The sequence below is a fragment of the Armigeres subalbatus genome, chromosome 2 (genome assembly GCF_024139115.2).
Source record: "Armigeres subalbatus isolate Guangzhou_Male chromosome 2, GZ_Asu_2, whole genome shotgun sequence".
NCBI classification, from domain to species: domain Eukaryota; kingdom Metazoa; phylum Arthropoda; class Insecta; order Diptera; family Culicidae; genus Armigeres; species Armigeres subalbatus.
The window spans coordinates 95,990,883-96,048,783 of record NC_085140.1 but is presented as its reverse complement, the minus strand read 5'-3'; the positions used below and the strand labels follow the sequence as shown (position 1 = coordinate 96,048,783).

The 57,901-nt window shown below is 40.2% G+C and overlaps 2 protein-coding genes across 3 annotated transcripts; one reads left to right on the top strand and one right to left on the bottom strand.

Moving 5' to 3' along the window:
* Positions 1–9,432: 9,432 nt before the first annotated feature.
* Positions 9,433–11,670, top strand: LOC134210161 (programmed cell death protein 2). Of its 2 annotated transcripts, none has more exons than XM_062686183.1 (6): positions 9,433–9,783; positions 9,849–9,946; positions 10,006–10,315; positions 10,377–10,568; positions 10,632–10,739; positions 11,222–11,528. In XM_062686183.1, exons 1-6 carry the CDS (start codon positions 9,607–9,609, stop codon positions 11,240–11,242), a joined length of 906 nt encoding a protein of 301 aa, XP_062542167.1. In that variant the 5' UTR covers positions 9,433–9,606; the 3' UTR covers positions 11,243–11,528. The 2 variants fall into 2 exon arrangements, with proteins under 2 accessions (XP_062542167.1, XP_062542166.1); XM_062686182.1 differs by having other exon boundaries at positions 9,441–9,783; positions 11,386–11,670.
* LOC134210162 (probable 3-hydroxyisobutyrate dehydrogenase, mitochondrial) lies at positions 11,562–35,442 on the bottom strand. The gene is made up of 3 exons (XM_062686184.1): positions 35,002–35,442; positions 12,120–12,625; positions 11,562–12,053 (listed from the first exon to the last, which is right to left on the bottom strand). The coding sequence occupies exons 1-3, from the start codon at positions 35,155–35,157 to the stop codon at positions 11,738–11,740; spliced, it is 978 nt and encodes a 325-aa protein (XP_062542168.1). The 5' UTR covers positions 35,158–35,442; the 3' UTR covers positions 11,562–11,737.
* Between the last annotated feature and the right edge of the window lie 22,459 nt (positions 35,443–57,901).

Sequence of the window (57,901 nt, the reverse complement as noted above, 5' to 3'; positions counted from 1 at the left end):
GATTAAAATTAATGATTAATGAATAAACTCAAAATAATCATGAATATGATTAGTGATTAATGATTGGATGTAAACATTTATGATTAACGGTTGGTGATTAATGATTGAATCGTATTTTTGTATGATTATGATTAATGAATAATGATTAAATAACCCATTATTCATTAATCATGATTAAATCTATGATTAATCACTAATGCTCTGTACTAAAATTTACAATGAATAATAGTTGGTTACCAATGACTATTGTAGTTCCAGCTGAAAACGCGATGAAAGCTCTCACGACAATTCAATTTTCTGCTAGTGCTCATGATGCCTCAAGGCGGCAATATAAATGCGCACAAATCGCGATGTAGTTCGACATCGAGAAATAAAAGAAAATTCCATGGTCGCTAGAGCTCATTTCAGTTTTCAACTGGAAGAACAATAATATCAATATATTATTATGAATTGATTACTAAAAAATATAATAATTAATAACTGATTACCACTAATTATCAATGATTACTTGTGATTATTATGGGTTACTCTGATTACCTCGATTACCTTGATTACTCACAATAATCAGAGTCTATTATATATAGAGTTACGCAAAGAGTGAAGCCAAATCTACCTATTGAACTGTCAAACCGTCTACCTATCGAGCAAAGTAAACAAATGCTTGTTGGGAAGGCGGAAGTATTGTTATCGCCTAATGATTATTATGGCGAATTAAAAAGCATGAATTAAAATGTATTAGACTTGTTCTAGAAACCGCTTCAAAAAACTTCAATATACCCCCCCCCCCAATAAAGTAGCAACAAGAAACTCACGTGTCTGCACTCTGTGGGTGACTTGGTAATCGAATAAAAAAGCTTTAGCAGTGATCACTCCCGTGAAGTCACTTTAAGGGTTGAACAAAAATGAAAGTTGAAAACACAACAACAAGAAGATCATTCAGAATAAGTGTAAGAAAATCCTCTTTGCGCAACTCTATATAATAGTGTAGACGCGAGGTAATTAATTTCGAATGAAAATCAGAACGAACTGGCAAGTTCTGGTCCGGACTAGATGCAGATACAATTCTTAAGAAAATGAAATGAAAAGTAGAGAAAAAACGAACCCTCTCCTTTGCATAACATTTTCTATGCTAAGCAGATGTTAGTTTGAGACAGCGCATGAGATAAGAAAAACACGCCCACGCAATACACACGCGTGCATAAATTATCCATCTCTCTTTATCCTTTAGCAAGGATACGTTAAGCTCTACAAATGTGTTGCAATCTTCTCCTGATCTGGAAATGCCATAAGCAAATAGGAAAATGATAATAAAATTTAGCCCTTATGAGGCCATAGTATTATTTTTAGATTACAGTAGGGAAATAGACTAAAAAGCTGGTATTGAAAGGGATTCGGAAAAATACCAGCTGAAATAAAACCATTATTTAATATACATATCGATGTTACACCATGTAGTATTAAGACCCATATTGTACATATTGCCTCAAATAAATCAAGTTCAAAACTCACTCCAGGGTTCTCGTGAATGAATCCGAACAACTCCCGACTAAGTGCAGGTAAATAGTTCAGTGTTAATAGAAGGTAATTAGTTCATTGCTTAAGTGAAAACTTCTCTCCTTGACTGGAGAAAAAAGTAGCTGAAAGCAATTCAAAAGGTCGCCGGTAGCGAAAGTGTTCTCCTTTGGAAACCAAGTAACTACTCGAGATCATTCGGCGACAAACGTTGGCCCAGGAGCTTCGATAGGCCTTGTCATCCCCAGAGGAACGGAATCAAAGGCCTTAGGAGAACGGTGGCGTCGACATTTTGGTGGCTCCAGCAGAGGAACCTTTGGAGGACGGTCATTAACGAAAGGAGAGGTCCGTCTAGGAGTTGCGAACTTCCAGTCAGTTGAAATCTGACTGTTATAGTGTGGCTTAAGCTGTTAGTGAAAATCGCGTGAACAATCGCGAACTTCGAGTCAGTAGAAATCTGACTGTTCTAGTGTGGCTTAAGCTGTCAGTGAAAATCGCGTGAACAATCGCGAACTTCGAGTCAGTAGAAATCTGACTGTTCTAGTGTGGCTTAAGCTGTTAGTGAAAATCGCGTGAACAATCGCGAACTTCGAGTCAGTAGAAATCTGACTGTTCTAGTGTGGCTTAAGCTGTTAGTGAAAATCGCGTGAACAATTGCGATCTTCGAGTCAGTAGAAATCTGACTGTTCTAGTGTGGCTTAAGCTGTCAGTGAAAATCGCGTGAACAATCGCGAACTTCGAGTCAGTAGAAATCTGACTGTTCTAGTGTGGCTTCAAGAAGTTAGTGAAAGCCGCGTGAACAATTGCGAACTCCGAGTCAGTAGAAATCTGACTGTTCTAGTGTGGCTTCAAGACGTAAGTGAAAGCCGCGTGAACAATTGCGATCTCAGAGTCAGTTGAAATCTGACTGTTCTAGTGTAGCTTCAAACCAAATAGTGAAAATCGCGTGAACTTTGCGAAGGATTTTGTTTCGTGGAATAATCGCGAAAATAGTTCACGAAGAAGAAGTCTTGTGAAAAAAAATCAACTCACAAAAACAAAAGGAAGAAGAAAAGTGATTGCGCATAGTTCGCTAAAATAACCAGCGTCCACAGAGGTCAGAGGAACGAGCACCGACGAAGTGGAGAAAAATTCTGGAACTGGTGACTATCATCTGGAGGAATATCCGCTGCTGCAGACACGGTTAACATTTCCGGGAGATCGTAAGCCGATGCAACAAAAGTAAGTCGTAACAAAAATTCCAAAAATATATATTTATGCATATTTTGTGAATATTCAAAATTTGAGAGAAGCACTAGTGAATAATAGTCAAATTTTCCTTTTCACAAAGAAAGTTAATTGATAGGGTTTCCAAACACGTTCAATCCAGATCAGGAATAACAAAATTACATTTGGTTTAGAGTTTGTGTATCCTTAGAGAAGATGGATTTTAAATTTACCATCAACAAAAATGGGCATTGTCGTCTTTGCCAGGACAAAGATGACAAGAGTTGTATGGTGGCCTGCGATGATTGTGATCGCTGGTTTCACCTACACTGTGTTAATCTAAAACATCGTCCAACAGCAGAAGAGCCATGGACATGTTTCAAATGTGGTAAAATTAAAGCCGACTATCAGGCACTTACACAAAAGGTCGCATTATTGAGTACTAAATCAAACGACGACCCTCAAACTTCGCAAATAAAGGCTCTAGATGCTATTGTGAACAAAGTTAATAGTATAGATAAAACAGGGAACGTCACTGTGGAAAGACACATGGTAAGACAGTCTTTAATGGACTTGCCTTACTTTGACGGAAATTACAGAGTGTGGTCTAGATTCAAACAGATTTTTCTCGAAACAACTAAGCAAGGAAATTTCTCAGATTTAGAAAATTTGAACAGACTACAGAAGAGTCTTAAAGGAGAAGCATTGCGTTCAGTGAATGCACTCCTTATAGATTCTTGTAACGTGCATTCAATTATGGAAAGACTAGAAGACCAATTTGGTAACATTGAGTTAATATACGCGGGTCTTTTACAAGATGTTCTAGCTTTAAAAAACCCAAAGTTTGATTTTCCTCAAACTATGATAGATTTTATTTCTGGGATTGAAAACTTGGTCATAAATATGAGATGCCTCGACCATGAGGAATATTTAAACGACCCCAGATTGCTCAAAGATCTTGCTTGTAAGTTACCACCTAGTTTGCATCAGAACTGGCTAACTAACTTACACGAACAAAAGGAACTTTCCTCTTTAGCAAATCCATTTAGAGCACCAACAATAGGAGACTTCTACGACTGGTTGAAGCCACAACAAAAATTAGCAACAATGTTGTTGGCAGAGAAAGGTAAACCAATCGAAAGAACAACAAGATATGATAAACCAAACAGAGTAAACTTCCTTAACGAAAGACGAAGAAAGTGTCTGAAGTGTGGTAAAGACCATAAATTATCGACTTGTTTTGAATTTAGAAAAATGACTGTTGAGAAACGAAGACAATTTGTTGCCGATAAACAGCTTTGTTTCTCGTGTTGCAAACCAAATCATTCGCTGAAAACTTGTCGGGAAAAAAGACCTTGTAATATTGAAGGTTGTAATAACCATCACAATCGCTTATTACATTCCAATTCTGGGGAAAGTAAAAAGTCAGAAGTGAAGGTAATAACTGGTAACGTTAATTACCATTCGCAAGGTTGTAACAAAGTTTATTATCAAATCTTACCCATTACATTAATTAATGGCAATCGACGAGTAAGAACACACATGTTTCTTGACTCTGGGTCATCTGTAAGTTTGATTGATAAAAATATGTCGGAACAGCTTAATGCATCTGGAACTAACAAATCCTTGACCCTAGCTTGGACGAATGGAGACATTCAAGAGGAGAATAGCAAATCAATTGAGGTGAAAATATGCAGCACGGAAGGAAAGTCATTTAAGTTGAAAGATTTGTGTACAATGAAAGAACTTTCGTTACCTTCCCAAACAATTGATTACCAATCATTGAAAAGGCAATATCCTTATCTTGACGGGATTGAGTTGGAGTCTTACGAAGAGGCAAGTCCTACGATATTGTTAGGACTGCCGCATGCATATTTATTCAAAAGCTTAGAAGAGAGGTCGAGAGGTTTTAATGAACCAATAGCTTCAAAAACTCGACTAGGTTGGGTATTGTTTGGCAATAGTCGAGCTCCACCTAATCCATTCGGACGACCAGAACGGTTGCTGGTTGTAATGGAAGATGTTAGCGAGGAGAAATCTATAAGACAAATTATGTCAGATTACTTCTCCACAGAAGCATTCGGAGTTAAAATACCTCAGAACGAATTAATATCAAAGGTTGATGAACGTGCTTTAGCAATCATGAAAGACACTTGGAAACCAAAGGAGAAAGGATATGAAATAGGTTTGCTTTGGAAAAATGATAAAGTGGAACTCCCTAACAGCTTTCAAACCGCATTAAGTCGGTTTTTGATGCAGGAAAAGAAGCTAGAAAAGCAGAATGACTTGAAAAAATGGTATCATGATAAAATCGATGAGTACGTAGCAAAAGGATACTTAAAGAAACTAAGCCCTGAGGAATATATGGTTGAGAACCTCAAAACGTTCTACTTGCCACACTTCATAACGATAAACAAGAATAAGCAAAAACCAAGAATGGTGTTCGATGCAGCTGCTAAAATAAACGGAATATCATTGAATTCACAATTGCTTTCGGGACCAGATATGACTGAATCATCATTAGGAATCAAAATTAGATTTCGGGAAGGCCCAATAGCAGTAACCGGAGACATCCAGGAAATGTTTCACCGGGTAGCCATTAAAGAGGAAGACAGGTTCGCGCAAAGAATCGTCTACAGGAAACAAGCCTTGAGTCAACAGAATGGTAATTCCCAAAACCAAAGCCAAAATAAACAAATAAAGCAGCAGGAAAAAGCAAAGAGCAGGAGTCTAACAAACAAAACGGTGCCATAAAACGAAGGATGAACCTACAAGGCAAAAATACCACTGAACCAAAACCAATTAATTTTGTGGGAATGGTACGAGAAGAAGACAGAAGGAATGTTCAAATATACGAATACGGTAAACGACAACGCATTGACATAGATACAGTAAAGCAAATTGCCGCATCCCTGGCTAGACCGAAGCCTATAAAGAAAGGACCACGGATTAGACCAGTAGCCTGGTTTAACTGGCGGGCGATATTCTATCTAGCACGCGCAATATTTGGAAGTGCATTATCATTTGAAGGATCCGGACTGATCGCCTATGCTTGCGGAATCCCTTAAGTTAATCTTACAAGTTATTCATTGTTGGATGTTGCATCATGCATTCCCCAACTAATAATCTCTCTACTAGTGAGATCCAAATACAGGTTCTACAACGAAGTGTCAAAAATGAAATACCAGCCTTTCAATGTAAAGTAATAATAAAGCGACGTATACAACATTGTGGGATGCACTCTCATACTTCAGAATATGAAAGAAGTTACGAATATATCGTAAAAGACTTTACATCTGAAGAGTGTCGTCTGTCGCACCAACTAGGAATAGTAAAGTTGACACACGATCATCAATTGCGAGAACTAAAACGCAATGGAACCACCCGTGGCGAAACTTTGATTGTAGGATCAGTCTGGGGAAGTAACTGCAAAGGAGGGACATACAGAACACTAGTATATACATGGGTTGACGCCCTTGTGTTCTACGAATATGAAATAACACTTCGAGATTACATTGCAACTGTAGACTATGAAAATGATATAATTCATTTTAAAAATGGATTGACTTGTGTTCATTCTCAAGGGAGATGTCTAGACTCAGAAGATGGGTATATAACTTGGAATATAGTCCCGAATAATAAATGCGAAGATACCGAATATGAAGTAATTTTTGAGGGTATAGTAAACAAGACAAAAAATGAAAACAGCAAAAAGAACGGTAGAAAAACTAATGTGGTTTATAGCACAGTTTCTAATACACATCTGTTTTCAATTCGAGCAAGAGAACCGACAAAAATTTGTGGCCATGTAGGATTTACGACCGACCATCCTCGAATTCTTATTGTCGAAGTCATAGGTTTCAATTCTCCATTTAGAAGAAAATCCATAACAGGAAGAAACTTTGACTTGTTCACATATTTTAACTCTAAAATTACCCTTGTAGAAAATTATATCGGCCAAAGTATGTCAGAGCTCTATAATACAGTTATGACAGAAATGTGCAAAGTCGATAAGACATTAATGGAGACGAAACTCACGTTGGCGCGTCTCAATCCAACGGAATTTGTGACCAGCATAATTAAGAGATCAGGATATACAGCGGTAGTAGCAGGAGAGGTGTTACACATCCTAGAATGTAAACCTGTATATGTAACACCAAGATCCGATGATAATTGTTATCAGGAGATACCTGTTAACTATAATAATCAATCCGTGTATATTGCCCCAGTAACTCATATATTACAGACAAGAGGTACGCAAATTGACTGTACACCTCTGTTACCAGCAAAATTCCAAATAGGTGGAAGATGGTATACAACAGATAGTCGTATCAGGAAACCACTTCACCATTAAAACTTTCGACAGATATACTAACTTCCTGGACATATACACATTTACCTAATCTAATGCAAAGTGGGGTATACGACGCAGATAGTGTCATAAAAATGAGGAATATGATATACGAGCAAGGAGACAGACGCGTTGCGTCCAATGTGTTGCATAAAATCTTGATTGGACAACAACCAGAATTTCAAGGCTTCCGTTTCGACGCACTTGTATCCAATAAATTAGTCGAAGACGTCATAGACAAATACTGGGATAAATTTATGTCGTGGTCGGCGCGTTTGGGAAACATAACGTCAACATTCATAGGTATCTATATGATTGGTCGGATTATAAAATTCGCGATCGACACAATAATACATGGACGCATTTTGTACGATATATATGGTTTGGGTTGGCAATTACTAGCGTCGTTTTGGGACTCAATAACTAATTTTCTTTCGCATAGAAATAATATGCAAAGATCAACGCAACATGAAAATAATATACAATCTCCGAATCAGGATGAAAAACTTTCGCAAGTAGTGGAACCTTTAGCACCGTTATATCCACAATTATACTCGCGTACTGACGAAAGGGTTTGAGTAAACTAGGTGTTTACGGGCTCCGGGATGTAGACGCGAGGTAATTAATTTCGAATGAAAATCAGAACGAACTGGCAAGTTCTGGTCCGGACTAGATGCAGATACAATTCTTAAGAAAATGAAATGAAAAGTAGAGAAAAAACGAACCCTCTCCTTTGCATAACATTTTCTATGCTAAGCAGATGTTAGAGACAGCGCATGAGATAAGAAAAACACGCCCACGCAATACACACGCGTGCATAAATTATCCATCTCTCTTAATCCTTTAGCAAGGATACGTTAAGCTCTACAAATGTGTTGCAATCTTCTCCTGATCTGGAAATGCCATAAGCAAATAGGAAAATGATAATAAAATTTAGCCCTTATGAGGCCATAGTATTATTTTTAGATTACAGTAAATAGACTAAAAAGCTGGTATTGAAAGGGATTCGGAAAAATACCAGCTGAAATAAAACCATTATTTAATATACATATCGATGTTACACCATGTAGTATTAAGACCCATATTGTACATATTGCCTCAAATAAATCAAGTTCAAAACTCACTCCAGGGTTCTCGTGAATGAATCCGAACAACTCCCGACTAAGTGCAGGTAAATAGTTCAGTGTTAATAGAAGGTAATTAGTTCATTGCTTAAGTGAAAACTTCTCTCCTTGACTGGAGAAAAAAGTAGCTGAAAGCAATTCAAAAGGTCGCCGGTAGCGAAAGTGTTCTCCTTTGGAAACCAAGTAACTACTCGAGATCATTCGGCGACAAACGTTGGCCCAGGAGCTTCGATAGGCCTTGTCATCCCCAGAGGAACGGAATCAAAGGCCTTAGGAGAACGGTGGCGTCGACAAATAGACTCTGACAATAATATGATTACTTTGCAAAAAATGAAGTAATCTTGGATTACTTGTCACCTCAAAGCATCTTGGAAACCCCTTGGAATGTTATTTATGAAAAGCACAAAGTTCGGATAATGCAAGAAACAACTGTTTCTGCTCAGCATAGAGTTTCTTCTACCAACATAATTATTTATCTACTTATTTCGCCTAAAGGTTGGTATCGTGATCAAAAGAAACTTCTTTTTCTATCTCAATTACATGTTAAATTCCGTTCACTGAATCGGAAAAGTAAAGAATCGAAACAAAATTCTTTCAACAGTATCCACATGAAAAGAACAAAAAACAAAATTGACATTTGTAAGGTTCCCACGCAAAGTAATGGAAGTTGTCACTTTACTTTCGGAAAAATATTCTGCTCGATTATTCCGTAAGTAAAAGTGACAATTTGCTCCATGCAGATCAGTTGTCGAAATTCCTCTTGGTAATATTGAACACAATTCTGTAACCTCACTACTTTTTAAGTCAATACTGGCCTTAAGGAATAAAGTGAAAACACTACGGATTTGGTGTATTTTTGTTCGTTGCAATCTTTAATTTAATATGTCCTTTCGACAGGAACTAATAACCCCTGCTTTCGACACCACTCTCTCTTGTAAAAACGGTAAACAATACAAGTTTTTACAACTACCATGACAATTTATAATAGTATATGAACATTTTGACATTGGAGTATAAATTTATGCGCCAATGCCAAATAAGAGGGTACTGTCATACTTGCCAAACTCCATATGAAAAAAATCCGTTTTCGCCCCTCATTTTATCAATGCTTATGTTATGGTTGTAGGCCTTTTCAAAAGATATTGCTGTCCGGAACATCTTTTGCTGGCGAGGATATAGGGAAGCTAAATGTCAAAAGGCAGATTTAAGTTTTATTTTGACCATTTTGACCGTAATGCTGTTTTCAGTGTGCATGTTACGTATTCCGTGGATGCTACTGGTTACCAAAATTACTGACCGTCAGATTCATATAAAACCATAATAAAAACAGTTTACACGTGCTTGTTGTTTTGCTTGTGATAACGGCGATAAGAAGGTTTCCATTGTTTCCGTTCTAAAGTTTCCCGAAAAACAATGGAAACTGCCGTGGATTTAGGATTCTTAGAGCCTTGTGAAGAGTGGCTATTGGCTAACAAGTTTTTTCGTAGCAAAGTGGGTGGAAAACCAGCTTGGCTTGAGCTGAAGAACATTCCAATTCCAAAGGATTTGCTTTGCGACGGATGTGAGGAGCCGTGTATTTTTCTTTGTCAGGTGAGTGATAACAGTCTTGGAGCTCGTTTCCTAAATTAAATTGTTATTTATTTTTTATTTTATAGGTGTATGCTCCTTTGGAAGATCAAGAAAAGTGTTTCCACCGGATGCTGTACTTGTTCGTATGTTCAAATGCCAGCTGCTACCAGGTTAATCAGAGCAAGTAAGAATTCCTTCATGATGTGGTTTTGTAACAAAAATAATATATTTCAATTTGCCTAGAAACATCAAAGTGCTTCGCAGTCAGCTACCTCGCAGCAACGATCACTACGACTTCGATCCTCCAAAGGAAGATAAGCCTTCGGAACCGGTTCCATCGCCGGTGCCACTTTGCGTCGTCTGTGGCTGTCGCGGACCGCAGCAATGCTCCAAATGTCGAAAGGTGAACTACTGCGGTGTAGTGCACCAACGCTTGGACTGGAAGCAAAACCACAAAGCCGTTTGTGGGGCGACTACCATTGTGGACAATAAAAATCAGAATTCAAACATCTTGTTCCCACAGTACGAGATTGTAACAGAACCGGAGGAAATTGTGAGATATTTTGCGCTTCCGAGTGGAATTTGCATTTTAATCTTTGGCTCTTTGTGGATAGGAACAAACGACCAAGCTTACCGAGGAAGAGAATGTCAAGAAGCAAATGGAGGAATACGACAAACTAGTCGAACAAGGTAAAATTGGAGAATTGAGCGAAGTGTCCGAAAGTGAAATGGATACATATGCGGAACAACTGGAAGACAAGCATTTTGAGAAGTTTAAGCAACGTGTCGCTTTCGATCCGGATCAGGTATGAATTTGAATTTGATGAAAAAAAATCAGGTCGTTCATACTATTATGCACTTCTTGGCAGGTTCTACGATATGACAGAAAGGGAAAACCGCTTTGGTTATCCCCAATCGTGCCTAGTGAAATTCCTGATTGCGAATTATGCCACGGCCCACGAGTGTTCGAATTTCAGGTAAGTTAATTACTTTCAGGCTTGATTGCAATATGTGAGAACCTCTAGTGATATTTGCCAAAGAATTATTCGGAGGTCTAATCGATTCTCATTCTCAAACGAGGTAATTGTTGAATCATGTGATCTAAGGCTGTTCACTCTTCGTTTAACACAAAACCTATTTTAATACAATAACATAAATAGAGAAGATCTGCTCGTATAAGTCAAGACCCCGCATCTCCTATAAAAAGCCTAACTTGAAAAATTATTTAATCTCATTGACGGCAATATTTAACAGCGGCTCAACTGTTACTGTTATTTCCACTCACACATTTTAAATAACACCAAGTCTCGGTTCTGCATGAATTAGTTTAAAAGATGTTGCATATCTACAAACACCTTTCTTGAATGATTTACGTTTAGTCATTCTTCGTCATAAAAAGATTAAAAATGTTCAACGTTATACAAAAAGTTTATATACATTTATATAATCATTCGTACAGACATTGCTCCATTATATTTAAAAATAGATGTTTAGCTTAGGAGAGACGCATCTAGACCAAGAGTGATTTCAAATTTTTAACTAACACATTTATTGAGATGGATGCATAAGAAGGAAAGTCAGACACAATCTTCTGATACTACTAAGATTCTGTCATCAATTCAGATAATGCCTCAACTGCTGAACAGTTTGAAAAATGAAAACATCGACTGGGGAACTCTGGCCATTTTCACGTGTGAGCAAAGTTGTTCCACGCCCGACAACTGTTACATCAAGGAATACGTTTTTAAACAGGATGTCATCAGCACAGAACAGCCGAAACCGCTGGAAACCAGCACGTAGATAATACAAGTATGTTACCATCTATTTATACTCTGTATAATAAACAAATCCCTGCGCCTCATATGCTCCTATCGAGGATACGAGCTCATCATGATTAATCTGATTAAATGCATGCTCTGGAAGACAATTATTGCTGAAAGAACGGCCTTGTTGGGGGTTGGTTATGAAGATCACTTTAGGCTTTGCTGTCGTTCTTGATGAAATCATATACGACCGAGAAGTCCTTGTTTGCCAGTCCCTTGGCCATCAAAGTACGGTAGATTTGATGCGTGAGGGCTCCCAGAGGAATCGGAGTATTTGAGGTAGTAGCAACAGCAGAAGCGATTCCCAGATCCTTAGTAATCAAACCGGTGGCGAAACCTCCAGCGTATCCCTTTCCAGCTGGTGTGTTGGGGAGCACTCCAGGCACGGGGTTGTTGATTTCCGACGCCCAGCTGCGTCCGGTGGAAGCGTTGATGATGTCACTGAATACCTTGGGGTCCAAGCCGAGCCTGCGGATAACCAAGATAACTTCAATTAAACTTTTCAAAGATGTACCACATTATCAAATGTCCCACCTGATAGCCAGATTCATGCACTCAGCCAGACCGCACATGGAGATACCAAGCATCATGTTGTTACACACTTTGGCGGCCTGCCCCATACCGGTGGTACCACAGTACGTGATTTTCTTGCCCATTCCTTCCAGCAGACCCTTGACGCGGTCATATTCATCCTGGGTTCCACCGACCATGAAAGTCAGGGTGGCGTTCTGAGCTCCGGGCACACCGCCGGACACAGGGGCATCAACGAAAGTGGCTCCGGCAGCCTTGATTTTCTGCTGGACAGCCTTGGCCACATTGGGATCGATGGTGCTGGAGTCGACGAAGAAGGTGCTGCTGTTGACTCCACCGGCCAGGATGGTGTCATAGGTGTTGGCGACAATATCGTTGTTTGGCAGCATCGTGACGACAAAGTCCGAGGCCTTGGCCAAATCGGAAACATTGTCGTAGGTGGTGGCACCCTTGGCCTTCAGGTTGTCCTTGGCTTCCTGCGAAATGTCGAACACGTGCAGCTTGTGACCCTGTTAGATGGGAAAGAGAAGGATATCATGGGTTAGATCAGATAATTATCTAGGGAAAATAGAAAACTCTAAATTTAAAAATCAACTAAATTGTGAGAATATGAAAAATAAGTTTTTTTTTTCATAAATTCGATTAACGTGACAAATCAAACCAATTTGGGAAATTTTATTTCATATATTTGCTTAACCCTTTCAATAGGAAGGAATCACCTTTCAGAAAAATGCTAGAACAAAAGTTATTAAGCATGGCAAAAAATAGTGGAAATCGATTTTTTTATTGTCAATCAATAGTTACTTGATTGTTTTCAATAGTTTCACAATTTTTACACAAAATTTAATATATAAGCAGTCTTATGAAACCGTAAACATGGCCAAATATTGCTTTTTGTTCTTGAAACAATTCAATGTAAGTGGGAAGGTGCAAAATTTGATGAAGGTTTACAAAGGGCATAATTGTCCCATTCGATTTTTCACTGATTTTGAGTTATTTGTTGGAATCGTCAGAACTTATGCTAAACTTTATGAGAAATTGTTCAATACAAAAATTAAGTACATCGATTTAAGGGCATCATGGACCCTCCCACCTATTTTCATTGTAGAGTTTCGTCCATATATTTTTATATTTTTTTTTACGAAGAGTAATCATTTTTCGTCGGAAGAAAGTAACAAAACGCCTCCCCATAAATCTTCTCGTGGTTTATGAACACCACAAAGAAGAGGCATTTCACATAAGTCAGTGGTTATGGGATGCTTCATTGTTCTATGACAGTAACGTGTATCGGTTTAAAAAATGCGAATAATATATAATAATGCGCCGGTTATTGCAGAAGCTTCTAAGCTCCAGCGTGGAAAACGTAGAGACCAGCATTCGAAAAAAGGAAGCCGTTGGGGGAGTGTTCCCATGAGATACCTGGCAAGTTAAAGTCACCAAGTACGACAATGTGATCAATAGCATTAGCAGTCTCAAGGATCGAAAGAAACAGCTTACGATCGCTCAGCTCGATTGACGTCCAAATCTGCTCAAGACATTCCCAGGCTCTGGGCTGTAGGCTTGATTTAACAGCGGCCAATACACCTCCGGTAGTTTTTTTGCTGTTTTTTTTTTTCAAATCTTTAAATAATGGCATAAGAATAGGTTAGTGAAATTTTTTCTAACGCCTTCTCGTATAAAAATGGATCTTAAAACCGATTTGATTCATGTAAGGCAAGAAGGAAAATGTCAACGTTTACCTTTCTTGATCATTTTCTTGCAGAGTTCTAAATTTCTTATATTGATTTCTAATATTGACTCTCCGCTGCTTCTTCAGCCAGTAAACCTCGAGGTGCAGATGAGTGAATACATGTTTCCCTACCATTAGCCAGACATTCATGAACACTAGCTGGAATTTCATACGCTCCGTACAAACTAAGATATGGTTCGTATTTACTTTTGCAATAAACATGTCGGGAATTATATCATCTAACATTTCTATATGGAATGCCTACCGATCAATTGGACCACTTCGTCCGTGAATTACCTGTTCAAGTCTTGAGTATCTACTACCAGAATGTGCGCGGGCTTTGTACTAAGGTGAACTCCTTAGTTATGGAATATAGGCAATCAAATTTGAATGAACTAAAAAAATGTTTATCAATTTTCAAAGTCTCGATATAATCCCGCGAAAAACAGTTCAAATATCTTTATGGACAGAAGCCAAATGAAAACCAACCTTTCCTGTGAGCATTTTCAAGGGTTGAATTGGAATTGTATTTCAATCCGTCTAAATCTGATTATCCAGCGAAAATATCTTGGGGGTACCACAAACCACAAACAATGCCAAGGTCTTAAGGGGGGTATCTCTCAATAAAATGGAAAAGAGTCAGCATACATGTAGTTTCAAAATCGCTTTTGAGTTGTGTTGAGGACATCCATTCGGTATGAATAAGAGAGCGGTGTTGATCGCGTTACCCGAGCAAAATCTGATATCATAAATAGAACAAATTGAAAACATATTTTAATGTCGACATCAAATTGAAATCATGATTAGTTTTCAAATTCTAATTTTCGTGATTGATTACATCTTTTGATTTCATTTTGCTGTAGATTTCTAAAGTGTATGATATGACATCAAACTGATTACTAATTTTGTTACCGAAAACCAACACCAAAATTGTTTTTCAATGTGCTTTCATGGACAGCAGAAATAGTTTTCAATTTGTCACAGTAAGATTTTTCTGCTGTAGATTTTGATCTTTTATCTATCGACTAAGTCGAGTCAAGTACGAGACACTGAAGACGGCCTTACCTTTGAGGTCGAAATACGTATCTGTCATGATACAATTAAGTGGTGGAATTCAATGGGATGGTATTAACTCGTCTTATGACAAGTATTTTTTTACATTTATTTAATAAATTTGTTGAAATAAAATTATGAATCGAAAACAAAATTTGCTTCCATTCGTTTTTTCAGTTTTCGACTTTGGTTGATTCAAATGATCGATTCCGTAGACACAATAAATTGCATTGTCAACTGAAGGTTATTTTCCTTTTAAATCTGCTTCAGATCTCCGTCATAAAATAAAGGAACCAGTGTCAAATAATAAGAAAAATGTTGTTTCATTAAGTATTGTTCAAATGTTGATAGTAAGAAATAATAATAAAGATTGTTTTAAAATGAAGGATGGGGGCGCAAATATTACAACAGAAGTATGACAATTAAATCTTAAATTTAATTCACGAAAAACTAAATAATTGAAGATATAGGGTAGGTGTACCAATTGTCGCCATACCTAAGAACAACTATTTTTTAAAAAATAAGTAAAAGGCATGTGGGTGGACTTCATATATCAAGCGAAAGGTTTTACTTTCTGCTCCTTAGAACAGCTGTGAAAAGCACAATAAAATTTGTTATTATCCTTAAAATTGATTAATCCATAATAGGAACGCATGCACCAGTTATGGCACTATTCTTAATTTTGGTTCCTTATTTGGCAAATCCCATTGTTTTCTTATGGGACTGTCCAAATTGAGACCACTAGTGCGATAACCGGTGCAAAGGACGTCAAAAATTAAGCAAAATCAATTTTTACAATTATGCTTTGCTTGTTTTGGAGGAAATCAAAGGTGTTATCGTATCATATGAATATGCTTTATCGATATGAACTTGGTTTGCGGTGATTTGATTGGCCATTTGGCATATAAAGCACTAGTGCGACAACTGGTGCTATAGCCACAACTGGTTCATCTAGCCTATAACAAAACAATGACACCTGAAATGTGCAAAATCCAAGCTTCGAAATGAAAATAATACCGTTTCGACTCAAACCCCTAACAGACTCATATTCCGAACACTCAACACATGGAGATTTATCTGAAACATTTTGTTTTGATTGCATATAGGGGAACGGTTTGCCACTTCATCTCATAGCTCCTATTTCCATCCCATAAAAAACAAAGCAATGGAAAGGAATTTGGTTTGTTTATTATTTTTGTGATTTTTTTCAGCAGTGAGCACGCATGTTGACAAAAAGAAGCGACGAATTTGGTCCCGTATTTCTTTGTTTAGCGATGAGATGGATATATGTACAGTGAGATGGAGATCGGAACAGTTCCCCTATAAGTAAATTTTCTCGGTAGGCGTACATATTAAGGACATTATACCGTTTTGACTCATATTCCGAACACTCGTTTTTAAACGGCCATTTTGACTTTATTCGTGTAATTTTCTCCATAGGAGCTTAAATTCGTTTGTAATCTTGATCCTTGGTGCGGAAAACTAATGAAAGTTTTAGTTTTAGGGCGCTAAAATGCCAGTGTTCGGAATATGAGTCATGTTCGGGATAGTTGCCCAACAATGAGATAATGTTGAAATTTTGCATTTTAGTGCTTTTAATGTGGTGTTCGGAATTTAAATCAAAGAATTCGGAATTTGAGACAATTTTTACTATGGGCATGAGACAAGTTAGGCAGAATAAAATCATTCAGTACACTTACATTAAAAAAAAATTGAATATCAATCGCTTATATGAAACTTTAATTCATTCGCTAGGTGATGCAAACTAATAAGATATTAAAATATTTTAATTCATGTGCCATAAAGACCTACGAAGTGAAAAATGTGCTTAAGTGTTCGTAATATGAATCAAAACGTTATATTGTAACAATTCCTGATAAATGAGTTGCATAAAACCCATTATAACACTCATTTGGGTGCTATGATGTAAAATCAACATCGGAACAGTCGTTACATGAAACCATTTTCCTGAATAAATTGGTTCAAATGTGTTCAAATAGTGTATTCTCTGCGACGCGTAATAAATGAAATAGTTTGATGGACATTACATCAAAATTTTCCAAAGGCAAGTCCATCGCTTCATGCTTTGTCGAGCTATGCAATGGGGCACGAAAACTATAGGAATCAGATCATGTTAAGTAAATTAGACGGTACAATTTTAGTACAGATTTATCATATTAAAGTCCATTTTACGTCATTCCAAAAAATAGCGTGTGCAACTTGTTGTAAAACTCGATTTTGTTAGTACTCGTAGTATTTAACGTACAAGTAGTGATGAAGAAATCATCGTTTTGCAACTAGTTGCAGAAACTACAATTTTCAAACAACTAATGGCATTTTTGTGCCGACAAAAAAAAAATGTTTCTACAAAATTTCGTTTTTGATTCTGTCATGTTGCTGAGATAAATCATTTTTAGAAACAACAACATTAATTTCCGAAGTATAATTGGTCGTATTTTTTTTTTCAAATCAATCAGATTTATTGGTAAGTCGTGAGACAAATCGATACAAAATTCTTTTCAGTTTACAAGATATTTTTCAGCGTACTGAGTTATCAAAATTAGGCGATTTCATAACAACAAAATTTGTTATCGATTTGCTCTCAAGCTTTGCTCAGGCAAGTGCATGTTTAAAAGTTACTTACTCGAATTAAAACGTTTTCAATGCACCTACAAGTTGGGAGGATCGAAGTGTGCTTCGGTTGAGTTTGGACAATTTTTTTTCCTCGCGTCTAATATTTTCTGTAAATCCGACGCGTTCAAGAATTATCGGAAGCGGGGTTCGCGGGTTAACTATGATCGATATATCTCTCTTGAACGAAAATTCAAGAGTCTCGTAAATGCCAAGAAACGAGGTTACTGGCGCCATTTCGTTGATGGCCTATCGCGAGAGACGTCGATGACAACTCTGTGGACCGTCGGAAGGAAAATGCGAAACGCGTCGTCGGTTAACGAATATAGGAAAAACTGCACCAGGAATGGATGGAATTAAGTTTGACTTGCTTGAAAACCTCCCAAACGTCGCGAAGAGGTGCTTGTTGAATTTATCATTTATCTAACCAATTCCTGGAAAGTAACATAATTCCAGATGAATGGAGACAGGTAAGAGTAATCGCCATTAAAAACCGGAAAAAAAACTGTGTCGGATCATAATTCGTACCGGCCTATCGCGATGTTGTCGTGTATTCGAAAGTTGTTTGAGAAGATGATTCTCAATCGGCTTGATAAATGGTTTGAATCGAATGGCTTTCTATAAGATACTCAATTTGGATTCCGCAGAGGCAAGAGAACCAACGACTGTCTTGCGATGCTTACTACAGAAATCCAACTAGCTTATTCTCAAAAAGAACAAATGGGCTCAGTTTTCTTGGACATTAAGGGGGCTTTTGACTCAGTTTGCGTTGATGTCCTTTCAGACAAACTCCACGAGTGTGGGCTTTCTCCAATATTAAACAACTACTTGTACAACTTGTTGTCTGAGAAACATATGAGCATTTCTCATGGAAACTCAACAATTTCACGAATTATCTACATCCCAAGTAACAATTTCCATGCTTCTTGGATTTATCTAATTCTTATTGCAGACTTATGACAGCAATCACCAAGCTAATTGCTCAGTTTTATTGCCGCTCTTATCGCTATCAATAAACCTCCTATAAATCTGCTGAAAAAAGCTTCAAACGTCAAATGCCCGTTGACCATATGAACAGATCTATGGTTGTGATAAAGAGCGTAATAAATCTAATTCTCAACGCTCGGATAAAGCTCCAATTTTTGGTCATAATGTGGTCAAATGAATTACCCCCATAAGAATGTTTGCATTGCGAAGAATTTATGACGGTGTTCAGGCTTGTAAAATGTCATCTGCATGTCATTTGACTAATTTGTTCATAACTTTCTTTAGAAGCAAAATTTCTTCCATAATTTTGAATGTACTCATAACGCTTGAGTAGGGTTATATTTTTGTCCAAGGGTACATTGCTCTAAGTATAACATCAAAGGCTGGAGAGTGAAAACTCTCCAAAATGTCACGTGTCATTTGACATAATGTCATTTGAATGACATTTTGCCTCCCACGCCCCAGATTACATATTTACAGCAAAGTCTCGTTAGACAAAGTTGTAGGCCCATTTAACCGCTATAAGTTCGTCATACAACATGAATTGATAGCTACCTTCTGAAAAAAGTTCTGGGAAAATTATACAAACGAATGCAAATGACATTTTACAACACTGTCCGTGTTTAAAAAAGCGAAAATTTTCTGATCAAATTCCATGATGGCCACATTGAAAATGGAAATGCATTTCGAAGTCAGTGAAAAATATCACTGAAATTTATGATTAAACGTAATTTTCACCGCGTATCATGCCGTTTCTGACAACAAGTTTTATTTACTAATAATTTCGGTAGAAGTACTAATCAATGTAGCAGACTTCTTAGATAATGTGGTTATAAATATTTTCAATTTATTTCCCTGAGGAACGTTATATTGCCGGCGCGTGGTGTTCAACCTTATTTTTTCACCAGCTTTGACCATGAAATCGGACGTGCACCTCATTTTCAATGGCAGTAAATCGAAAAACAATCCTGAAAGCAAATATTATTTTGTTGTCATCATCATAGGTTCCATCAAAAATCCATTTTGTTATTATTTTTCTGCAAAGTTTTGTTTCTCTTTTTTCAAAGCAACATTTTGACAGCTGCCGCAGCCAAATTCCCTTTTTTGCGGGTGGTTTAAAAAAGGTTTCTTAATGCTCTTATGATAGGTTTATAGTGGTTTTCTGGAGAGGGCCACTTGGCAATATCTTACTCTTATAGAGGTCATCCGAAGGTTGCCGTGTATTATTCGGTTTTATTGTTAGATCTTATAACTTGATCTTGAAAACCTTTCCTAGAGCGGAATAAAACTTGAAATGTTACTTGGGATGGGTCTCCCCCAGGGCTCATGTTTAAACCACCCCCTGAAATGAGATGTAGTTCTTGAAGCTGTCTACCGATTGGGTGGCGCTAGTGTCGCCTTTCCTATTTTAAGCTCCGTTCATACTGCCGCGAGAGCATTGGCGATTGGCGCTTTGATGTTGCATGAAGAAGAAGAAGCAGAAAGATGATAATCAAAAATATTCGCACGGGAAAACACACGAAGAAATTTTTGAAACTCGTCTTTAAAATTCTAGAAGCAATTAAATTAAAAACGGTAAGCAGTACGGGGTTAGACTTGTTTTCTACTGCACAATAAACACAATATTTCAATTTCAATTTTTACTCTGTGATATCATACTTAATACACAGTATAAGAAAAGTCCAACCCCGTACTGTTTACCGTTTTTAATTAGATTGCCTCTAGAATTTCAGAGATATCTTCGTATGTTTTCCCGCGCGAAAATTTTTAAATATCATCTTTCTGATTCTTCTTCTTCATGCAACATCAAAGCGCCAATTAATCACGCCGAGAATCACGCAACAATGCAATACATCTCGTTGAATATAATTTAGAAATACAACACATGCCGCTTACGCATCCGATTTCGACATACTGACTTCGTGTGTTCATTGCTTAACCGGCAATGTTTACATCCAGCACCATGTTGCAGCACCATGTTTTCGGCTTCAGGCGAGTTGTTCGTGGATGACAGCCGTTTCATGGGGGTGGTTTAAACCCTCTCCTTTATAGTTTTTACGTTAGAGACATCGATGCCTGTCTCGTGGAAAATTGCTCGCTAAGACAGCTTGCGGATGACGCCGCTGTCTTCTTTACAGGAACAGGGGCGATCGATCTGCAAGGACCATTGCAAGATACCTTAGACAATCTGTCTATTTGGGCAATTTAGCTATGTATCCAATTCTCTCCGGATAAAACTGAGCATAAGCCACCCGAACTAGAGCTTCATATCGAGGGTGAGAAAATCACACAAAGAATTTCTCATAAAAATTTAGGGGTCTGGTTCGACTCGCGAGGCACCTGGGAAATGCTCATTAGACATCTGTATCAGAAATGCCAGCAACGAATCAACTTCATGCGTACTATTACCGGAAGTTGGTGGGGAGCTCACCCGGAAGATCTGATAAAGCTTTATCGTACAACAATTCTGTCGGTCATCGAATACGGTAGTTTTTGTTTCCAATCCGTCTCCGTATCACGTTAGGCTGTATGAACTCGACTCATACAATGAGCTTGGAGGTACTTGCGGGAGTACTTCCGTTATATGATCGCTTCGCGGAATTGTCGTCTAGGTTCCTCATCCGGTGTAAGGTTTTAAACCCATTGGTAATTGCAAATTTTGAGAAGCTAATCGAACGAAATTTCCAATCAAAATTGATAACACTGTTCTACTGGTACATGTGCCTGGAGGTGGCACTTCTTTGAATGTTACCAATCGTGATTGCTTCCTAGACTCCTCCAGTTCAACTGTAGTTTTTAATCTGACCATGAGACAAGAGATTCGTGGAATACCAGATTCGCACCGCTCGGAGTACATACCACCAATTTTTGCAAGCAAGTATGTCAGTTGCGACAAAAGCTTTTTCACCGACGGGTAAAAAATAAATGAATCCACTGGATTTGGTGTTTTTAATGAATTTCATAGCGCCGCTCATAAGCTTCAGAATCCTTGTTCCGTATATGTTGCAGAGTTAGCGGCTATACACTATACATTAGAGCGAATTGCCTCTCTTCCATCTGATCAATATTTCATTTTCACGGATAGTCTCAGTTCCCTTGAAGCTTTTCGTTCCATGAGCCCGGTACAGCACTCGCCGTATTTCCTGAGTGAAATACGATCCATATTGAGTGCTCTATCGAATCGCTTTTACACTATCACCTTAAGGGGCGATTCAATTATGACGTCCACTACTTTTTGGGATTTCTAGACCCCTCCCCTCTGTCACGCTTTTTGTATACCTAGTATATGTACTGTCACAAAATCTCAGACCCCCTCCCCCCCTTAAATCTGTGACATCATTATTGAACGACCCCTAAGGACTGTATCGAAAATAAGTTATCCACATTATTTTATTCGAATAAAATCGGATGAATTTAAAAAAAATATTAAATTTTGTCTAGCAATATATGTTAATTCTGTTTGTTAAGTTTTATAAAAAAATATAATACTGAAAAAATATTGCCATATTCCAACATTTATTTAAGCATTTTTCTTCCTGGTAACAAATTGGCATAAAATTGCCTCGTTTTAAAACATGATTACTTTCTGGTCCAAATTCTGGTCACTTGATTTTGATTTTCTTCCTTTTTCCGACAGGTTAACGAACGTGTAGTTCCCCAAGCTTGTTGACCACGAATTTTTACCTTTGGATGTGGATAGCGAAACGCTTGGTCAAATTATCCATCTCGATGCCCTTCTTACGGAGCCATGTGTCCAAAACTCAAATTTCCATATCACTTTCAATTTGAGATACATCGGAAACAACAAATTTTCAACAAAAAAACAAATTCTGATTTGAAACTTAACATATGAATACGTCGAATGCAGGGTAATACAAACCAATACCTTCATGAGTTTCTGAGTAGCACCATTTTGAAAGTGGATAACTTATTTTCGATACAGTCCTTAGGGTCCCTTCACATTGCTCGATTGCGGGTAATGAGAGAGCGGACTAGCCAAGGTAGGCCCTATGGAAGGCGATATTTATGAGCGCAAAATCGCCTTGAATGATTTTTTTTTCAATTGCTCGTCAACACGCCATGGTCAGCTGGCAACGAAAATGGGATGAAGGTGATTTGGGCAGATGGTTACATTCCATTCTCCCACAGGTATCGAAGCAGCCCTGGTTCAAGGGATTGGACATTAGCAGGGACTTTATTAAAGTAATGTGTCGGCTAATGTCCAATCACTACTCATTAAACGCGCATTCCTTCAGAATAGGGCTCGCAGACAGCAATCGATGCGGCTGCGGTGCAGGCTATCAAGACATCAATCACGTTGTCTGGAACTGTCCCGAATACGGTGTTGCCAGGTCCGATCTATGTGTATCCCTCCGGGCCCGAGGAAAACCAGACAAGGAAAACATTCGAGATGTGCTGGGTAAGCTTGACCTAGACTACATGGTCCTTATATACAAATTCTTGAAAAGGATCAATATTTGCGTTTAACCCTCTGTCTGTTGTAAGGTCATATCCTCCTCGTCTACGCATCCCACCCATCTCCGCTTGGAAAACAGTTTGCTTGTATCATTACAGTTATGTCCTGTGCAATCTACGTCAAACAACAAGAAGACCGCTACACCCGAGCAGGAGAGAATGGCTCAATAATACTTAATTTTGTTATTGATACGATACTCTGTTATGAACTAGCCCTGCATAAGAGGTAAAATACCAAAGGAATAATACCAAAAGTTAATATGCACAATACTTAAGCCATAACATACTCAGTTATTAAATTGAATTTCAATACCAAATGCATAACCAATTATTATTCGTTTGGTATTGAAATACCTAAGCATGTAATTCCTCAGGTATTCTGCATATAAGTTTTTGGTATTATTTTTTTGGTATTTTACCTCTTAGGCAAGGCTAGTTCATACTAATCTCTGTTATCGAGGTCTTCGCTTCTGCTCGGGCAGCGCTGCTCAGGATAATAGAATACCCTATCCCACTCCCCTTTTTTGTACACCTTAACCTCGACTAAGCCGCGAGTTTTTCGGCTCCCTAAAGCTAACATTAAAATCTAAGACGCACATTGATTGTATTGAAGTATTGCGGCTCCGTTATGCCTAATGGCGATTGAGCCTTTAAATAAACACAAATTAAAAAAAAAAACTATTTTCTGTCAAATTTATTAAAGTTTAAAGCCATTTGGGATCTTGCTGGATTTGTAATATTAACGCATACTATCTGGCCCAACCAGCAAAACGGCCACAAAGAGAGTGAACCCTCCTGCTATAAAAATAACGTTGCCAACTAGTTCAATGATACTGCCAAGGTCCATGTCATTGAAGGATTCCAAACAATAGAGCTTCAGTATGAACCGCTCCAGGAATACAGACTGGATAACATTTAATTTGATAAAGGAGCAGTTTTCAAGCCGACCAGAGTAGGTGTAGACGATAATACTATGTTCGCACTAGGGCCTTGTATTATGTTTTGAGCTTTCTGAGCTTTCTTTTGTCGATAATTTGAATAACATGTTATTCAGGCTGTTACAGTAGTGCGAACATAGTATAACGCTGCTGTTCTTTTTCAAATGGAAATTAAGATGCTAAGATGCTTTTTAGCAGTTCGAGACCCAGAATGTAAGTGGCGATATATTTGGGGACCAGTAGTTTCATCATAAGATTTTCCAAGATTCCTCATTCATTATGTCTCATAGTCCATGGTTTAACTCGAGAGACTGAAAAGAATTTTCACGCCAAATAAACGTTGACCAAAAATTAATCTGCGTACACCATCTTCTTGTAAGGAACGGCTAGGGGCATTTGAACTACCAAGCGAACGATTAAGCATGTAAGCATTACGAGAATAATGGATTACTTTGGATAACATGTTTTAATTATGATGACGGAAAGAAAACAAGGTGTAATACGTGATTTGTAATGTCAGAATCAAAGCGTTTGTGTCGTTATTCCTATACTCCTACTCGCAAAGGACACTGAATCCTTTACGTTTCTTGCAATACCGAGACTTAAAGTCGATAGTAAACTCGCTGATCTTTGTTAGTAACGACTTAGAAACAATGCTCGCATTTGGTAGGGTAGCATGAATTCTCTTGCAACTCATCTTTAGTGTCAATGTGTTTGCTTCGCTTGTTCTGTCATTCTAATGAAACAAAACTGATTCAATTGTGCTCTTAGATAACTGAATTGAATTAATTTTTATCAATGTTTGTTGGTAATTTCGAACATTCTATAGAAAATTGGTAGGGCTTGGGTTACCGTAAACTTTTATACATTGGGTTTGATGATTTTTACCTAGAAAAGTCAACAAAGTTAAGATATTTTCTAGAAAATAGACATTCTTTGTTGTTTCGCTAACATTTCTTCATCTATGGTTTTTTTGCTTGAAGATTCCTTTCAGAACATTCTTGTCTCCTCAAAATATAAAACCCGAAGCTACGTCACGGAAAATTTGACGCTTGTCGAAACACAGACACATGCTGAGGAAGATGATACCACCGATTGTTCTTACAAAGTTGACTTGGTATGGCATAACCATTCGAAGGACGATGCGATAAAGTTGCAGTATTTCAGGAATATTCGTTGACACAGCTGCACGAAACTTAAAAGTGGGACTGTTTCCGGAATATGCACGTATGGTCAGGTTATTTTTCCTAGTATTTCTTATCATTTAGTATTTCCTATTAGTTTCTATCTAGTATTTTTTTAATAAGCACACCCAACCGGCGGTTGTTAGATTTTCTAACAATTATGTATAAGAATCTACCAAAACCTGTATAAGATCTGGGCATATGCGAAATTGCTAGATTCTTATACAAATATTGTATAAGAATCTAACAATTTTGTAAGCTTTTCTTACATTTTTTGTATAAGAATCTAACAATTTCGCATATGCCCAGATCTTATACAGGTTTTGGTAGATTCTTATACATAATTGTTAGAAAATCTAACAACCGCCGGTTGGGTGCATATATATATGAAAGTATATTTGGTAAAAACAGCTTCTTCTGGTGGCTCACTAAAACTAGTTGTGGAGCACGTTTGGGAGGTATATCTTTTTAAGTTAAAGGGTCAGATGTATCATTTTATCTCGTTTCAGCGAGTAATGGCGCTTTAGCTTAGGCATAATAGCCTGAGAGAAGTACCTGTGTTCTATCCCTGAAAGTAGGATCAACAAGGAGTTACCATTATTTTCTTAGCAATGTCACTCCCAACGTTACCTTTTCACATACCTACTGAATGTGGAACGGTAGGAGATCTTCTTCTTCTTCTTCTTCTTCTTAGGAGTAGGAGATAGGAGATACAGTCGGTAAAGTGAAAGTATACGTTTTCGGCATTCTCAAAAATGGTGGTCCGAAACCGCCCCCCTCCCCATGTTCCGAAAACGACCCCCTTCCTGTAGTCCAGAACTAACCTATTTTTCGCAAACAAATAGTTTGAGTAACGACAAACGAGAGAGCAGTTAGATTTGCCGACAGCGCCATCTGCGAAAAACACCGGAGAATCGGTACACTCCCCCACAATTATAGAACACTTTTGCCAAAAATTAAATCAAATTCACTATTTTTAATGGAAAATGAATTTGTATCAGCAATTTTCAATGCACAAGTTGGTGCAATTATTGTTTTACCATTGAACACTTTTTATTCCACCATTGACATTAAATTAAATTTTAATAACATTTGTTTTTTTTTTATTTCACACCTCCTCAATGTAATTTTCAACCACAAGACTAGAAAAACTTTAAAATATGGGAGAACATGATTTTCTTGACTAAAACGCATTTCTTTAAAATGAGCATGATGTGTCAATCCTCAATATGCCTTATGATTTCCTTCAAATCAGCATTGTATGGTACCGTGCACGCACCATACTTTGCGCAGTTAAGGAAATGCAAAATTGAATCAACTCGTACAACTTACAGAAAGTAGCTATCAGCCTGAAATAGTTTTCATGCTGTAGTATTATTATCATATTATTGTTTGAGAACTAAATTTGTTACAAAAATTTGAAATAAATAGTAAATTGAACTTCAAAGCAGACCCCTTATTATATGCCTAACTTTGCGCACATAACTTGAAAAATTTCTAACACGAAGCAAGCGTCTATCATACAATTTTTCATTAAAATTTTATTTTTTCGGCTAATACTACTATTACAATTTATGTTTATTCCATTTGTAGGCATATTTGAGCATATTAGAGGTGATAAGGATGCCCAGCATTATTTTCTTATGATTCGACATACCTAGTATGTTTTCACGTCTGTTGGTGTATGTACAGCCTCATTTATTTACATTGGCCACAGCTAACAAAAGTTCTTTTTTACGTAAACCCTATTCCGACGAGGTATATCATAAATGTTGAAAATATCGAAGAAATACGAGTTGTGCGCAAAATTAGGTACACTGTATTGAAAAATTGTTCCTAACATTGCGCATCATATATTTTAACGAAAAATGTAAATAACTAACCAAATTCTCATAAGATGGCTTCAACAATATTATAATTATTGGGTCCATGTGTAATCAGTTGTCAACGAATGTAAAAATTTACAAAAAATACAGTTTTTCGGGTAGACCGTCACTTGTCATTTGTGCTAAGAACACGCCATTTTGGTCATTTTCACTGTTTTCAGTACAAGTTTCGACTATTAAAATGAAAAATGTGTCATTAAACAGCAAAAAAATGCATGCCCTTTTATGATAACATGTATATTGTGCTGACAAGTTATAATTATATTTCGAAATTCAATTTAAACGCATTCTATTACAAAAATAATCGCAAAATGCGCAAAGTTAGGAGCTGCGCAAAGTTGGGTGCGTGCACGGTATGCATGGTATGAATCAACGACATACGTTCCAAAAATGAAATTTGAAAAACTCAAGATGGAAAGCACGATGGACTTAAGTTTCAACCCTTTTTAGCAGTCTTGTGGATTCAAAACTTTTGCCTTTGTGTAGTTATTTTATCATTTTATGAAAAAATAATTAGACAGCCCTACCGCCACCCCTGCCCTGGACATTGTGGTTCTGGAACATATCCCAGTGAATTTCTTTAGTATAACTAGTCAATTTTCCATAAAAAAAATGATTTCCTTTTCTTAGATTAGACGCAATGAAAAAATATGAGCATTAGGAGAAAGTGGGGCAGGACAGCCAACGTTGAGTATGACTCAGGTGCCTGCCAGAGTACACTCTAAAAATCATCACGTCATATTCACGTAAAAAATCACGTAACTGATCTGTCTTGAACAAATGACGATTGTTACGTGACGTTAGTAATGTCTCACCTTAAATTCGCGTAACTTTTACTAAAAATCTTGGTGGACATGACTTTATATCCACGTAAACATTTCAAGTAAGATTGTGTTAGTGTGATTGCAGCTTCGGCATTGGCGGAAGACCTGAATAGTAAACAATCTTCATGTCAGATTTACCTGAAAACAAATATGGTTCTCATCCACCATACTTTTCACGTATGCAATAGAGACTTTGCATTCACGTAAGAATGAATGACACATAACCTCATAATTTGGCTTTAGGGAGGTAAGTGATATTTCAGGTGCATCTAGGCGGAGATTTCCCGTGCCTGCATTTTCTCTCCTGGGAAAAAATGTCAACGAAGGTCGGATGAAACTTATTAGATTCGTTGAGAAAAGCAGAGCGTGAAAGCGTGAAAGCAGAGGAAGCTGCATGGACATCTAGAATTACAGTTTTCCGGTAGCGTTAGTATAAAATTACTTTTCGTTTAATTAACAGCAATAATATTAGCAATTTTTGAGCAAGAAAGTGGTTGCAAATTCTCAGCGATACTCATTGACATCATTTCTCAAGAAATCTGATAAACTATATTCGACATCCGCCGGTATATTTGATTTTTTCTTCAACAGTTTTTCTGCGGTTACTCCGAAGTGCACCAAATGACGGCGTTCCTTTCCAATGATCAAAACATCATTTTGCATCAATAAATCAACAGGGCGAAAAGGTCTCATATTTATGGACAGTCGCTGATCAGTTTTGCATTTATTCCAATATCACTATATTGCCAATACATTTCAAAAGTGTAGTGGTTATCTGCTGCCATGTAGCTTTCACTAAAAGTTCACGTGACTAGTACGTACAAATCACGTCAGTTTCACCTGAGCAAACACGTAACAACTTTCAAGCTTCACGTCATTAGTACTGGAAGATCCAGTAAGGTTCACCTGATAAATCACGTAACTCAAGGAAACTAAATTTCGTTCAGGTTACATGTCATTCAAATCACTCTTACGTGAAAAGTATGGTGGATGAGAACCACATTTGTTTTCAGGTAAACGTGACGTGAAGATTTTTCAGAGTGTAGGGATTTCATTCCCGATTCCAGGGATGCGCACTTTAATTTCCTGAATTTCCTGGGAAATTATTATGTTAAAGTATTTACCAATTTTTGGAGCCGACTGTGATCGGTTATAGTATTTGGAAATCCTTACGGGCATTACGAAGTCGAAATAAAAATCGAGTATTGATGAAATTTCTCAATAGCAAGAATAAAGTTATTTAATTATGCAGGGCGACAAATTTTCTCCAGATCGCAGATATTTGAGCAAGGGCAGTGACAGCTTTGGTAGGTTTATTGTCAGATGCTTATTTTTAAGACTTTCAATACTTTTTGATTCAAATCCCAATACGTGTTCTAAACAGACTCATGTTCCGAACATTCGTTTTTGTTTGGAGATATTGCTTTCTTTTTCTAAATTATTGAGAATTTTCTGTCTGGATATGTCATAGTACAAAAGTGTACATATTTTAGGTCTTTACTATAAGGTCATTACATCAGTCTAATAACAAAAACTCGCCAAACTTATGCAATTTTATGCGTTTCTGGTGCTGCTCGGAATTTCAAACAAAGTTTGACAGAAAGATTCATTTAATATTGAATAATGATTTGTAAGGTACGACCATGAGAACGCCCGTCTGATATAGCGAGTGTTTTGCAGATATAGACATAGACCTAGGTAACGCTCTCGAACTAAACAGAGACAATTTTTCAGACTTTTCAACAACTCTTTAATCATTTTTGCTCAATGTATCAAGTATCAATCCCTTGAGGTCGAGAGTATATTTCAATCCTTATTATCATAGTTATTATTTCACGTTACGATTTTGAGTTTCGCAAAATTGTTTTATTTCCCGGGATCCCGGGAAATCCCGGGAAGTTAAGATTTTATTTCCCGTTTCCCGGGAAGTTGATTCCCGGGAAAAATGGAACCCCAATGCCAGAGTAAACGCGACGAGCGATGCGACTCACGTAAAAGAGTAACAATTATTATCAATAAACTGTCAAATTGCACTAGTTGCGAGGCGTCGCATCGCACGTCGCGTTTTCTGTGGCTTGCCCCTTAAGTGAGTATTATTTTCACATTCTTATTACGAGGGATGGTTAACAATAATGTAAAAGGGTGATAATATTGAAAAACGCACTCTGGCAACCTTACTTGTTCTTGAAATATTGATTCTAAGATGGTTTGGTTGAAAATCGAATTTTCTTTATATTTCGTGGTTGCATAATTTAAGGTTTGAAGCCTATATTTCTCGTTTTAAAGCACAAATTGATATTACCACCAATTATACAGTTTATCTACATAATTCGACGAGATTCAAAGTAATTATGATTTAAAGGATATACGACTTACGTCATGGATATATGTTAGCTAGGGGCGGCATTGCCAACTGTAATAGGGACAAGGTCACCTCCAAGATTGAGAATCGCCTACCCCTCAAATACATTTACAAAATCATCAAAATAGTTTCTAACTGAATCAAAGATGGTTGAAAACAATGGTGATGGTTTTAATTGTAAAAATTAGATTTAGGAAAGTCAAAGGCCAAAAAATCAACATGGAATGCGACTTTTTTAGGCATAACATAATTTGTACATAATCCCTAAGAGTGCACGAAATGTGTTACCCGTTCTAAATAAATTCAACACATTTTTGCCTTTCTCGTACATCAAAGTTGTATCATTACTCTCCGAAAATGAACTTTTTATAGGAATCTCGGAGACCCATAGTGTTATATAACAATCCACTCAGCTCGACAAACTGAGCACATGTCTGTCTGTCCGTGTGTATGTATGTGTGTATGTGTGTGCACGGAAGCTAAGAAACACATTAGACAACTTTTCATATAGTTATTCTTAACCGATTTTCTTGCAACAAGTTTCATTCGACAGGGGGCACTATTGAGCCTAGTTGAACACTATTGAATTTGATAACAATCTGCCGTTGCGTTTAAAAGTTATCAAGAAAATGGTACACCGAACCATATAAACCCATATAAGGTTGGTGTCTTAGCTAAACGCGAGAAAGGCAGTATCACTACTCGGTGAATTAAGTTGGGTTTTTGTATAATTTTTGGTCCTTGTTCGTATTGCCCCGAGGGGGTGGACGGCCATATCGCTTCATATAGCGTTTATTGATACTTGTGTCAAAGACAAGTTATCATAAAGGTGTTTCATGGACAAATCAACAGAACTCATATGAGTTTCACTATTTTACCGCTTATGGTGGCCAACTTGCCCCACTTTTCCCTACCAAATTCTTTACGCAGATCAATAAAGATTGTCGAGGTACTGGGTTATGGGGACTTGTTGATCATATTTGTACTTTTGATTTCAAAAAGTAAAAACTTTCTCTTGTCAGAGACTAATAATTGTATAATATACGAATATACATAATAATAGATTATTTAATAAATAATTTTCCGAACACAGCAACGCATTCCATTCCGTACGTGCGTCTTTTCATCATACTCTCCTCCAATTCAAGGTCGCCCGTTCATCGTTCTTTCAACGTGGTGTGACGCTTGGATCGGTACATCTAAATAAAAATAAGACGCACAAGCCGTCTGCGCTTACACGCGGAAAGGAAATCTATGGGATTTATTTTTAAACAACCAAAACGGAAGACCTACCCCCATTATCGCTATGTGAGGTGATTGATACATACAAAGTCGCCGGGTTAGGGCAGAGGCAAGACATCACCCCTAGAAAAACCGGTGGTTTCTACCTCGAGCTCGATTACGATTACGGTGGAATCATGTGTTACAAGCGCAATCGCCGGCGCACATTAATTTTACGTAATGAATTTGATAATTCTGGAATAAAAAGCGTTCGAATTGCATCGGTGTGAGTTTGCGGTAGAAACAGCACGATTAATTCACCGATGAGTGTGGATAGCGCTTTCTCGTCTTAACTAAGTTGTACCGAAAAGAAAGGCTTTAAGAAAGTAATTATGATAGAAGGCACTTGTCATAAGACGAGTTTGTACAATCCCATTGAATTCCACCACTTAATTGTATCTTGACAGATACGTATTTCGACCTCAACAGTAAGGCCGTCTCGTACTTGACTCGACTGAAGACGGCCTTACTGTTGAGGTCGAAATACGTATCTGTCAAGATACAATTAAGTGGTAGAATTCAATGGGATAGTACAAACTCGTCTTATGACAAGTGAAGTCATTCCACTAAAAAGCTCAAAATAATTTTCTTAACAATATGATAGAAGGCCCGGAACCCAAGTTGGACTAAAAATGATAGACCATTTGGCTCTTACTAGTGACTAGGAGGTGACAGAGGCTCTCCTTAACCGTGCGGTAAGATGCGCGGCTACAAAGCAAGACCATGCTGAGGGTGGCTGGGTTCGATTCCCGGTGCCGATCTAGACAATTTTCGAATTGGAAATTGTCTCGACTTTTAATAACTGTGGAACACTAAACTGCGAGGCGGCAATGTCTTAGTGGGGGATGTAATGCCAATGAAGAAGAACGCATTGGCGTAACTACAGGGGGGCTAGGGGGGGCTTTAGCCCCACCTAGGATCTAGTTAGCCTCCCCCTAGAAAATTTGATGCTTTGCATAAGTATTGCACATATCTAGCCCTCTTGTTGTATCTATTTGTTGTAGTTTTTGCACTCCGAGCAATTGTTATATTTTGCCGTAGGAATGCTAAACACTATAAATATTGCATCAATGCCAATTTTTTTTTTTTTATTTCCATATTTTTTATTGAATGAAATAAATTCAAGTTAAATACTGAAAAACCTGTATTGTCTTAATATTGAGAAAACTTGGAATTTTGGACAAATTGTTTTAGTTCCAAATGGCATAGGACACTTACTATTGCATAGATTACCGTACAATATTTAACAATTCCGGATTTTGCAATGGAGTTAATCAGCAATTGATCAATCTTCTAAGGTTTTAAGGCTGTTTAACGTTTTGTGAGTAATTGTTAACTAGATCTTTAGCTTTCTGACTAAAACTAATCCTAAAAGATGCATTGAATTTCCGATTATCACGCTAGGCTTCTTAAGATTGGATAAAGGCTCAAGAAATGGTAACTAAAATTTAAATAAGAAAGAACTTGTTTTGCTTTTCTAAGCTTTTATTATCGCCGCAGCAATATAAACAGTGAAAAGGTCTTAGTAGGCCCTCGAAGTTAGGGGGGAAATTGTGCAAATTTTCTCAGAGTGTAAATTTGACAATATGTGTTGAATTTGTTCCTATATGTTAATTTATTTATTTGGTTACTAAATTGAAAAATAATAGACGGGAAAGTTGTATTAGGAGGTAGATTTTTTTTAATCATCCACGAATTTATTCTAACATGAAGTGAGTTTTTTGTGGTAAGATCACCGTTTGAAAGCTCGTAGGATTTGTCGGGCCACTAAATTGTAAGCCGGAGAAAAGAGTTTAACTAACTAATTTATTATTAGGTATAATGCAAATCAATAAAGCCTTCAAAGATCAGTGTCGTGCTTTCATTCCATTTGCGACGAACGAACCAATCAAGGTTTTTGGAAATGCTACGAGATTTCTAGATTTTCTATTTCAGGGCTGAGCGTCGATGAATATCATTTGAAATGTTTCAGTCTTCCATGGATATCTGGTAGGCCGACTTACGAACAATATACGAGCAAAAAAAATTTTTGTGGTATAGAAAAGGTGACAAAAGTTAGCCCCCCCTAGAATTTTTCATTAGTTACGCCAATGAAGAAGAAGACATTAATGTCCATGACATTCCGTGACATTTTTTTTTAAAATTTCGCTTTTTAAATGTGAGTAGGTAATACGATCTATTCATGTAATAGTGATGTTATGCCCTTCATTATTGGTTTTTTGTTATACTTTTCAATGCATAATAAAGTGCCATTGCAATCATCATCAGAATAGTGTGGTGTTTATATTATAAATTTAGTGGGCTATTTGCCTATTCAGATTACGCCATTTATGATAATAAATATCAATGTAAAGAATAACTTGATACCAATCCCCATACAGTCAACTTTCTTTCTCCACTTCAACACGATATTTATTACGATAATTGACGTAATGTGAACGGGCTATATCTGCAAACGAAAGTCAATAAGAGAATCTTTTTTTGTTTGTAATTAAGACGGAGTACGGTTTTTAAATTCCTGAGCACTACAGAAACCCTTCAATACCCTTCAATGCCCTAAACTAAAGTTGGAAAAAGGATCAAAATCCAGTGAAAACGTTATGGTCTATTCCATATTATATAACGCTCCCACTAACACTTTTACGAATAACGCATTTTATATTAAAGATTTGATTTTTTTTACAGACTAACGCTCTGATGACCTCCCACTCATCACAGTATTATATAATATGCGATTAGGCTTTATTTTTTTTTAATTCTCGGCTAGCTCTTCACGTTCATACGTTGTGTATATTGCGCATTGGCCAGATTTGACCATTGTAAAGTTGATTTGGAACAGTTTCCATTGAGTACCTGGAATTTACATTGAATGTGTCATACCCTACCGATATAAAATTTCTCTAATTTGTCATTTATCTCGAGATGTATCTGCAATGCTACTCTATCATAGATATATTTTTTCATCACATTGATTTTGGCTATACACACAAACGTGTATCAGTCTATAGTTTCTACAGTAAATGAGTTTAAAGCCTTTCTTTCGTCACTTTCAGGCATGGGAGAAAATCCAAAAAGAATGAACGTTCAAAGCCAATGACGTGCCTCCAAAACTCATCGGATATTCTGCTTGCAAAGAAATCCGGTTTTGTCGTTGATTTGCTGTGTGTCTGCACGGATTATGAACTGAATTTGAATTCATAAAAATATGCTTCATTATTTGCGGGGAGTGATTTTTGGATCGCTGCGTTGCTTACTCCACTATAAAACTATGTTACTATCTACGAGTAGACTGGAGTTTATTGATTGTTATCAATTATATAATCTACACAAGAGTTTCTAAGGCGAAATATTATTGTAGTCATCAATTCGTGCCTCTTTCGATCAACACATGTACAACCAGTTATGAACAACCACATACGTATCCGAGTTCCTACGCCAACCGGGTCAATTATCAATTACCCGAGGCAACCGTTCTCGCAAATTTGATCAAACTTTTCGAAGTTCTCTAACCTATTGCGTAACATCGTCACTCACCTTGGCCATGAGATGTCCAGCCATGGGACTGCCCATGTTGCCCAGCCCAATGAAACCGACATTCTTGGGACCACTGCAGAAGGACCTGGCCAGCAGGTCGGAGATCACGATGGCCTGCTTGAGGCTGTTGGAGTTGGCGAACACTCGGAAGGCCATATTTGCCCTGCTGGTTTCACTTGGTAATACTTTAAGGAACTTTAATTTAAACAAAAATACCCGGCTCACCGATGATGACTGCCAAACTCGTTGAACGATATTTGCAGACTGAGCCGAACTAGAATGGCTGACCGGCGCGCGACGTAGGAAGTGGCGAATACAGCTCTCGAACGGAATAGTCGATCAGTTAATAACAAACCCGTTGTGTGCACAAGAGGATCGGTAGTGGGCCTGTCTCCGTGCACGTAACGCATACCACTTCGGCTCTAGCGTGTTGTGTTGTCGGTATTTGGGGAAGCAGTTTGGAAATGATAAGATTTTTTAATACTCAATTTTGTCCACTTTTGAGGGTGTTCGTTTTGTGACGATGATGCCGCGTTGGAGTTCTGCGTTGAATTACCAACTCATTCAGGGCGCAAGCCGTTTTTGAACTCATATGATACGCTTTTTATTTTTATTAGCTGTGGGAGGCAAATCAAACATATCGTATTGAAGTTATTAACAATTTTGCATGATTGATAGTAGCAGGTATGCCATCTGGGAGAATATACGCCTCTAAATATATTAAGATAAGATACGAGTTCAAACAACTATTTGTGATAAAAGTTCACTAGACAGGTAGCTAGTGCGAAATACATTTTCAAACATAAATTGCGTATTGGCTGAGAAGAGGAGGAGGCTATTAGGAAATGGCCTTGAATTTAGATTTACACAAATTTTACAATTGCTTGTTAGTGATTGGTGTTATCACACAGTGAGAATTATGTCAATGTCGTCAATGTGGAGTAATTTATGTCGATACCGGTAATACGCGCGGCTACAAACCATACAATGCTGAAAATGACTGGGTTCGAATACCTGGCTTGTTTAGCATTTGTTGTAATTAAAAACTATGAAACTACCTACAAAATTGCTGTAATTCGGTAATGTAAATAAAAGGAGTAGATTTTACCTGTCATAAGACAAGTTAGTACTATTCCATTCGATTTATCTACTTTGTAATCATTACAGATACGTATTTCGACTTTAATTTGACTCGACTAGTCAAATAAGAGACACTAAAGGCGTATCTGCAAAGTTACAATCCAGTGGTGGAATTTAGTAAGATAGTACCAACTCGTGGTATGACAAGTGAAAGCATTTAACTAAATAATTTTCGTTGTCGAGTAATACCGTATGAACTGTCACGAATACTAACGGACATAATTCTTATTAGGATGGCAGACATCCAATTTACTTAGTGCAATGAATTATTGTGTTACTTATCATTGTGTTACTTATTAGAAACTCTTGTCAAGCAGCAGAATTTTGAAAATATTAAATACAGATAAAAATTTAGTGTTGACAAGATGTATACAAGAATTATGTTCCTTTTCTTAGCTTAGCTTAGCTTAGCTTAGACTGACTGTACATATCAATGGTTGCTACTCCGTGATTGATCAGAACTGGTGCAAATTGCACTACGATCCAAGTAAATAGTGGTTGGGATTTACCAACTATTCTCGAAGTGCACGTTTCAGCAGCTCGCAAATGTTGATCAATAACGGCGCCGGCCAAGTCCTTACAGTCAGTTAGGAAAGGGGGGGAATGTGAGTGTGTGGTAATTGTTGCTACTAGAGACCGAGAATACCTCTGCATCTCCACATTTACCACGGGAAGGAAGTAGTGTTAGTTGGGTGGGGTAATCAGTAACATAGTTCGGGATTCACCATGGAAAGTGATGTGACATATGAAACTTCTACACAGCAGTATTAGCATTTCCCTAATTTGTTCAATTGTTCATTCTTCGCGAGAATAAACAATCAATCGCTCAAAGTGAGCAATTGTTCATTTGAATTTCGGATTAGGCGCCCGCGTTATCATTTCATTAACGTAAGAAAAGTAAAAAAGAAACGGAATTAAAATTGAAAATAATTGATAGTAATCGGAAAGCTAATGTTATTCAGCAACCCTTATTTTATCTCTATTTGACGTTAATTAAGAATGTAAATTTACGTTCATTTTACATGCCGTTTGTCGCGCGCGTGTGTGTGTCACTTCCCTTGACCAGTATACCGTAATCAGGATCTCACTGGTATTAATCCTGATGTGCCGGTTGGCACTCGTGTTGGGCTTGTGCGCTTTGAGCGGCACACGGTCGCTTCCCAGTCTACATAAAATCGCACATGGTGCAATACAAGATGCTAAATTGGAGACGATATACATACATGTTGCATCCTACACGACACCATATACGTTCATGTGTTGACTGGGTTTGATAGGGCCTGCTTATGGACACATGCAGCTTTTTGTAGAGGTTTAATAGAGCCCACTGTCAAACCCCACCACATCCTAGGCAGGCCCCCTAACTCGCAGTGGCCATGGGGAGGGGTCGTCAAGCCCTTGGACATAGTCCCTGCTGCCCCTTATACAAGAATTATGTTCCTTTTCTGGTATAAGGGCGATTGTTACAAGAGAGAGCTCTCTTTGCCGATGAACCCTCTTTGGAATAAAAGTAACAAGCAGTAAATTTGTCTGCACAAGAATCCTGAAGTCCCTTTCATTTCAAAGAAAGAGGTGAGGTTGACAAAAATGGTTTTCACTCTTCAGAATATTTTTCTTTCTCGAAAAGCGATTTTGAGCCGAAAATTTTCTTGAATCAGCTGTGCTCCTGAAGTTGAGTGAGCATTACGAACTCTGTGTACATATATCGAAGCCTACGCAGCTTTAAAACCTATTCTGTGGTTTGTTGGTTGGTTGTTTGTTTTATTTATTCTAGACATTCAATTTTATTCGGAGTAATAATTGGCAGCGTAATAGCACAGTAGTGATAATCGACATCCCAACATCTCAGATGGAGTGTACCTATAGAATTATAGATAAAAATGAAATCAAGTTTATCGGTAAGGTTCAGTGTGCTTAAATCAATGTGAACTTTATATCTATTTAAAAATCACTATAATAAAGTAATAAGGCCGAAACAAATATAATTTCCCCTCGATTTTCGTGGCTTTATTTTATTTTTTACGATTTTATCAAAGTATCCATTTATTTTTATCTTTCACCCCCTTCGGTATGCATATTTGTTCCTGTCCAATAAAAAAAACCTGAATTAATTCACCTAGCGGTGATGGTGCCTTTCTCGTGCATTATCAAAAATAGTATTTTCGCCATTTCTTTCGAGCCCATAGTCCGATTTGGCCAATTTTCAATGGTAGACTATTCTGTGGCGAATGCAACTTGTTGCAAGCAAATCGGTTAAGGGTAAGTCCTTAAAAATGTATTTTGTAAAAAAAATGTATTTTGTCTATAACTCCGAATCTCATAGTCCGATATGGCCAATTTTCAATAGGAAACGATGGGAAAGGATTTTGCGTCGAATGCAATCTGTTACGAGCAAATCGATTTAGAATAAATACCAAAAAATGAGCGAGAAATTTTTACACGCTAGTTTTTGGCATATTGATTAAGGATACTTACTTACTTATGGATCCTGTACACCTCTGGTGGTGCAAAGGGCCGACTTGAAAGATCTCCATCCTGAGCGTTGCCCGGCTATCGCTTTAACCTGTTGCCAGGTTAGATTTCGGTCGACTTCTTTTATTTCTTTGTTGAGGCTTCGCCGCCATGAGCCTCTGGGTCTGCCTCTGCTGGGATGTCCCGCTGGGTTCCAGTCTAATGCTTGTTTACAGATTTTGTTTCCGCCCCTACGAAGAGTGTGGCCGACCCAGCCCCACTTCCGATCCCGAATTTCTGTTGCTATCGGCCTCTGGTGACAACGACGATGGAGCTCGTTGTTTGAGATCCAGTTGTGAGGCCACCAGGCCCGAATTATATACCGCAGGCATCTGTTAATGAACTCCTGCAGCCGTTGGGTGTTCTCCACTGATACACACCATGTTTCGCTAGCGTATAACAGCACATATTTCACGTTAGAGTTGAAAATTCGTATTTTGGTGCGTTCACTTATCTGCCTGTTTTTCCAGATATTTCTTAAACTCGCAAAGGCAGCCCTTGCTTTCTTGATCCGTGCGCCTATGTCGATCTTGGTACCGCCGTCTGACGCCATTTGGCTACCAAGATATTGGAAGCTTTCAACATTCTCCACTGGTTGCCCGGCTACTGTGAAACTGGAAGGGGTCACCTTGTTTACATCCAACGATTTGGTTTTGTTGACGTTGATGACTAAACCTGCCGAGGAGAAGCGCTCGGCAAGGTTGTTGAGCTTACTCTGCATATCAGAGCGCCGTTGCGCGAGGAGTGCAACGTCATCAGCCAATTCGAAGTCGTTTAGGTGCTCCATGGTTATAGGCTGCCTCAACAGCCCGCGGCTTGGTTCACGGTCAATCGCATCTACCAGAATCTCATCGATTACGATGAGGAACAGTAACGGTGATAGAATACATCCTTGCCTCACACCAGCTACGACCCGGAGAGGGTCAGACAGGACCCCATTGTGCAGCACTCTACACGAAAAGGCCTCGTAATGTGCTTCGATGAGGCCGATGATTTTCTCAGGAACCCCCTTGCGTCTCAGGGCGCCCCACATATTAGTAAAGGGACTCTTGGAACTCGTTGACCTGCTCCAGAATTATGCGGAGCGTGACAATATGGTCCACACAGGATCTTCCGGCACGGAATCCGGCTTGCTGCCGCCGGAGAGTCGCATCGATCTTCTCCTGAATCCGGGCTAGGATAATTTTGCACAGAACTTTGAGAACGGTACTCAGCAACATAATGCCTCGCCAGTTATCGCATACAGTCAGGTCACCCTTTTTGGGCACCTTCACTAAGATACCTTGCATCCAGTCGACCGGGAAAGTTGCGGTGTCCCAGATATTACGAAATAAACGATGCAGTAGTTGAGCGGATGTCATGGGGTCAGCTTTGAGCATCTCGGCTGATATGCGGTCGACCCCTGGGCTTTATTCGATTTCATGCTTTGGATGGCTGTTGTAATCTCTAGCAGTGATGGAGCTTCGGTATTGACGCGTGTTATACGTCGGATCCTAGGCAGATCATGCCGAGGTGGTGATGGCCTGGCTGGCACTTGAAAAAGTTGTTCGAAGTGCTCAAACCAGCGTTTCAGCTGGTCAGTTGGGTCGGTCAATAACTGATCATTCGCGTCTTTCACAGGCATCGTTGCATTCATCTTCGCCCCGCTTAAGCGTCGTAAGATATCGTAGAGGAGGCGAATGTCCCCGGTTGCGGCGGCTCTCTCTCCTTCGTCGGCCAGAGAGTCTGCCCACGCTCGTTTGTCCCGTCGACATGAGCGTTTTACTTCCTTCTCAAGAGCCGCATATCGTTGACGGGCTAAGACTTTGGCTCCTCTGGTTTTCGATCGCTCTATCGCGGCTTTGGCTTTCCTTCGCTCCTCTATCTTCCTCCAGGTCTCATCGGTGATCCATTGTTTTCTCTGGGTGCGTAGTTCGCCCAGATTGTTCTCGCTGGTGGCGATGAAGGCATTCTTGATGGCGGTCCATTGGTCTTCCACGCTGCCACCTTCCGGAATATCTGCAGCACGCGTCTCCAGTTCTTCAACGAAGGACCGTTTCACCGTGGCATCTTCCAGTCGGCGTGTGTTGAATCGTCGTCCAACTCTTTCCTCCTGCCGACGAATCCGCGCAATGCGCAGGCGTATTTCACCGATGAGGAGGTGATGATCAGACGCGATATCGGCACTACGTTTATTCCGTACATCAAGAAGGCTCCGTTTCCATTTTCGGCTGATGCAGATGTGGTCGATTTGATTTTCTGTAAAGCCGTCACGGGAGACCCACGTGATCTTGTGAACCGGTCGATGAGGGAAGAGCGATCCCCCGATCACCATGTCGTTATTACCACAAAATTCTGCGAACAGCTCTCCGTTTTCGCTCATCTCTCCGATACCATGGCGTCCCATAATGCGCTCGTGGTTCGAGTTGTCGGATCCGATCTTCGCATTGAAGTCGCCCAAACAGATCTTGATATCACCCTTCGGAATTGTATCTACGACGGCATTGAGTTGACTGTAGAAGTTCTCTTTGTCTTGCAGATCGGCAGCATCGGTTGGCGCATAACATTGGATTATAGTAAGGTTTCGGACCCGTGTTCTAAATCTGGCAACGATTATCCTTTCACTTATAGGTTCCCACTTCATAAGCGCAGAGTGTGCCTGAGCGCTTAGTAGGAAGCCAACTCCGCGATGCCAGGGAGCGTGTTCACCTCGTAAACCAGAGTATAGCAGAACTTGTCCCGAAGGCGTTCTGTGTTCTCCAAAGTTTGGCCAACGGACTTCACTCAGTCCCAGGATCTCAAGCTTCATGCGGCGTGACTCATTGGCAAGTTGTGCCAATTTACCCTGCTGGGCTAGGGTTAAAACGTTCCATGTTCCTATTCGTGTCCGTTGTTTCGCGCTAAGAGTCGTCGCCGTAAAATCAGTCCGTATTCTTTCATTATCGGATTCTCGAACAAATTGATGTTTCGGGAACAGTAGGTTGTTGGCCCAAGGTTCCCTATCCACCGGGATGGGGCTGCCATCTTAGGTATAGCTTCCGGGGAATAGCATTTCATACTCAGCCGCTGGATGCCAGAACAGACGCTGTTGGAGCCGCACCTCCTTGGTGAACAGACGCTCGATCAGTCGGGTCAAATTTGTTTAAAGTCCCACCCAACACCAGGACTAGGCTAGTGCGCTTTGAGCGGCACACGGTCGCTTTGATAGGGCCTGCTTGGGGACACATGCAGCTTTTTATAGAAGTTCAACAGAGCCCACTGTCGAACACCACATCCTAGGCAGACCCCACAGGACGCACCCTCTCACTCTAGCTGATGTCAGAAGGACAACAGTGCCCAGGCTGCGCTACCAACTAAGTACGCAACCCTTAGCTGGCGGTCAATTGTCATCGGAAGACCCGTGGAAGCGTGAATATTGGAACTTGTGAGGACCAGAGCTATGTTAGGCGCCCCTTCCCGGATGTCAACTCACCATTTCGCAGCCCCTGACTAAGGATAAGTGCCTAAAAAATGCATGCTGGATCATTAGGCCGAAGGTCATTAGGCTGAAGGCTATGGTCATTAGGGCGAACGGTCATTAGGCCGAATGAGAGCTTGGGAGTGAGAAGTGAGTAGTGCGAAGTGAAGAAGATGTAGATCGCACGAAGGAAAAAGGAAGAAGGAAGATGGAGGAAGGAAGAAGAGGAAAGAAAAAGAAAGCAGAAAGAAAAAAAGAAGAAAGAAGAAGGAAGAAGAAAGAAGGAAAAAGGAAGAAAAAAGATGGAAGATGGGGGAAAGAAGAAAGAAAACGGAAGAAGGAAGAAATAAGAAGGCAGACGGGAGAAAGAAGGAAGAAAACAGAAGAATGAAGAAATAAGAAGGAAGAAAACGGAAGAAGGAAGAAATAAGAAGGAAGAAGAAAGAAGGAAGAGGAAAGAAGAAATAAGGAAGAAAGAAGAAACAAGAAGGAAGAAGGATGAATAAAGAAGGAAGGAGGAAGAAGGAAGACGGAAGAAGGAAGAAGGATGAAGGAAGAAGGAACAAAGAAGAAGAAAGAAGGAAGAAGGAAGACGGAAAAAGGAAGAAGGAAAGAAGAAGAAGGAAGACGGGAGAAAGAAGAAGGAACAAGGTAGAAGGAAGAGAGAAGAAGAAATAAGGAAGAAGGAAAAAGGAAGAAGAAAGAAGGAAGAAAGTAGAAGGAAGAAGGAAGAAATAAGACGCAAGAAGGAAGAAAGATGAGGGAAGGAGGAAGAAGGAAGAAGAGAGGAGGAAGGAGTGAGAAGGAAGAAGAAAGAAGGAAGAAAACCAAAGAAAGAAAAAGGAAGAAGAAAGAGGTAGAAGGAAGAGGGAAAAAGAAAGAAGGAAGAAGGAAAAAGAAAGAAGGAAGAAGGATGAAGGAAGGGAGAAGAAGTAAGAAGAGGTAAGGTGAAGAAATAACTTTTCATTTTTCACTTTTTGCTAATTCTGCCTAATGACCATTCGGCCTAATGGCCTGACACCTAAAAAAATGAGTGAGTTTGATGGCGGGTTTTGCACACACACATACACACACGGCCAGCATGGACTTTGCCCAAGGGCTTGACGAACCCTCCTCATGGCCACTGCGAGTTAGGGGGCCTGTCTAGAATGTGGTGGGGTTTGACAGTGGGCTCTGTTGAACCTCTATAAAAAGCTGCATGTGTCTGCAAGCAGGCCCTATCACAGCGACCGTGCGCCGCTCAAAGCACACAAGCACATAACATATGTGTAACTCGGGTAGCAAAAGTTGTACCCTTATAACAGATTGAATGTCAGAAAAATATATTAAGATTGAATGTGTTATACGGAACATCGAAACGTCAAAAGATATGGTATAACAGTATTGAATTAGCAAGGGGTCGCGTGATTTTTACTGTTTATCTGATTATTATTCACACCAGAATTAGCCAAATATTTTTTTAGATTACAACGTGGTGGAATAAAATTGAATAGTACTAAAATCGTCTTATGACAGGTAAAGACAATCCACAAAAAAGGCTTAATAATTTTCTTATTGTTTTACAGTTTTATAACCCAACACTTCCATATTGATGGTTTAAAGTGCTGATGTTGATGTAAATAATATCTCTGAATAATAAAAATCAAATCGTATCCGCATAACTCGAAAACGGCTGGATGGATTTCCTTCATTCCTTCAGCAGATTCGTTGTCGTTTCCGACGGGCTTATATGATATATCCTCATGCGAAAATAATGAGATTTGTATGGAAATTTCGCATGGGCAGTTCACAACGCACACTTTTTTCTACTTTGCAGTAGAACGTCTGCCGGGTCGACTAGTTGGTAATAAAATTCACTGATCTTGAGGAAAGACAGCTCGTTTTGAATTCGTTGATCTTGATGTCAGCGTTTACCGGGCACTGTGAATCAGAAAAGTAAGCAGCAATGCAACTCTAAAAGTAAACCATTGCAAGCCGAATATACATTGCACTTGCCACGAGTTCATGCGGACTTAATTGACATTTAGGTTCGAGTAGCACAGGTTCGTCTTAGTAAACGAGTTGGTAAAGTGGCAGGAGAAAGCAATTGATGGAATTTTAATTGGATGTAGGGAACTATCTTTTCGTTTATTAATAGTTCTAGCAATTACTGCTAGAATATCAAGATGGAGGTATAGGATAGAAAAGGAAACGACATGGCCTATGAGGCAGAAGCGGTAACAATATGACTACCAAGCCCACTAGACACAGAAGAAGATGAAGAAGACGACGCACATAGTAAAGAAACTCTCTGTTATCGAGCTAAAACCTTTCTTTCTGCATAACCATGCAAAATTGTCAAATAAAAGAATCTAACTTCGTTGCCTCAAATAGTTAACATAGACCATTGGTTCATTGGATATAAAAATGATTACAGTCAAACCTCTATGATGTTCTATGACTCGATATCGGATCATGGAAGCAAATTATGCCATATGAAAACAATATTTTCTGGGTTACTGTGATGGTTCCTCCAAAGAGCTTTCCAAGGATTTTCTATTCCACATCTCGATATATCCATGAATCGACTGTTCCTTTCAATATCGACTCGTGAAGGTCAGTTACAATCATTATAAAATTATATGATTATTATAAAATTGATTATTAACATAATTATACGATTAATCTTTTGAAACTCTGTAATTAACTATGAAATATTTTGAACATAAAACTTCGATTTATCATACTACAATAACACCAAACTTTTGAATGAAGAATTACAATCTTGGTTCACAATATCAGTGTTTTGCTGTTTGAACAATAAATGTAATCAATGTTTCCCCTTATCCGTACAAATTTGGAAACGTTATTACCAGAATATTATCAAGCATTTTGTCAAGTTATTAAAACTAACCTAATGCTCAGTTAAAGCGTATTAAGTAAATTAGTTTTGAAACAGCGACGCCGTCCCGCGAGTTTGCTTTCGTATACTTGGTTTATGATTTAGGTTAGAGGATTTACATATATTCAACATTGCAGTCTATACGGTATAAAAGTATTAACAAGAATGACATCTAGTCGATAATAAAACTTTAGTTTTGAAAACTGTTTGGTTTTTCTCATTTCATTTCGCAACTCATTTTTGCAACTTGTAATCCAACATTGGTGTATCCCTCGCCATCCTTGTGAAAAAGCCGAAAACAGCATATTTAAAGATTAGTTTCTAATGTAGAACAGTTTGAAACGACATCCTAATTAACATTTTTTGAAAAAAAAACTTCAATTTTCTTCAATTCATACACAAACTAATTGAACCAGTTTTAGGATCATTTCATTTTCGATACTAGTAATCGGTAGATATTGTTATAAAATCGCCTGAAAATAGCTGTTTTATATACAGAAAATGTCGATATTGATTTTATATCTTGTCCATTGCTGTGAGAATCGCAGAAGAAATTTGTTTTCGGATATTATCTCCCATTTCTCGATAATGTTTAAAATATATGCATGCTAAAACTGAATTTCTCCACGCATCGGTTGTCTATCCTGATCTTTGTACTCTTTGAAACAAAGTGTTCTAATTTTCTGATCATATGGTATTTGTTTACATTTGAGAATAACAGAACGATGTTCCCGACGCTCGTTATAACAGTTTTGGCCCACCGAAAGGGGGTCAACTTTTTGATAGGGATTTTGTTCGAAGATCCACTTATGTTATGTGACACAAGCCCAACAGGAGTGCCAACCGGCACATCAGGATTCATACCAGTAAGATCCTGATTATGGTATACTGGTCACGGCAAACGACATTGGACGATTCTCGGTTTTGGATAGGATTAGGCGTGTATGGACTGACTTTCGAGCTATTCTGTTTCCTGAGTAAAAAAGAGTGTCATCTCTTTGAAATGGCAAGCAGGCTAATGGTTCGTCTGCCTCCATCCCGGTAAACAACCTGGCAGTTCTCCGGTAACGCTCAACACTTGTCACATATACCAGTGGGTAGTAGGTTCAGATGCACCATTCCTGATTTACGCCGATGCGGCTCTGAACACGGTGTTATCAGGTGGCGGAGTCAACCCTTGCATGGACCTCACTGTTTACAAAGGCATCCATGAGATCACAAGAGGCGACTATCTACAACAGAAGGATTCCATATCTTTTAACATGGAAACAAATTCTACAAACAACGAAGGAGCAGGAGGCGCGAATGTTTTCGCAAAGAGTGGGAAGCCGCAGCGATCTCCAGTGACGTCGCAGGTATCAGTAGCGAGTACCAGCAGTATGGCAAAGGCTGAGAACCAGGCAGGCCAACAGGAGCTAGGATCCGGAAATAGGGTGTCCACCCCAAAATCGGAAGTAGTGCTACTCAGGAGCAGCTACAACTTGGGAGGTCCAACCTGATGGAGGTGCGGAAGAGAGTCAACGAGCTCTATGACTTCGTGAAGGACAAGCACAATGTTGACACAAAGATCAAGCTTCTAGTGACGAGCATCAAGTCCGCCGTTAAATCTGCTGAGCACGAACAGAACGCGCTCAAAAGAAGAGCGGAAGCAGCTGAAAAAGCACTGAAAGATGCAGCGGAGCATACAACAGTCGAGGCACTGCAAACGCCAATGAGCCCCCGAAATACTCGCACGGAGAAGCGAAGCAGGGACTCTCCAGGAGAGCAGGAAATCTCGAAGAAGCAGCGGAACGTGCAAGATTGTGCTAGCGTACTGAAGGAAGGCGTCAAGAACGGTGATTGGCAAACCGTGGAAAGTCAGCGGGAGAAGAGAAAGAAGCAGAAGGAGAACGTGGAAAAGAAAAAGAAGCAGAAGAAGAAAGAAAAACATCGCTCTTCTCGTGAGAGGGTCAAGGGGGACGCCTTGATAGTCGAAGTGAGCGACAAGACGACATAGGCAGCGATATTACGGAAGGTGAGAGAGGACCCGGTGCTCAAGGACTTGGGTGAAAAAGTGGTGAGGACCAGGCGTACTCAGAAGGGGGAATTGCTGTTCGAGCTGAAGAAGGATCCCACGGTCAAGAGCTCGGCCTTCCGGGAGCTCATTGCCAATTCCTTAGGTAGTGAAGGAAACGTGAGGGCTTTAACGCAGGAGGCAGTGGTCGAATGTAGAGACCTGGACGAGATCACTACGGTAGACGAACTGAGGGATGCACTAAATCTCAATCATTGCGACACCGCACAGCAGCTGTCGTGGCAGTCGACAACAGAAGCAATGTGCGACGTGGCAATTATTTGTGAGCCGTACCAGATTCCTTCTGACAACGGCAACTGGGTGGCGGATGCTACGGGGATTGCGGCTATCCAAGTGATGGGCAGATTCCCTATCCAAGAGGTGGTAGACAGTTCAAGCGAGGGTTTCGTAATCGCCAAAATTAACGGGATCTTTGTGTGTAGCTTTTACGCACCCCCAAGGTGGACTTTGGAGCAGTATAACCGGATGCTGGACTCAAACACGGAGAAGCTGATCGACCGAAAACCGGTGATCATCGTAGGCGATTTCAATGCTTGGGCAGTGGATTGGGGAAGCAGACTGACTAACGCCAGAGGTTACAGTTTGCTGGAGGCGCTTGCTAAGCTGGAAGTAAGATTGGGCAACGAAGGTACCGTTAGTACATTTCGCAGAGATGGCAGGGAGTCCATCATCGATGTCCCGTTATGCAGTCCGTCGATGGCGAGGAACATGAACTGGAGAGTTTGTGAATATACTCATAGCGATCAGCAGCGAACCGATATAGTGTTGGAACACGAACGCCGACGGTACGACTAGAAATATAAGTCTAGCGAAATGTGTCTGAACAAGCTGAAGATCATCGTGGATGGCCTTTTCCCGCAGCATGGTTCTACGACGTGGCCGCGTACGCCGTACGAAGATAAAGACCGAGTAACCGCTGCAGGTATGCAAGTCTCCAATGACGAGCTATTATAAGTAGCGAAAGGTTTGAAGATGAAGAAAGCTCCGGGTCGGGATGGAATTTCAAATGTTGCTCTAAAATCCGCGATTTTGGCGTTCCCGGACCTGTTCAGGATGGTGCTGCAGAAGTGTTTAGTAGATGGTAATTTTCCGGATATGTGGAAGATCCACAAACTGGTGCTGCTGCCGAAACCAGGAAAACCGCCGGGGAATCCAGCATCGTGTAGGCCCATATGCCTGCTGGATACACTGGGGAAGCTTCTGGAAAGGGTTATCCTTAATAGGCTTACACAGTTCACGGAGGGTGAGACTGGCTTATCGGAAAAACAGTTCGGATTCCGTAAAGGCAGATCGACTGTGGATGCAATCAGGACAGTCATTGAAGATGCAGAGAGGGCGAGGAAGAAGAAAAGGAGCGGCAATCGGTTCTGCGCGGTACTGACGATTGACGTCTAAACGCGTTCAACAGTGCTAGCTGGGAGGCCATCGCCGCAGCGCTGCATGGAATGCGAATCCACGACTTCCTGTGTAAAATCCTTAGGAGCTACTTCCTAAATTCGTGTTCCGTTAATTCGTGTTCCTAATTCCAATCATCCGAGTAACATTTGATTTCTTGAAGATGGTCATATCAGACATATTTTTCTCATTCATTATTATTGCAAATAAAAAAACTTAAAATGTCATTTTCTCCTAAATTCAAAATATAATGAATGATATTTCCTTAGTTTAGCCAAATTGGCTGTTTTCCACTTTATCCTCAACGTACTTGAGCCTGAATACTAATAAGCCTTTAATTTTGATCTGAATCTTCCAAAACCATGTCTCTGTATGTTTGCAATTGTCGCTGTTTCGTTCAAATTGAATATTTCACGGGTACTTATTCAAAAGGACGTCTGTGATTTTATAAACAAAGATGCAATCGTCGATTTGTCCAATCTGATGGTGGGAGTGCCAAACCAACACAACGAACAGGTAGCCAAAGCTTCCCCCTACCTGTCTGTGCCGAAGGTACGCCAAAGATGGTCACAAGCACCCGTCTCTCGAATACTCCGAGTACTTGCAAGTCCTCTTCGAGCATGGTCCAAGTTTCATGTACGTAGAGGACTACCGGTCTTATGAGCGTTTTGTACATGACACATTTGGTGCGGGTGTGAATCTGTTTTTAAGGTGAATCGCGTTGGAGTCCAATCAAGAATCGACATAGCGCTTTAAAGGGCACATAACTCGAAAAGTAAACGACAGGCAAAAGCGGGAAGTAGTTTTTCACCTTTGCTCACTTGCAGCACACACGAAAAAATGGTTTACAGATGTGCTAACCGCCTAAATATTCACATTTGTGCGAGCAAAAACGTGAGGTGTGGGATAGCACGGCCATTGTGCCTGCCATTTTTGGACGCCGCCGTAAGTCACCTTAACCACAGTATCTTCTGGAGCCCAGGCACGGTGGCTCCGGATCAGAGAAACGACTGGTATGACGGCGAATGTGAGCAGTTAGTTGAGGAGAAGAATGCAGCATGGGCGAGATTGCTGCAACACCGCACGAGGGCGAACGAGGCACGATACAAACGGGCGCGGAACAGACAAAACTCGATTTTCCGGAGAAAAAAGCGTCAGCAGGAAAATCGAGACCGTGAAGAGACCAGCCCTGCCGTCCTTCTTAGTCACACTTGGTCGACAACTAAGAAGCTTTGCCCAAATCCAAAAATTTCTATTAGTCTCTTTAGGCTATATGTGTGCATGTGAGCGTGTATGTGTGTACAAAAAATAGTGTGCCGTACGGCCGAACACCTTTACAGTCTCTTTAAAATGCTCCCACAGGTGCGGATTCGCACTGCTGCCGCCCACATGGGTCTCAATGATGCACTGTTGGTTACTATCAACCCCCCCAAAGCCAACATTTTGCGCTCCCGCAGGTGCGGATTCGCATTGCTGCCGCCCTCATGGGTCTCAATGATGCACTGTTGGTTACTATCAACCCCCCCAAAGCCAACATTTTGCGCTCCCGCAGGTGCGGATTCGCACTGCTGCCGCCCTCATGGGTCTCAATGATGCACTGTTGGTTACTATCAACTCCCCCCTAAGCCAACATTTTGCGCTCCCGCAGGTGCGGATTCGCACTGCTGCCGCCCTCATGGGTCTCAATGATGCATTGTTGGTTACTATCAACTCCCCCCTAAGCCAACATTTTGCGCTCCCGCAGGTGCGGATTCGCACTGCTGCCGCCCTCATGGGTCTCAATGATGCACTGTTGGTTACTATCAACTCCCCCCTAAGCCAACATGTTGCGCTCCCGCAGGTGCGGATTCGCACTGCTGCCGCCCTCATGGGTCTCAATGATGCACTGTTGGTTATTATCAACCCCCCCAAAGCCAACAATTTGCGCTCCCGCAGGTGCGGATTCGCACTGCTGCCGCCCTCATGGGTCTCAATGATGCACTGTTGGTTACTATCAACTCCCCCCTAAGCCAACATGTTGCGCTCCCGCAGGTGCGGATTCGCACTGCTGCCGCCCTCATGGGTCTCAATGATGCACTGTTGGTTACTATCAACTCCCCCCTAAGCCAACATGTTGCGCTCCCGCAGGTGCGGATTCGCACTGCTGCCGCCCTCATGGGTCTCAATGATGCACTGTTGGTTACTATTAACCCCCCCAAAGCCAACATTTGGCGCTCCCGCAGGTGCGGATTCGCACTGCTGCCGCCCTCATGGGTCTCAATGATGCACTGTTGGTTACTATCACCCCCCCAAAGCCAACATTTTGCACTCCCGCAGGTGCGGATTCGCACTGCTGCCGCCCTCATGGGTCTCAATGATGCACTGTTGGTTACTATCAACTCCCCAAAGCCAACATTTTGCGCTCCCGCAGGTGCGGATTCGCACTGCTGCCGCCCTCATGGGTTTCAATGATGCACTGTTGGTTACTACCAACCCCCCCCAAGCCAACATCTTGCGCTCCCGCAGGTGCGGGTTCCCCCTGCTGCCGCCCTCATGGGTCTCAATGATTCACTGTTGGTTTCCATCCGCTCCCCCCACAGCCAACATTTTGCGCTCCCGCAGGTGCGGATTCGCACTGCTGCCGCCCTCATGGGTCTCAATGATGCACTGTTGGTTACTATCAACTCACCCCTAAGCCAACATGTTGCGCTCCCGCAGGTGCGGATTCGCACTGCTGCCGCCCTCATGGGTCTCAATGATGCACTGTTGGTTACTATCAACTCCCCCCTAAGCCAACATTTTGCGCTCCCGCAGGTGCGGATTCGCACTGCTGCCGCCCTCATGGGTCTCAATGATGCACTGTTGGTTACTATCAACTCCCCCCTAAGCCAACATGTTGCGCTCCCGCAGGTGCGGATTCGCACTGCTACCGCCCACATGGGTCTCAATGATGTACTGTTGGTTATTATCAACCCCCAAAGCCAACATTTTGCGCTCCTGCAGGTGCGGATTCGCACTGCTACCGCCCTCATGGGTCTCAATGATGCACTGTTGGTTACTATCATCTCCCCTGAAAGCCAACATGTTGCGCTCCCGCAGGTGCGGATTCGCACTGCTGCCGCCCTCATGGGTTTCAATGTGGCACTGCTAGCTACTAGCACCCCCCCCTAAGCCAACACGTCGCGCTCCCGCACGTGCGGATTCGCACTGCTGCCGCCCTCATGGGTCTCAATGATGCACTGTTGGTTACTATCAACCACCCCAAAGCCAACATTTTGCGCTCCCGCAGGTGCGGATTCGCACTGCTGCCGCCCTCATGGGTCTCAATGATGCACTGTTGGTTACTATCAACCACCCCAAAGCCAACATTTTGCGCTCCCGCAGGTGCGGATTCGCACTGCTGCCGCCCTCATGGGTCTCAATGATGCACTGTTGGTTACTATCAACTGCCCCAAAGCCAACATTTTGCGCTCCCGCAGGTGCGGATTCGCACTGCTGCCGCCCTCATGGGTCTCAATGATGCACTGTTGGTTACTATCAACTCCCCCCTAAGCCAACATTTTGCGCTCCCGCAGGTGCGGATTCGCTATACCAGCACCCATACTGGTCCCAGTTTCGTATTGGAAGTATTGATTTGTTCTCCTAAAATCCCATTTTCACACCGCATGAAAAAATAGTTTATTTTGGGATACTTGGGCCATTAAGAGACGGAGGAACTGTACCGCGCTAATAACGCACGAAAGTTCTATGAGAAGTTGAAGCGTTCACGTAAGGGCCACGTGCCACAGCCCGATATGTGTAAGGACATAAACGGGATCCTTCTTACGAACGAGCGTGAGGTGATCCAAAGGTGGCGGCAGCACTACGAAGAGCACCTGAATGGCGATATGGCAGACAACGGTGGCAGTATGGTAATGAACCTAGGAGCACGCGCGCAGGACATGCGACTTCCGGCTCCGAATCTCCAGGAAATCCAGGAGGAGATCGGCCGGCTGAAAACAACAAAGCCCCTGGAGTTGACCAACTACCAGGAGAGCTGTTTAAACACGGTGGTGAAGCACTGGCTAAAGCGCTGCACTGGGTGATTACCAAGGTTTGGGAGGATGAGGTTCTGCCGCAGGAGTGGATGGAAGGTGTCGTGTGTCCCATCTACAAAAGGGCGATAAGCTGGATTGTAGCAACTACCGCGCAATCACATTGCTGAACGCCGCCTACAAGGTACTCTCCCAAATTTTATGCCGTCGACTAACACCAATTGCAAGAGAGTTCGTGGGGCAGTACCAGGCGGGATTTATGGGTGAACGCTCTACCACAGACCAGGTGTTCGCCATACGTCAGGTATTGCAGAAATGCCGCGAATACAACGTGCCCACACATCATCTATTTATCGACTTCAAAGCCGCATATGATACAATCGATCGGGACCAGCTATGGCAGCTAATGCACGAAAACGGATTTCCGGATAAACTGATACGGTTGATCAAGGCGACGATGGATCGGGTGATGTGCGCAGTTCGAGTTTCAGGGGCATTCTCGAGTCCCTTCGAAACCCGTAGAGGGTTACGGCAAGGTGATGGTCTTTCGTGTCTGCTATTCAACATCGCTTTGGAGGGAGTAATACGAAGGGCAGGGATTGACACGAGTGGTACGATTTTCACGAAGTCCGTCCAGTTATTTGGTTTCGCTGACGACATTGATATCATGGCACGTAACTTTGAGAGGATGGAGGAAGCCTACATCAGACTGAAAAGCGAAGCTAAACGGATTGGACTAGTCATCAACACGTCGAAGACGAAGTACATGATAGGAAGAGGCTCAAGAGAGGTCAATGTGAGCCACCCACCACGAGTTTGTATCGGTGGTGACGAAATCGAGGTGGTTGAAGAATTCGTGTACTTGGGCTCACTGGTGACCGCCGATAACGATACCAGCAGAGAAATTCGGAGACGCATAGTGGCTGGAAATCGTACGTACTTTGGACTCCGCAAGACGCTCCGATCGAATAGAGTTCGCCGCCGTACCAAATTGACTATCTACAAAACGCTTATAAGACCGGTAGTTCTCTACGGACACGAGACCTGGACGATGCTCGTGGAGGACCAACGCGCACTGGGAGTTTTCGAAAGGAAAGTGTTGCGTACCATCTATGGTGGGTTGCAGATGGCGGACGGTACGTGGAGGAGGCGAATGAACCACGAGTTGCATCAGCTGTTGGGAGAACCATCCATCGTTCACACCGCGAAAATCGGAAGACTGCGGTGGGCCGGGCACGTAGCCAGAATGTCGGACAGTAATCCGGTGAAAATGGTTCTCGACAACGATCCGACGGGAACAAGAAGGCGAGGTGCACAGCGGGCAAGGTGGATCGATCAGGTGGAGGACGACTTGCGGACCCTCCGCAGACTGCGTGGTTGGCGAAGTGCAGCCATGAACCGAGCTGAATGGAGAAGTCTTTTATGTGCAGCACAGGCCACTCCGGCCTTAGTCTGATGATAAATAAATAAATCTTCTGGAGCCCGACTTCCACAGATGATGCGCCTTCGTATTTCACGGCTAACATTGTTATCAGCAAGGATCCAAGGTAGACGAATTCGTCGACCACCTCGAAGATGTCTCCGCCTATCGATACTTTGCTTCCCCGCGGGCCCTGTCGCGACCGGTTCCGCCCACAAACATGTACTTCGTCTTCGATGTATTCACCACCAGTCCAACTTTTGTTGCTTCATGTTTCAGGCGGGTGTACAGCCGGGTGGACCACCTTTGCAAATGTTTGGCCGACAATGTCCATGTCATCCGCAAAACAAATAAATTGACTGGATCTGTTGAAAATCGTACTCCGGCTGTTACACGCGGCTCTCCGCATAACACTTTATCTAAGTACCCGGCGCGATTCAAACAAACTGGAGTGTTCGCCCTAAATCTTCACACAATTTTGCACACAATTCACCGTTGCTTTGATCAGTCTTGTTTCTGGGAGGGCCATACAGCTAGTAAATTATAAAATACCTTTTCGGATAAATCCAAATTAATTCATCCGAAAATAAATCAGAATACGCTTTATAACTTCCATTATTCGCTGCGGTTTTTTTTAGAAAAGAAATATCCACAAGGTCTTATCAAATTTAGAATCGAAATTCATTGAGAAATTCAGAATATTTTTTCTTCTATCCGAAATGAAGTCAAAAAGGTACTTTTCAGGGTAAGGTACGTTTCAGGTTCAGCAACATCATCACCGATATTTTTTTAAATTTCATAAATTTAATCCAAAAATCCATTTGCAGTCGCAGCAAGAATCATAGATTAGAAGGAAATAAACTAAGGGGCTGTCCATATACCACGTGGACAGTTTAGGGGGGAGGAGGGGTATGGCGAATGTCCACGGTTCATACAAACTTGTATGAGCAATTGTCCACGCTGGGGGAGGGGGGTATCTAAAACTGAACAAAACCTGTCCACGTGGTATATGGACAGCCCCTAAACAGAAATATTTGCAAACTGATAGAAAAATATCTTTTCATTAGATTCATCCGGTTTATTTTTCTAAACGTTTTATTTACTAAATTGCAAATTTCTTGTTTAAAGCCACATATAAAAGAGGTGGCTTAATTTTTACCTGAAACGTGCGCAAACAGTCAACATGCGTACAAATAACATACTATAGTTTTTTGATTGAAAGTTCAGGCCTTTTTGAACTGGTTTTGGCCAATCTATTCGCTAGAATTGGATATTTCAATCTTCAATCATGACTATTTTGTATGAAAATCAGCAATGGCTTTATAATCATTTCCGGCCTTTATTTCAGGCGGCATCGATTGTCATCTGCTGTGATATGACTAATTTGGGAAATCCTAGTGAGTTTTCAATTATCCTTAGTGACATATCCTTGATTACATACGGTACGGTGTCAATTATAAATGCCAGTATATTTAATTAAAGATCAAATCTGAATTTGCATGTGATATAACACATCAGTTGTTGTGATTTGTACATCCAGACAATTCTAGTTTTCCCCACAAGTATCAGCATTCAAAAAAGTGTGGGTCAGAGCGTCAGCAGACCGGCTCACCTTTTTATAACGAGATTCAGGGTCACTTGAGTTGGCCTTGTTCTGTCTCTGTGTCGACGTAATTACGTTAATCTCTTATCAACTCTACGTATCACGTATGTAGTGAAGGTAACCGCATGGGAGCTTGAAGCTACCAAGCAATCAAAGAAAAAAAATGATCGCGAAATGTTTACGGTCTACCTTATCAGTGCGCCTGGTGGGTACGGAACACGCATAACGTGTCGATGTCGGAAAGCTCATTTTCGAATTTACTGTGCGGTTAAAAAAAATGGAATATGGAGACGATCTTTTGGGACAGCATCTTTTTTTCTAAGTCAGTTCTGACCTCATCTCTTTGCTTTCCTCGAGCCTAAAGTGTGCCTATTTTGACCTATAATGTGCTTTGCTCATTATATCTCATTAAATCTTAAAATTCACGAGAAAAAACATCTAAATAGACTAAAATGGGTATCAGTACACTAAAATTGATTTCTTGATATTAGCAAAGCGAGAGTAAATATGTATATCTATATCTATATACATAAAAATGAATTTCTGTCTGTCTGAACCTTATGGACTCGGAAACTACTGAACCGATCGGCGAGAAAATTTGTATGCAGAGGTTTTTGGGGCCGGGGAAGGTTCTCAAGATGGTTCGAGACCCCTCCCCGCTTTGGAAAGGGGGGCTCCCATACAAATGAAACATAAATATCTGCATAATTTGAGATCTAATCAGAGAGTAAATCAATTTTAGGCGAAACGAAGTTTGTCGGGTAAGGTGGCTCAAAAAACACTTTTTTAAATTTTTTGATGGGCCGCCCTCTTATTCTGTTCTATTTGATGCCCTGATGCTCTGGACAAAATTTCAGCCAAATCGGTCAACGTTTGGGCAGTGCTAAACTCGTTAGAAGTTTATATGAAAAAATGTATGCAGAAACATCCAAAAACAGTGATTTGCAGTTGGACGGCACAATTTACGATCAAGAACCATGATACTCATTCAATTCTTGTAAAATAAAATACAGAATGGTATGCTGAAAACCGCGAGAAGATTAGAGTTTATTACGCAAAGATATTAGCATTTTACTGGAGTGTTGTAGGGGTGAATTTATTTCTTTTCAAAGGTAAAAGAAACGAAATTTGCTCAAACCCCACTGCAGAGAAATGCTAATAACTTAGCCGGGCAAACTCGAATCTTCTCGCGGTTTTCTGCATAACATTCTGTATTAAATTCTCCAAGATCTGAATGAGTATCATAGTTCTTCATCGTAAGTTGTGTAGTCCAGCTGCAATTTACTGTTTTTGGATGTTTCTGCATACATTTTTCCATATAAACTTCCAACGAGTTTAGCACTGGCCAAACGTTGACCGATTTGGCTGAAATTTTGTCCAGAACATCAGGCCATCAAATAGAACCGAATAAGAGGGCGGCCCATCACAAAAATTGAACAAAGTTTTTCCCATACTAATTTGAGCCACCCTATTGTCGGGTCTGCTAGTATAAAAATAAAATAACACTGCCTAAAAATCGAAGAAGACGCGAAGCTATATTTTCGGTTTATTATCGTGTATGGTAATGATCATAATGAAATCATCTGATTAGGTTTTTATTAGTTTGAGATAAGGATTATGTTAGTGAAACATCGAACCCCCATGCGCGAATTAACTCGATCTATTTTGTTAACAAATGCGATTCTGCATTGGAAAAGCATCACGCTTTAGTTTAAAGAGAATTCGCATCGTTTCACTCGTTTGCTGTGTAGTTTCCCTAACTATATAACAATTCAAGTTCATTTTAAGTTAAGGGCTGCCTGTGTTAGAATGTAAAACTTTATTCATTCCATTTCTTTTAAAACTTGCAGCTAAATGCGTCATTTAACTCCAAAAGTGATTCAAAGTAATCAGATGAAAAAAACCTTGATATATGTGGAGAACCTGTAATACAATTAGCATTGTTAATTAAAGTCAGGCAGTTTGTTCTGCTTATCTTATCTAGAGAGACACCAGTGTGGTGCAGCATCCAATCCTGTGAGCCATTTCGGAATCTTCAAGGTGATTGAGACAGTTCGGAGAAGGTTTCGTGGAAAGGAATGTTTCATATTTTTCCGGAGAAAAAGTTACTAATTTTTCCAATAGCTTTCTGTAGATAAGAACCAATTTTTCCGAATCATATTGGGTAGTTTTGATATTGATTTGCATTCTTAACTTGGCTAATGTTTGAATTGAGTTTTTTTTGCGACTTCAAACGATGCATTTTTTTTTTAATTGTGAAAAAATTGAACAAAATTATTGTTTTGAAAGTTTTTATCAAATCATGAGATTTATGATTGTTAAATTGTTCAAATGTTTTTAAAGTTTCCATCCATGCTTTATTCGATTATATAATTTTCAGTCGATCTACTTAATATGTTATTTATTACATCTAAATAATTATAATAC

Bases quoted from the DNA above. Each gene is read 5' to 3' on its own strand.
- LOC134210162 (XM_062686184.1), bottom strand. From the start codon at position 35,157: ATGGCCTTCCGAGTGTTCGCCAACTCCAACAGCCTCAAGCAGGCCATC. The intron at 12,626-35,001 runs GTGAGTGACGAT...CCCATCTAACAG, and splicing joins CTGGACATCTCATGGCCAAG to GGTCACAAGCTGCACGTGTT. The intron at 12,054-12,119 runs GTGGGACATTTG...GGTTATCCGCAG, and splicing joins TGCATGAATCTGGCTATCAG to GCTCGGCTTGGACCCCAAGG.
- LOC134210161 (XM_062686182.1), top strand. From the start codon at position 9,607: ATGGAAACTGCCGTGGATTTAGGATTCTTAGAGCCTTGTGAAGAGTGG. The intron at 10,316-10,376 runs GTGAGATATTTT...CTTTGTGGATAG, and splicing joins TAACAGAACCGGAGGAAATT to GAACAAACGACCAAGCTTAC. The intron at 10,569-10,631 runs GTATGAATTTGA...ACTTCTTGGCAG, and splicing joins TCGCTTTCGATCCGGATCAG to GTTCTACGATATGACAGAAA.